Source organism: Thermobia domestica, chromosome 6 (assembly GCF_964235325.1).
Source record: "Thermobia domestica chromosome 6, izTheDome1.hap1.1, whole genome shotgun sequence".
Lineage (NCBI taxonomy): Eukaryota > Metazoa > Arthropoda > Insecta > Zygentoma > Lepismatidae > Thermobia > Thermobia domestica.
Window position 1 is genome coordinate 247157546 of NC_137459.1, and position 72089 is coordinate 247229634.

The 72089-nt window shown below is 36.7% G+C and overlaps 1 protein-coding gene and 1 pseudogene across 1 annotated transcript; one reads left to right on the top strand and one right to left on the bottom strand.

The window, feature by feature from the left end:
- The first annotated feature begins 12244 nt into the window (after positions 1-12244).
- LOC145687775 (innexin inx3-like) lies at positions 12245-52102 on the top strand. The gene is made up of 2 exons (XM_081761213.1): positions 12245-12400; positions 50186-52102. The coding sequence occupies exon 2, from the start codon at positions 50203-50205 to the stop codon at positions 51235-51237; it is 1035 nt and encodes a 344-aa protein (XP_081617339.1). The 5' UTR covers positions 12245-12400; positions 50186-50202; the 3' UTR covers positions 51238-52102.
- Positions 29498-29929, bottom strand: LOC145687488 (protein GVQW3 pseudogene; annotated as a pseudogene).
- Positions 52103-72089: the final 19987 nt, after the last annotated feature.

Here is a 72089-nt window from a genome sequence, read left to right on the forward strand (position 1 = left end):
TGGTCCTTATTTCTTCTGTCTGTGCCCGCAGCCTTGGCATCTGAAACTAAAAATATACGGCTTTTGCGCCGAATTATTTTTGCACATACACAAAAATATATTTATTAATTACTAATTTAATTTTTTTAAAACAGTATTCTTGCAGTATACTAATGAAATGTTAAGTTTCGTCGTTTATAATTATACACACACAACACGTTGATTTTATTTATTTATTATTCATAAAATAAGCCTGAGTGTACGATCTTTTGCAATAATTCCAAAGCATAGTAATTCACACCTTAAATCATCTTATCTTAAAATTTACTAAATGCTATATTTATCCTACATTAGTATTAATACGTTTCTAGCTTAACCCTATACATACTAAAAATTCAAAAAGTAAACGAATATATGCACACATCAAATATAAACTAATAGAAGAAAAGTTATTCCTATATAGATATATGAATGGATATCTTACAAATACATGAATGGTAGCAGGTTCGAGTTGATTTTAGCAACTTGTAGTTATTATCCTATTTCTATTTTCCTCACCTGGTTACCTTATTTTTCTTCTTTTTCTTCTTTTCCTTGTTCAATCACCCATTTTCAATACAAATAAATTCTGCAAACTGAATATTCTCTACTGCTAGCTCAACGTAAACGTAACTTACATTCTTCTGGCTGAAAAAGAAATGAAATTGGAGGGGAAAAGAACGTTGATCGTTCCTAGAAGTACTGTTCAACTTGCGTTGAATTTAGTTCGATTCCAAGGCTCATTATGTAGCTGATGATAATCTTAGCAAGTAGTTACTTTTTTTTTTTTATAATGAGTTCTTAAAAATAATGGAGTTCTTTGAAGCGTATTCGTCGAGACTGTAAAGTAATTATCGAGTAATTATCGTGTCTGACGATTAATTATCGCATCTAAAAATAAATTATCGAATCTGAAAGTTAATTATCGGGTTTAAAAATTAATTATCGGGTCTGAGCGTAAATTATCGAGTTCGAAAATTTATTATCGAGTCTGAAAAAATTAACTATCGAGTTTAAAAATTAACTATCGAGTTAAAAAAAATTAACTATCGAGTCAAAAAATTAACTATCGAGTTCAAAAAAAATTAACTATCGAGTTCCTGTTCGGATGCGCCATATTTGTAAAATTTGAAAAATGAAAAGAGAAAGATCCCGGTGGTGATCGCTTGTAGCGCCAGGTTTTGTAATAATAAAAAGAAAAAAATTGAGATGGCGGGTTTTGGGTTCATATTCCGTCTGTCCCTATTTATTCCCTGTGCACCACCGTTAAAGTCTCCGTTCCTCGAACTAAAATGGTTTGTGACTCGATAAGGATTGATCTCACGGTTAGGAAATCCTATCTCCCCGCGGTGTCCCAGGGCTTTAGGGAAATAAGATCCCTCTAAAACCGTGTAAGCAAATGAAACTTGATATTACTCGCATACGTATCCTGAATTCACATGCTGCAACGCTGAAAGAGAATTTTGCTCTAATGTTTGGTTTGTGTGAACGAACTAGACTGACTCTCACTTTCCAAGTGGACTGAACAATAATAGTAGTAATAAGAATAAAACCAGAAAATAAACGAATATCTAGAATTTAGAATTTAGTTGAAAATTCTGAAAATCAGTCTAATCCCCACTATAGTCGAGAAATGCTAATATTGCCTAATTTGCCTAACAGATCCTCTGGAAACCAATGTTATGCTTAAGGTTAGGGATACAACTTGTTTATGAAAGAAAAAGCTTACGAATTTGAGGTTAACAATGTAATAAAAGTTTTAATGAGCAAATGAAAACAACAACAAGAATATGTTTAAAAAAAATTTAAGCAGGCCAAAAGTTAACATTGACTTTTGAGTTTTCTGACCACAAATGTTCAGAATAAGGCATAAGGCCTTAAACAAAAAGAAATCAATTTAAGTAAATTACATCTGGGCTTTCTTTCTTGAACTATGTAGTGAATGAATTGTTATCATTAACCTGACACAAATAAACAAACTGTGGAATTGATGTTTATAACCAATGCTAGATGCAATCTTACATTGTTTACATTCTATATAGAGCTTTCCTGATTTACATAGATATCATACCAAACTGGTTAAATTACAATTTTGCATTTGAAAAATACCTAATTATTTGACATCGCATGCTAAGTATATAGTTTACGTTGATTAGCTGATTTGTTTTGACTATAACCTTTTTAATATTTACGAGATTAAGATCTTACATAGCTAGACGGAATTTTGAATATAATAACCTATATTTTATTCGGGTGAAAACTAAGTATTGAAATGATTTAAAATGAGTTAAATTAGTTGAAGTAAGTGGAAATGAGTTGAAGTAACTTGAACTAAAATAAAATAAATTGAGAAACAAGTCATGACTTTGATTTGAGATTTGTGGGAAGTATGAAAGAAACATAGAATGATCCAAAGGAGTTAAATAAACCTACTGCCTGACTGCTAACCATTTCTAATTATTTAAATTAATAACTGAGAATGAGAATAAGTGCACTAAATATGCACTTTGACATTTACCTAACAAGCATACACTATCAAATACATAAAATCAATGAGCGTAGCATTACCACTTCGTTATGCATAAAGGCTACATATATATATTCATATTAACACAAGTAGAAAATTAATAGACACAAACATATATCGATATATATATATATATATATATATGTAAAATCATAAGTAAATACATGCATACATACATAAAAAAATCAAATAACACATGAATATAAATAATAAATGTCAAGACGTCTCTCGAGATTTCTTTAATCTGAATATATTGAGTTTTTCGTGATTTTCCCTTTATCATTAATAGGATTGGTATACGGCCGGACATTTTCATGTATTCCTCTAGTTTGTTCGTCTAGTTTATGCGCATAAACGTCTGATCGTTCGATTGTTAGAGGATCAGACTGACGTAATAATTGCGGCTTTACTTAGCCTACTTCGTATTTTTCATCTGTATTCTACCTGACTGTACTAATGTCGGTTCCGCTTTATTTATGGATTACGTATCTCCAATCAAGAAAATGATTAATTGCGAGACTAGTCGCATATACATCATAGTTACTAATTAATCCTTTAGCTCTCTTACGTAACATATTTTTGATGACTCATTACAATATTATTTATTAGAGTTTTACTAGTATATAGATCGAAATAGACTCATTTAGTACGTTCACTTCTATGCAAAATTACTTTACAAACACTATAATCTCTGGACAATTAAAGCAATGTCTTGAATATATTTTCTAGGAATATCTATTATGTCTTGTTCAAAATTATCTTAAAGTTCTCATATTACATGTACATAGCGCAGATGATGCATTTTTACTTCATACAAATTTCCATACGTTAAAGTAAATACTTCTTTCATCGTTAAAGGTCTACAACCTGTCATTCGATCTACTTTTAAATTAACTTTCTTTATATGTTATCAAAAAAATCTAAGTGACAAATAGAGTAATGGCCTAAACTACTATCTCCTTAATAAAAACAACGACATATTCACTAAAGTCACAGAATATCTATATATAAGTATCATTAAAAAAAATATCTCTATTTTAATAAGCCTTGCTCAAAAAAGAAAAAAAATCTAATTGTTTAGCAATTACAGTTCGAGTTGGAAAATCTTTTCTCCACGCGGTGTAAATACATTAACAGTTTTCAAATAGTTCCGACTTTATATCGCGAACGTCTTGCATTCTATTCAATGACGAAAATTTCCCTTTTGGAATCAACAAAAAATAATTTGGATGGGTCCTACCTTTCGCCGTACACACTGCTCTCACCACCAAGCTCACCACTAAGCTCAGCACACACATACAGATGTCCCTGCGTTTACTGGCTTCCTTCCTTCGTGAGAAGTGTCCTGGATTCGGAGTTCCTCTCTTCGATTCCCGCTGCGTCCTCCTCTCAAACTGGAAGGGGCGTCGCTCTTGGGCGTCTCCTGATCCATCAAGGTGGGGCTTCTGTTGGTCCATTTCTGATAGGATGCACTCTCACTAAAAGCACTTTCAGACGTCACACTGCACCAACATCACTCTCGGTGTTAAAAGTGTAGTGTTACACGGATAAACAGTGTTTATTGTTTTTAAGCATTGTGTATAATACTTCAAAAAACTGATTATGTATGATTAAAACTAGTTCAAGTGCTTTCGGTGCGTATGTAGGTTATTCTAATTGTCTGTAATAGCTCGTGATTACGTTTATAAGTACGAAACTCTGTCACTCAAAAAAAACAATGTTTGTAGGCGTTTCGCGATCTATATATATATGTATATTAGCAGCGTTACAAAGTTTATATATATATGTTTATATATATAAATATATTTTGAAGAAGATCAATGTGTAGGTTACTATGCTAAGGAAAGATTGTAATTTCGTACACTCGGCTTCGGTGAGTTTAGCCGCACATTGTTATTGTGAACTTAACTTTTGATTATGACTGTAGTGTGTGTGTAGGTTCCGGGTATGTTTTTGTGTTGCGGTGGTACGCTGTTTCCCGGTGAAGAATTATTTTACGACTGACTTGGAGTTTTGAATTTTTTTAGCCGGCCGATCTTTTTGGATACGCCTCTAACGGTGTCTTCGATTTCGTCTCTGCTCTCTTATTCGTTAACTTATTTTGGTGTCCTAAATTTTGATTCTCTTGGTCTCCGCCTATTTACGGTTTTCGGGCGTCGTTTCTCTAACGTACGTGCTTCCTTCAAATTTCACATGTTATATCGAAAATTTTTATGAGAGTTGATTTGGCTCCTAGTCGTCTCGTGCATGGTTTTGGACCATTTCACAGTTCTATGTTAAAATTTTATCTTGGTTCTGAGTGGCGACATATGGTCTATGCTGTGATTTTGACAAATTCGCAGAGATTATATTTCTACTTGGATTCTATTCAACGTGTTAGGACTTTATTATTTTTCTCAATTTCACAAAAAGATGCTAAAAGCTGTTTTGTTCTTCTTTCTTGCGTTCACGCTGGGAACTCTGCTGTGTGTGGTCTATGTATGTGGCTTAGGCAGCGGTATTGAGAGACAATGGAAGGGTCTTTCAACTGTCCTCGCCGCACGGACAGGTATACAGAAAAAAAAATAAAACATCTTACCTCTCGGATAGTAAGGGAAAATAAAGAGAATGTCCTTTTGCTCTTTAAACAAACAAAAATGAAAATGAAAATTATATGCACTAATGTTCATAATTATACGCAAAATTGGGTTTAAAAGATTTATTTAAAAATTAAATAAAAATGGTAATGATGCAACTGTCACATCCGTTTCGTTTATATATTTAGCGATAATCTTCCGGATACAACCTTGAAGATCATTTTATACTGAGAATCAGTGGCGGATTTAGAAAAGTATTTTGGGAGGAGTTTTTCTTACTAATGTTTAGTTTTTCTAAACATCCATAATTTTTATTTGACGGGAGCTTAAAGTTTATGAGTAAAGGCATAACTAATAGATATTTCGTTTGTTTTAGACATTCCGTAATTTTGGGGAACAGGCTTCAGTCTGAAAGACCGCCCCCTAGCCTTCGCAAAACTGTCACTACCGATAATTAGTAATAATAACGATTTAAAAGCAACAAGAAAGGAAGTCGCCCAACTCACAGTACACGCACTATTTCTTCTTCACAGATGGAATGAAAAAATACTTTGTCAGAATGGTCGAATGCTAGATTGAATCCCGGACTTCCCGATAGAAGCGCAAAAGTTCCACTCAGTCATATTTGGTGTGCAGTTGTATTTATCTTAAATACAGTCTTTTTTATGGTGGTGGTGGAGGGGGGAGGAGAGTTCCGTAATGATATGAAGGGTGGGAGCTAAGAACATGGTAACCAACAAATTTTCAATTGTTGAGTTATGCAGCACCAGATAGACAGCAACGCATATCGCTTCATTTAATCATTCATGTATAGTCTTATGTGAAAAATCAGCTTTCCGACTTTCAAAATGGATTGTGCAGCAGAAAATCCCTCATTTCTTAAAATAGTAAAATTGTGGGTTACCATGTTCTTGCCTCACACCCTTCATATTTTGAATCCCTCTTGTTAAAAATTCAGAAAACTTGAGGATTGGATAAACCGTGATGGTGGTTATATAAAACTGTAGAATTTCAAGAATATACAGAACCAAAAGCTCTAGATGTGCAGCCTTTAAGTGTATCATATAAATCTAAGTATTTCTCTTATGTTTTAATTTTATTTTGTTTCAAAAAGAGGATATGGAATGTTTTGAAGTAAAAATACTACATACAATTTTGCTAAATATTTGTGTATTTTTTAAAAGAAGTGTTTACTTTTAGGGTTGGCTGGTTTACACCAGCTGTTTTTTATATAACTGGTTTAAACCAAAAAATAAAACGAACGAAAAATGCGAATCGTGTGAACTTCATGGTGACGTTTCCACATATCAAGCCATCTGCATTAGTTTTATTTCCTTTTAACCTTTTAATCAAGGTGTCCCATGTTCAATTCTCGGTTGAACCACAACCCTTCTTTCATGCGTAAACCAAGTAGCGGTTTGGATGCCACTTTAAGCGAAAGTCTTCTCCTTGATAACCTCGATATTACGTAAGGATGTTAAGCCTGAACATACGAAACGAAACCAAATAGTATATTTCTGCATGCCTGAATGCCTGTTTTATATAGAAGCCAAGGTTGCTTAAATATACTGATAGAAATTGGCAAAAATTATCGAATGCCTACTTAGCTTCCAACATTAGCTTGGATTGGACTTTCAATGATATGTACGTACTAAATTTGTAATTTAATACCTCAGGTTTAGCGTACTGATTATGATATATTGACCCTTAAATTTTACATACAAAGCAATAACAGGATTTTTCCATTATTGTTTTACATTTAGAGTAATGACGGGATTTTCCTGATTGCTAGGGCGGGAGTTTTTCAATTTAAGAAATTTACTAACCGGACTTATTTAAGCTTATGTGACCTCTTCCAGCATAACCCTGCTGTTGTATAACAATACCAAGGCGAAACAAACTTATTTGTCAATATGTAATATAAATACATAAAGCAAAATATCTAAACCCAAAAAACCTGGTTTAAACCACAAAAAAATAGTCTGAACTCCCCCCCCCAAAAAAAAACGGGTTTTTGGCATTTTCAAAAACAACCATGGTTCTTGCCAACCCTGCTTACTTTTGTATATAGGAGATTAAAAAAAATCCTATTATATACATTGGTTAATCCTTTGGAATTCATGTAAATATGTTGAGAAGTAAAATTGTTTGAAATATCTTTTCAAAATTCATAGTTAATTTTCGAGGTTTTATATTATTATCGACATCAACTACTAATTAAATGACTTTTTGTGTTATAGAGAAGCGAAACAAAATCTACTTTATGAAATTAAAGCAGAATTTTGAAAAAAGCCCAAAATTTCCCAAGCAAAAAAGTGAAGCAGAAAAAAACGTTTTTTTTTTTCAAAAACACCGGTATTTTTTCCGAGCCCTTGCATCTCTACATTAATGGCAAACAAAAGACAGTTTATGTTTTATAAAAATCGGAGTAAAGTGGGTTTTGTTCGAGATTGGAAATTATAAAAAATTTGGTATAATTTAAGATTAAAATTACTGAGGAGGAAGAGGGAGGGTTGCTTGCTTTTAATGCGCAGCATAATTCGCTACATTTAGTTTATATACTAAATTTTTGTACCTGTACGTCTAACTGCTGAAAGAAGCACGCAATAACAGTAATATTCCCAATCCTTATTTTGAGTTGAGACTTAAAAAAAGAAAACAGAGATCCTAAAAGCTCGTCGAAATGATGATACAGATGGTGATCAGAAAAATGGAAACACCTGTAGTTGGCAACACGTCAGATGTATGGGTTGGCAGTGGTGTCGTGGCGCCCGCAGCGCCGGACCGCTGGTGGTGGTGTGTTAGGTCGGTCCCCATACCGCGTCAGGCGCAGTGGAACAGCAGTGTCCAGTGGCTGCAGCAGACGGAGGTAGTGTAAAATGGGAGACCTCTCAGATTTTCAAAGAGGACAAATTGTTGGTGCGCGGTTATATGGAGTGAGTGTAACGGCAGTGGCTACTGTGTTAGATGTGTCGCGTGGGACAGTGTCGAAGGTGATGACGACCTGCACAACACACAGGAAAACCACATCGGGGAAGCGGAACAGTGGGCGGAAAAAAATCATGAGTGACAGGTCACGCCGGGTATTAAAGCGCATTGTGACGCAGAACCGTCGTGCCACTGCGGAGGAAGTGACGGAGAAACTCAATCAGCACCTCCCCCACTCTGTTTCGAATATCACAGTCCGCCGCGAATTAGATTACATGAACTTACGGGGTCGTGTTGCACGGGCCAAACCGCTCATCAGGGACCATAAAGCTTTCGCACGCCGCAAATGGTGCCGCGACCATGCAACATGGACCGTTGAGGACTGGAAATGTGTGATATGGTCGGATGAGTCATCCTTCACCCTATTCCCAACCACAGGCCGTGTTTGTGTGTGGAGAACGCCCAAAGAAACTTATGATCTGCAGTGTCTCCGCCCAACTGTGAAACATGGCGGCGGCTCGGTGATGCTGTGGGCTGCCATATCATGGTTTTCATTGGGTCCTGTGGTCACACTTAGAGGACGAATCACTGCTAACGATTATTTCGCAATTTTAGGAGACCACTTGCATCCTATGGTCTGGATGTTGTTCCCGGACAATGCGGCCATCATCCAGGATGATAATGCACCCATTCACACAGCTGGCGTTGTTGCAGCGTGGTTTGAGGAACATCGGGATGAAGTTCAACACCTCCCCTGGCCCGCCTAATCTCCAGATCTCAACATAATTTAACATCTGTGGTCCGTCTTGGAAACACGACTCCGGCGACGATTTCCACCTCCATCCTCTCTCACAGAACTGGCCGATGCCCTGCACGAGGGGTGTAAAATTCCACTCTCTACCATTCACGACCTCTATGCCTCCATCCCACGTCGCATCAAGGCTGTTCCAAAGGCGAAAGGTGGCCCGACACCATATTAGTCGGGTAAGTTGCAATTTCGATCAGGTGTTTCCATTTTTCTGATCACCATCTGTATGTTATAATATTTAAATTCATTGAATCCCTAAAATAGACTTTGGGTCATAATACTGGAATAAAATAATAATAATAATAATAATAATAATAATAATAATAATAATAATAATAATAATAATAATAATAATAATAATAATAATTATTATTATTATTATTATTATTATTATTATTATTATTATTATTATTATTATTATTATTATTATTTAATTTATCTTATTTTGATAACAAGATATTTTGCTATCATTAGACCGTGTCCCATCATGTTGAGGTATATAAACAAAACCGACACCCACAGCTAAAACCTCCAAATCAAAACATGGCGGGACAAAATGTAGCCTGGTCAAAGCATCGCGACTGAAATCTCGTCAGGACAAAACCTCGCCATAACAATTTATTGAGTGCAAAATGTTCCTGTAGAACACTATTAAAAAAATGATCGGATGATTCATACCCTAACTCTCGAAATATTTTAACATCACTCAGCGGGGTGGGTTCGGAAGCATCAAAGAAAATATGTGGTATATTGGATTAAAATCGAATTTAATATTTATGAAAATATCCTTGAACATATTTTAAAAAATCGGATGGAGTCGGGTTATTTCATACTTTCAGTAATGAGGGAAATAATATATCCTGTTTTAAGCCCCATGTTTATGCCCTTTAAAATAAAGAGAATGCTTATGAAATAATTTTTATGAAGATGTGGAAGGAAACGGGAGAATGGGAAGATCCTGAGAAAATACACAAATATGTTCACCACAAAAGAGCTTGAACGGGGATTGAACTCTGGCCACTTATAGAAGGGGTGAGAGCTCGAGCAACTAAGCCGTTGTGTTCCTCCATTCTTCATGTTATTCATATCTTTAAGAAAACCCTGATGGCAAGTCTGAAAAAAAATGTACGCGATATTGCGTCAAAATTGAATAATTTTAGCAAAAAATTTTATTTTTTTAAATATTGTTATTTAAATAAGCAAATTCTAAATTTCGGGGAACTTTTCTCTTTTACCCAGTTATCTCTGACCAATTTCAAGCACAAACAATAGATATAGCACTGAAGACCTATATATAAATATGCAGTATATTGTATCAAAATAGAATATTACTTATTTTTTTAATAGTTAACAATTGAATGGTTATTACACGTACAATAACTATATTTGCAAATTTGCAGCATGAGTGTAATTTTCCGCCTTTCTACAACATTAATCTTGACGGATTTCAACCATAAACAATAAATTTATTTCCTAAGGTTCGAGGAAACTACGTACCAAGTTTTAACAAAAACAAATACATCGTAACGCATTCTTATTCTTCTTATTTATTATTAGCTAGAATTTGATATACTGTGTCATGCTAAATCTTGGCTTGGAGACATTTTGGTCCGCAAGGTTTAAACAGCAAGGTTCGACAGCCATTCTTTATATCCAAACCCGTGTTTAGTGTTCAAATATTCAATATGGTATAAATCATCCTTAACCAATAATATGTCATGATAAGAAAAAAAAATAATAAACAAGAGAAGCAATGCTCAAAGTGGAGATTTCGCAATCAGAAGAGTAAAATCATCATCAAGTTGTAAGTTTTGAAAAATTAAATCTTTCAGCTTATTCAAAGATTATGCCCTTTAGACTAAGGGAGACGGATGAGTAATTGAAGTGAATGATGATGGAGAAGTTGGTGGAATGAAATGCGGGAGGAAACGGGAGTACCCCGAGAAACGCACAGACACGATGTTGTTCACAGCAAACTTATTTGGCCGGGGATGGAACCAGAGACCCCGCGCACAAGATTTAACCACTCTACCACTGAGCTACCCTGCCCTTCAGTGTAAGTTTTTGAATATAAGCAACATGATGTGATCCAATAATATGTCATAGCTAAAGAGTTCTCCCCAATGACTAAATGAAGGGTGTTTTCTCTTAACTTAAATCATTCCTCTTGCTGGGCGTTGAACATGATGAAAGATAAGAAGAATGTATATATATATATATATATATATATATATATATATATATATATATATATATATATATATATATATATATATATATATATATATATAGAGAGAGAGAGAGAGAGAGAGAGAGTCCACTTTGAGTTTATTTAGTTATTTCCATACGAAATGTGATAGTGAACTTAACAAGGAGATAAATACAATCGCGACGAATTGAAAAAAATATATATCAGTGCATTGTGTATAACATAATTAGTGGAATGAAGAAAGTGGGTTGAAGCGATTTAATACAAAGGAAAGACATAAAGGCACAATATTATTCTCTACAAAACTGATACGGATTCCATTTGATTAGAAATCATTGTGGGAAGATGTACTAAACCAGTATGCCACTCAACTGTTTTAAAATTAACCTCGATATCGGTGTCAGTATGTACGAATTCCTAGTGTAAATACGCTGACAACTGCTTGGAAACAAATTTTCTAATCTAAAATATACGCTGTTAGACTGAGGGTAATGAAACATAAAAGTGAGCTATTTTTTTATGGTATATCTGTTCACCGTAATTTGTAATATTTTATAGTATTGAGAGCCAAAGTGATATAAACTGCTCATTAATTTGCGGTAAATTCTTAAAATATAGAGTACATAAACGCAGTAAATAATGACAGCAAAGATATAAAAGCTTCTTTTTCATTTTCAATGTTTCAAAAAAGATATATTCATTATAAAGTGCACATATATTTCTTGAGTTAGCTTTGTAGACCGTAATAAAAAAAGAATGAGAGAAAGGGAAAGAGAAAAATGATAGAAGTTTAAAACAGTGGTTATTTACTTTTCTTATAGTAATTATTTCAAGTGAAATTATTTCATAACATAGGCAGTTGGTAACTCGGATATAACAACTAAGATCAAACGAAACATTTCCTTTCCTACATTCGGCCAAATTCATTGAAATGATTTTCTTTTCATAACTATATATATTTTTATAGTAAATTCTAAAAATACTACTTTATTCAACTAGAAAAAAAAAATAACATTTAGAAACTAAATTTAATAATGCTTCTATATTAAAATTAATTTGATGGAGATCGATCAAAAAAGTTCTGATTAATCATCCATTCTCTGCGCATGTGCGAAACTTCAACACCGCAAATAAGTTGGTAGACATAAAAACTCCTCGCATTACCAGGTAGTGCAATATTGGTGGTAGTCAGTATCGTTACAACTTGTGAAGTTCTTTCTACAGATGTCCCTCCAGTGAACTGAGGTGTCGATAAGGTGGTGGCCTGACGTTTCAGTACATAATTTCTAAAGAAGTTTCTTTGAGAAGAAAAGTTTTCAAAACAGGCGCAACAGGTAACTTACTATATTAGCTTATAGAGATAGTTTTATTGCATTTAATGATTTTTTTTAACATAAACGACTTTGACTATTGCTTCTAGAGAGTGCTTATAGTAATGGGTATACAGAGGTAAGATATACCCCCTCATAAAGACTATGATCAGTGCACTCCTACTTCTGAATTTTGATTTAAAGGAGAAATTATTTGATACTTCTTAATTATACTGAAACACAATACCTTCTCGGATTTTTCACTTTTAGCACTGCTTCTAGTTTTTCTTATTTTCTGCTTTCTCTCTCTCTCGTCTGTTTATATTTTCTATTTTTTTCAAAGTCCAAATTTAAAACTTTTTGAAAATTCCTTACTATTCCCTCCTCCTACCACTACCATTAAAAATAATAATAGCTGTAGTATTAGAAGTGCTAGTGGTTGTTTAGTAATAACTCTTTCAGATGTTGGTTAAGGTTGTTTGATACAAATATATATATATATATATATATATATATATATATATATATATATATATATATATATATATATATGTGTGTGTGTGTGTGTGTGTGTGTGTGTGTGTATATGTGTGTGTGTGTGTGTGTATATATACATTGCCTTGAGACGCTGAATCTTTTTGCAAGAAACCGCTTTTCGTTATATGTTACATTTTTTGTTCCATAGTTGTAATTAATGATTAATTTGAACCACTTCTGATTTAAATAGAGCAGCGTTTCCCAACCTTTTTCAACTTGCGGCACACTACAGGTGTAACTTGAATTCTGGCGGCACAATCATAATTATTACCGTGGTATTTTTCTGTGATCACTGATCTTCTTACAAAGAAGAAAACTGAATCACGGGTTTTTCCCCGTGGTAAATCTTTACGTTTATTTTTTATATTCTAATTTAAAAATAAAAACAATTGCAATGAAACATAGAACGCAGGTTTTTAAAAATACACTTTTTTTCGAAAACTGTATCCAATCTTTTACTAGGAACGAAGATCACTAAATAACGAACGAACAAACGAATCTCTTGCACTTCTAAAACATGAATGTAGGTAATTTGTATGCATGTTTGCTTTGTTTAAAGGATTGAATGATATTTTATGATATCAAGTTACGAAACAGTCGGCAACAATAAAGAAACAATAATGGTCATAACAATGACAACAGATTTTTTTAAAATTTTCTACACAGCTTTAGCAGCTATACAGTAATGTATGTAAAATAATAAATTCCAATTACAGTAATTTTTTCCATTGTAGAGGTTCATAGTACTGTGAAACACAAATATAAAATTTACATTTTATTTTATTCATTTACATTTTTGTTTTGCATTTGTTTCAACTTCCTCGCGGCACACCATCGGCCCATTCGCGGCACACCGGTTGGGAAACACTGAAATAGAGAGTCAACGAAAGATGTTGGGACACTGAATCTATTGTAAGAAATCGCATCTTGATATCTCTTACCGGTTTTGCTCTTATACCTGTCGACAGATGGATGGAAGGACGGACGGATCTAAGCCGTTTTGTAAGACTTCCGACTATTATGCATAGCTTAGTTTGAAAGTCAAAGAATACTGCTTTCTTCCTTACGATATTGTTACGAAATTAAATATATTATCTTTGAAACTGGGTTCATTTTCCTCTTACACTTTGTAAGAATTTTGAAATTCCATAAATTTTGATGTTCAGTTCAACTCACTACCAATTAAGAATACTTTTTAAACACTGAGTTTGGCTTAAAATTGAATTTGTTTTGTACATAAATGTTACAAAATTCAAGAAGTGATTCCAAGTCTTCCAAGAAATTTTACGAAAGAACAGTATGTACTTTTTGAAACTCTTACCCATGTTTGAATTCCAGATTGTGGTTGATGGTGGTAGTGCAAAGAGTGTAGATAACAATTTTCATGCATATCAAGAAAGTTAGTTAAAATATTTAACACTTATTTTACTAGTGGGAGGAGCGGGTGGGTTTCCGGATCCAGTGGCTTTGCTTTACCCTTACCGTCCCCTGTTTCCAAATGCTCCAGACGCTTGAACAAGATCGTTTTGTACTTTTTTACAGTAAAGCATAAATACTCTACAAGACTTGCCGACTATGAGCAGTAAACATCAAGTTATTTCGACCGCATTCTCCACTCAAACAAGAAGTAAAACTTGGGGAACCTAAAAAAAAATTGTATACTTCAATTTCGCCTACCCCATGCAACCCGGACACATTTGAAGTTATCAGGGTAGTATTCAATCAAACGAATGAAACTAGACGTCTCCAATTGAAGACAGAGTAAGCATCATCTCGTGACTCCGAAGTATAGACCGAAACAGTTCGCAGCAATTCAACACACTCAACATTGGTTCAATCTATGAAGTTAAATAGGATGAAATAGACATAATTGTAAGATTACATTTTGTCCATATTTTATACATACTTTAATTAGAAATGCCTAATGAGGGACGTGATAAAAAAATAGCTACTTAATTTAATGAATAGCTAGGGTTACCAGATTTAGTAAACGAAAAACCGGGACAGAAATCTCAAGCTACATACATGGTGTTTGAAAAAAAAACATACCGACAACCTTTGGGAGGTGATTCCTGACACCAAGATAAGACAAAAAGTATAGACCAACCTGGATGCACAAATGCTTCTTCTCGGAGTTATAGGTTGCCGAAGACATGGAAAAAAATTTAAAAGTTCATAGCTCCAAAACTATGGGACCTATCGTAGTCTGGTCAAGACTTCACTTAGGAACTAATATGTGCGCTATTCAAAAATACATACTTCAGAATCCTAAGGTACTCACGCAACAATTTTATAGAGGGAGTTTGGCTACGGGCATATAATTTGAAGTACTCACCAACTACCTCTATAAAAATTGTTGCAAAAGTACCTCAAGATTCTGAAACTTGAATATTTGGATAGGGCACGTACTAGTTCCTAAGCGAAGTCTTGTCCCGATTACGATGGGTTTCACAGTTTTGTAGCTATGAACTTTTAAAGTTCATTTTTTTTTATTTTCGGCAGCCAATATCTCCGAAAGTAAGCATTTGTGCACCCAGGTTAGTCTATACTTTTTGTCTCATTTTGGTGTCAGGAATCACCTCCCAAACCTTGTAGGTGTTGTTTTGAAACACCTTGTATAGAGTAAGGGTTCCTACTCATTTGGTCATAATTAATTACCTGTCTTTTCCAGGTTACCAATCACAATTTTCCAGTTCATTCTACACACAGTGAACACAAATCAAGCCCACAATGGATGTGTAAAGAATGTGAAAATGCACACATTATGTCTGACGTCCGTTATTACGAAGTCCAATTTCTTCTGTTTAACAAGTCCTAAATATTGTGCAAATTACGACACACTTTCCCATTTATGATTGAAGATACGTATTTCTTTGTTGTATCATCTCCTGAGTCAGAAACACTATTCTAAAAGTAATACAAATTTAGCAAGAAAAAATACATTTACGCTAAATTTAGAACGATAAACGAAAAGGAAAGGAAGATTTACCAGGCTGTCCAAAAGTTTGGCAGAAAGAAAATACAATATCAAAATTAAACAAGAGACATACCATTATATGGTTAACTGCTACTTCTCCTGCTAGACTAAGTTGTTACGGAATTTTAACCCGAAAATTACTGAAAATTTGATTTCACTATGGACCAACAAAGAAAACTTCACTCTACACCCACTGAACTGGATAAAACGCTTGATTGCAAAATTGTTCGTCCGAAGACGGCAGACACGATGAAATAGTTTAAACGCGGTTAACATGCAGCGACTGAAAGCAGTACCACCATTGTTGATTAAAATTTCAACACTGAAGCAGTCCTACGTTGCTGACTGAAGTATAAAATTAATAGTAGTTAGTCATCCGGAAGAAAAAGTTCTTTTCCAAAGAAAGTGATATTCAAGAAATTATTGCCATAACAAATGTCCCCTCTTGAATATTTTAAGTTATCTTTTGCCCCTCTGGAAGCTAAACAACCAATAGAACGAAATAATGGATGTGATTTTCAAACTTGAAATTGTATGTTTAGTAAAATTAATTGGCTACACAAATCTTCTGAAAACCTTTCGTTTTTAAGTGAGACATACTAGCTCTTTCAGGTTGTATATTTTCCAATCTGAAGAACGAAAACCGGGACAAAAAGGCGCCCCGAAAGCTTTCTTTGGGACAGTTAATTCTTTCATTGAAAACCGGGACTGTCCGGGAAAGCCGGAATGTCTGGCAACCCTATGTATAGCAGAACAAGAAAATGCAAATGGTAGGCTAAATGAATGTTTTAATGTAATAAAATATTTTACAGCGAACCAATCATGCAGTAGATATTTCTTTGTAATTACTAAAAATCCTCTAATTTATTGCGTAAACTATCACCGTCTTGCAATGTAATACACGTTTTTTACTTTCTAGATATGCATATAAACCTCATGAAGTGTTTATCCCTAGCTTGCTTAAGAGCTTATTGCTCTCACATCAATTGGTTGCTCTCAGGACACCAATCTGCATTGCAACAATACAATACTCAGATGATGAGTCTCCAACAAAACCAATAAAGTCTGGTTTTGACACAAATAATGTCAAAATATATGACTGATTTAAAATGTCTTTTGTATATACACGAGCAAAAGTGCATTCATACTTCCATTTTTCATATCCTGCAACGTTAGACAACTAACAATACTTTTAAGGTTGGTTGGTTGAGAACGACATAAGGCGTTACAAGTGCAATAGTTTGTTCGAAACATGTCAGTGTAGCAAACAGCAAAAAGATAGAAAAAATATCCATCCTGTGCTACAAATAAAAAATCAAGTAGGAGACGCCTCTTAGTGTCTACAGAGCGATTGATATGAGAAAGTTACAAGGAGATCGTATTTAACCTTACACATGCCAAGGAAAAATCACTGTTGGTCAAACATTCATTTTATTTTACAGGTTACAGTATTTTGTAAGATGTCTGAATGCTTTACATTATTCAACTTTACCTTCACTTTTGTTAATTATCAGTTTTAATATCTCTAGTAAAGCTTGATGAAAAAAATATCAGGTCGAGGTGATTTTGACTCCCATTGTTTTTTTCCGAGAATATTTTTATCAGTAAAACCATCGTAGTTTTTATTTTTTAAATGTATTATTATTATTATTATTATTATTATTATTATTATTATTATTATTATTATTATTATTATTATTATTATTATTATTATTATTATTATTATTATTATTATTCATTTACACATTAAAGCTAACAAGAATATTTTCTGGAGATATCTCCACTCTCTCTTTCTCTCGGTTAACATGTGCATGATTCTTGCATCTCATCTCTAGTTCTTGCAAGAACAAATTAAATTTAAAAACGTTAAATTGATTTACAGTGGATTTGAACCCACGACCCCATGAGTTCTAACTTAGTGCTTATAACACCTCGGCTATTCTTTCACTACTGCCGTAGTCTCCTAACTTGAGTGTTGTGTCATGAAATGACGGTCGGAGGAAGAAAAATGGAAACTAAAGTTTGATTTTTTTTTTAAAAAATAAAGAAACATAAACTTTCGGCTCGTCGAACGAAGGCTTAAGTAGCCAAGTCTCCGTTAGGACAACCCTTTTGAAGAAATATTGAGTGTGATACAATATTTCTTTTCTACCATAGAAACCTCTGTGTCTTGGTATTTATTAAATTATTACGCTGAAATCTAAAAGGAGCGTCTTGAGTGGTAAACTAATATATTATCATCTGTCAAAAAGATTTTTGTCGCGGGTCTACATTGTTTAATCCTTCTTGCAATCGATGGTATGAACAATCAGTCCATATATTCACTATGAATCCACTTCATAATTTAATTATATTTAACAAAGCTTTTCAAGTAGCAAATATGAATAAAATAGATATTTACATTTAGTTTACTGTTGCAGTTCACACAGCAAGCAGTAAAAAAATTAAAAAATAGAACAAATCTTCATCGCTTAGCACTTAACGTTAATGCAAGAAATGTATTACAACTAGTTCCAGATATTACGTTTGTTACAGAAACTTATGTTGTGTATTGTTGGGTGAGTGGATATCGTATTTGACAACAGAAATAGCCCTCAAGAGTCTTGGGATCGAATCTGCGTCACACCTGGTTTATGATTTTCGTTTCTAATACTTGTTAAAAAGAATCATATATAGAAGGCAACACTTCAATCATTTCTATTTGGAGCTGACCACGTGATCCTTGTGCTTTAATACTACGTTGAACAAACTTTTGCCTAATGGCGGACATAAGTCCTTGACCAGGTAATGGCGACTGCTTTGAAACCAAATTCGACTCCTTGTATTTTTAATCTGTCAAATCTGAAGAAACAAAACTGAAGACCAAAGTTATAAGAACAACTCAAGTTATTAATATAAACAATGGCAAAGATTTTTGAATTATATCATCATACAATAAATAAGAAGGACCTTTTGAATCGAATAAAAATCACGTAGAACTTTGTAAGCGGAGGCAAAGAAACCTAACGTGAACACACTCAGGACGAATAATTTCCCGTGTATTGGTCGTTCAGTGGTCAAGGCGCTCGGCCAGTAATCTTAAGGTCCTTGAATTGGATCCGGTAAGAGCAAGTACATTTTTTACTTTAGAATTTTTGATGGCGATTGATCGGCGATGAATAACGTTTTATTATCTTCAGATATTTGAATAGTTGGATGGTTCAATACTTGAACTATCAGATCTTCACAAATAATAATAGCAGTAGTAATAAATTCGTAATAATTATTATTATCTTGTAGAAGATTGCAAGCTAGGAGCTTATTATCGCTGAGCTCATATCATTACAAGCAGAAAGTAACATTTGGCAAGAATATTTCGGTTTTTTAGTGTGGTCCACGAGGATATCTCGTTACTAAAACAAAACAAAGAAAATCGCGAATAGAATGGACATTTTATATTCGAGACGGGACAAGGCTAACTCAAATTATTGTCTTGCTTTCGAGATGAGAATCGAGACGAGATAAAAAGTATCGAAAAGATTTCTCATCATACTTGATTCTCGAAATAGTATATGTCAATTCTTTAAGTAACAATTGCTCGGTAGAGTGAATCTTATACGCTATTTTGTTTAACTTGTATTTCTGAGCTCATCAAATTATGCTCTGTTTAAGTATTTTTGTAACAAAGCTTTTATAATTACTTCTGCATATCCTAAAAGTTAGTTTATTATTAGGCTTAGTGTACACTGATATCCAGTTATTTATATTACAGTTATGTTTCTTAAAACGTACAGTAGAATACTTTCTACATTAAACTTTAGTGGAACGCTTTCGTTTAAAATTTGAGTAGTAGAGTTTTAAATCTATGCATAAATAGTTCCCCACAAAGTATTATGAAAAAAAAATTAAGTTCAAACGTTTAGAACATTTTGGACTTAACAGCTTTATTGCAGCAAACACAGGTATTTGATTTTTTTCAAGACGAATTGTTCCTAAAGTGAGCTCCGGGGGTAACCCCTGCCTCTGCATCATGAAGGAAAAGTCTTGAGAAGAGTGCGTATACTTGTATGAATTTAGATATCAACTGTCGCCGATCATTAAAAAAATAATATGGGAGAACTATGAAATGAAATAAAGAGACGCGTGGCATTTTCTAATAAAAATAACAACAATGCAAATGTATTTTATCTGATCCCAAACGGTTATTGTCGAATATACACGGTAAAAGGTGCACTCTGGTTAGCCAAATTAAAAAAAAAACTTCAACGATTTATCCCTCCAGAAGCAATGTTTTCTTCATGGCTTCCGTGGCGAAGTCGGAAGAGAACGCGACTACAAATCACAAGGTTGATGGTTCGCGCCCATCCCGGAGAACATGTTTTCTTTACTTTTTAAAAGTATTTTTAGACAGGCCTTAATGTGAACAAATCACGCATATCGGGGATTTAACGTATTTTGGGGGAATAATTTGTGGTTCATTGGTGTGTCTGCCGCTGTTGGGCCAATGCTGGTATAATTTTCAAGACAGAAGTGGGGCCACCGCGTGCAATCGCTGCAAGGCCGACAAGTTTTGGCGAAATGTCACTAGTTCCCCATTGGTGGTCTATTATTATTATTATTATTATTATTATTATTATTATTATTATTATTATTATTATTATTATTATTATTGAAGTTTTGTGAATTTAATGGTTCACCCTATATCAGAAAGGTTAAACGCCTTCTTTATGGTTGTTTCAGTCGTAGCGCACTCTGCTTTGGAGCTTGTGTCCCAGGATCTATTTCAGCTCCCTCCACTGTGCTTTGTGTCGGACAAACGAAGTGTATGGGGATTCTCTCGAAGTTCTGTTTCGTCCCACTTTCTTCATTCCACTATTTCTTTCATTCTATCATCGACGTCCCCTTTAGCTTAGCCGGCATAACCATGAACGTAAAACTTAAGAACATAAATTTTCGTACAGCTCTTGTGAGTCCAGTTGCCCTACTTTTTACATAAATGTTTACTGCAAACATTAAGTTCAAAATTTAGCTAATTGTAAGAAAGTACGCAGGGGTTTGTCCTGATGGTACTTACACTTCTCTCCAATCCGGACTATTTTGTAACTTTTGACTAATGTTAGGGGCGATTTTACAAATTTTAATACAATCTATCCTCATAAAGAATTTATATTCTATATTATTGCTCTTCATCATCTTCTTCTTCTTCTTCTTCATCATCATCATCATCATCATCATCATCATATTATTATTATTATTATTATTATTATTATTATTATTATTATTATTATTATTATTATTATTATAAATTTTTCCTGTAGATTTGAGACCTCAATATTACGTCCTATCCCAACAAGATCGAGAATATTTTCGGACTGATTCAGTGGGACGGCGCTGTTCGTATAAAGTTGGAAACTTGTTCAGGCACTAAGTCCAAAAAAGTAAGTCTAGATCCGTCACAATTAAGGCAGATATATACACAGGGAATTGCATTTTCCTTCCTTTCTTTATATAGGCGCTAGCTGCAAGCCGTAAATATGCCGCCGGTAGACAAGCATCTTGAACCACTTTGTCTTTGTAAAGAACTTGTGAAATTTGAAGATCGAGAGTTCGAAATTCAGTCTGAGATGTTTTATTTATTTTTAACATTAATATATGACGAAATAATTAAAATCCTAATACTTGTTACATATGTAAATTGCAAATGTAATAATTTGATGTTAATTTGGTGTTTAGTGCCTATATTGCATGTTTATCTACATTTAGTTCAAAATAAATACTTATAAGATTTCTCGGTTTGAAATTTCTAGAATAATCAGTTACACTTGGATGGGTGTAATTAGACTGAAATAAATGCAAATAAGCATACAGAAAATGATAGGAAAAAGAAAAAGAAATTGTTTCTTTACAGGGTCAAAACGTGAATTGCGTGCAATTAACACTCTTAAATTTAATTTGTTCTTGCAAGATGTATGATGACTTCTATATACTCAAAGTTCTCTAACTGGATATGAGATGCAAGAATCATGCACATGTTAACCGAGAGAAAGAGAGAGTGGATATATCTCCAATTGCAATATTATCCGAAACATTTATCGATATTCATATTTGATTGTGTTTTAGTACATTTTTGTTTACTCTTCTTTACGAAATTACAGTTCTCGATTACTTAGAATATAACAAGGAATAGTGAATGTTATATTGCGGCGTATTACAAGGAAGAACTCGTATACCTTTGACATTGTATGTGCTTCTAAGAAAACCATGCTTGTATCATTAATTGGGGATAAAAATTACACAAACTCATGTGCACACAAAATATGACTATTTTTTCATATTTGAAACACATAACATATTTCTACTGATTCAATGGTTTTCGCAAATTGAACTGATACACACTGCATATCTTGCTTCTGCTTTCTTAGATTATCTTTCTTTTTTCTTTTCCTTTGTCTTTTTTTTCATTTTCCGAACACGCTCGAAACCAGTAATATACCTTCAGAAAATATTCTTGTTATCTCTAATGTGTAAATAAATAAATAAATGATAATACATTTAAAAAATAAAAACTATGATGGTTTTGCTGATAAAAAATATTATCGCCAAACAACGATGGGAGCCAAATCACCTAGACCTGATACTTTTTTTCATAAAGTATTACTAGCGATATTAAAATTGATAAGTAACGAAATTGAAGGTAACGATGAAACGAATAATGTAAAATATTCAGAGATTTTACAAAATACTGTAACCTGTGAAATAAAATGTGTTTGATCCACATTGATTTTTCCTTGGTATGTCTAAGGTTAGATAAGAATTCTTTGTAATTTTCTCATGATATCAATCTCTCTGTAGATATTAAGATGCGTCTTCTACCTGAGTGTTTTATTCGTTGGAGACGCATGGATATTTTTCTATTTTTGCTGTTTGCTTCAATGACATTTCAAACAAACTAGAGCACATGTAGAACGCCTTGTGTTGTTCTGAACCAACCAATCTTAACAGTATCATTGGTTGTCTAACGTTACAGGATATGGAAAATGAAAGTATGAATGCACTTTTGCTTGTGTACATACATATCTAATTGTTGTCAGAGAACATACATCTCTTTTAAAGATCTCTAAATCTCTTTTAGTTAGAAATATTACCACTTCTAAACTCTATTGATTCATACATTTTACAATTAATTATCTGCCATTACTAATTTTATTCCTACACAGCTCCAAAAATCTCACACTTTTTCTTCTTAACTTTTGCTCACCTTCCTTCTCCTATTTTTACACATTTTTATTTCTGCCACTTGAACTATCTTGCCTTCTAATCTAGATCTTCCATCTATTCATCTTCCACCTGCAACATACCCTATTACCTAACAAGAATCTCATATAGCTTTCTACTAACTAATCTAGATCTTTCACATATCTACTACTATGATCACAACTGCACTATCTATATTAAACTTATCTAAATCTTATTACGATTCCTCGTAGTAAAATCACAGATTAAATAATCTTACTGGGGAAGGTCGCGAGGTGCTACTTTAACTTCATATTGATACTATCCTCAATCGACTCGTTTTCACACATGAAACAATTATACAAACGGAGAAATTCTCTATCGCAAGCATGTTTGAATCACGAGCGTTCAAAGTTCTAAATTAAACAGATTTTGTAAAAGGTGTGAAGTAACTATTTTTTTTAGATACGTTCTTCATTTTCGGTACTGAGGAGTTTTCTTTGGTGCCCAGCACAGTGATGAAGTCAAAACCAAGAACCAAGATAAGGAAAATTAATAGGAAGGGCGTGAAGGGAAATGACATCTTACAACTTTCAAATTGCCTCCTGTTTGACACGCATGGACGATAAGCTAATAAAATGTATTTGCTAACCCAATTCGACTGTATTATAATTCAAATCTCACTTTCCTGTGTGGCAACCTTCAAATTGAACGATCACATTTGTCTCCGAAACGCTTTGCCAGGTGTGCCAAATTCAATGAAGAACGTCATGGTACTCATAATTAAGGTTGTGATGTTCTTTCCCTTCTGTAGATAGGAGTGAGATTAATATTTTCTTAAATGCCTGTGTCACCAATGTATTGTTTTGCCTAGATCAGCTGTCCAATAAACATTTTGCTGTACTGGGTCGCAACACAGAATCATATGTGGAAATCAAAAATCAGTTTATTGTTAAAATGAACTTAATCCAAATAAATTATCCAACACAGGCTGGCATTGACAGTGAATACGAATGTCAGTTTACACCACCGGCATTTCATTTGTAGTCATTCTTGCGAAATTGGTGCTTCAAACTAATCGCGCTGCGCCAGAGCGATCGGCTGTGGAACTTTTGTGAGCGGTACTCCGAACCCTGTCAAGCTATTCTTATGCATTGCAGAAGATGGTGTTTTAATACATCATTTGCCATGCATGTTTAGTTTTCAGCGAATTGAAATGTCGATTATGGGAAAATATTGGTCAAACTTCAGGGAATATTGGAAGATATTCAGCGACAAAATATGCCGAAAAATTAATTTAAAAGAAGAAAATGATTAGCGGGAATGTGCGCTCAAAACTGTGAAAAAGATGGCTTTTATTCTGGAGAAAACCAGTGTATGTATATATTGCCGCTAGCCGACTTCCGCTTTTCGGCTACCTTCGGCCGATTATCGTAAAATATTCCCTGAAGTTTGGTCACTATTTTCCAACAATTGCCTTTCAATTACGTTCACAAATTATTTTTAAAAACTGCTAGGGATGAAGTATTGAAACATCGTATTTCGCAGAAGCCGACTGGGTTCACGTTAGTTTCGCAGCCAAACGTTTCGGAGACAAATGTCATTGTTCAATTTGAAGTTGGCTACACAGGGAAGTGCCATTTTAATGACAATAGAGTCGAATAGGGTTGGAAAATGAATTTCATCAACCTATCTACCCAGTGTGTTAAACAGAAGGCAATTTGCAAGTTATGAAACACCATTACCCTTCGCCTCCTCCATAATATGTGTGCTTATCTTGCAAGATGCATGTTTTGACTTCATCACGGTGCTGAGAAGCTAAGAACCTCAATTCACACCAAAAATGAAGCATATATATATTTAAAAAAAAATAGTTACTTCAAGCTATTTTCAAAGTCTGTTCCATTTTGAACTTTGAACGCTCGTAATTCGAACACGCTTCCGATCGAGGATTTATGCGTTTGCGTAGTTGTTTTATACGTAAAAGCGAGTCGATTGAGCATAATATCAATATGAAGTCAGAGTAACACCTCGCGACCTCCCCTAGTTAGTCACTAACATTGTTCTCCGAAACATTTCCACACACTCCTAATGAACATATCAATGCATACAGGGCTGTCCAAAAGTGTGGAAACACCCAAATAAAATCCATACCGCTCAGAATTGAGAAAAGGGGGAAAAGTGATGATAACAGACGATGAAGAAAATCTTTTGGGGCATATGGCACCATCATCTGACATCTTAAAATTTTCCATCTTGAGATGGCTCGAACTTTTTTAAATGGGAACCCTGTCGGGTGGTACATCAAATAGGACTGATTTTTCACAGGAATCCACCGATGAAATATTTTCGGCTCAACGACCAACCGCTACAAAGCTTTAACCGATTTTCTGCACTTACCTGGATATAACACTGCGGGCAATGTGTGGCTCACGGACCAATGCTACAGCAATTATTCAATGTTCCGTCCCTTCTGAGCATTCGTTAAATGAATCCGCTGCCCTAAGTCATCCATTTCCCTGCCCAACATGTCATCAGGAATGCCGGATCACGTCTGAATAATCCAGCGTTAAAGGTGATTTATGTCCTGGATCTTGGCAGAATACACACCGGAATTCACGCAACCTCACACAAAAACCATATGGAGCGAGATCTGAGGAATGCGGTGGCCATTCCACAGGTCCTCGCCGGCCTCTGTGGGAATTGCTCATCGAGGTATTCACGACTACATAACTAGGTATTCACGAGCACCGAAATGAAGCGATGCCCCGTCATTATGATAGAACAAAAAGAAACAGCCATCCTCTAATGCGCTGGGCGGCAGGATATCCTCCTCAAGAATGTTATGGTAGGTAATTGCAATTTAAATTGCCCTAGATGAAAAATGGGCCCACCGCACTGATACCCCACACACCGCACCACACCATCACTTTGTCAGAGCCAAGGACCTGAGAATCGTCGTGCCAATGTGGATTGCTGTCACCCCAATATCGGTGATTTTGCTTATTCCCCTCGCCCGAAATAAAAATAGCCTCATCCGAGAACAGCATGTCATATGCGAATCGAATCGTCATATGCGAGATTTGTTCCGCAGCCCACTCACAGATTTTAACTCGACAGTCTGGATCATCCTCGGTTAAATGTTGGAATAGATGTATTTTCTATGGATGGCACTTATGCACAGGTACGATTCTTCACAGGATGGACGTACGGGATACACCACATTCTTGGGCTAGACAACGGTACTGTGGGTGGGACTTTTTGCGAATGGTGCCAACACAGCAGTGGATGTCACTTCGTCCGTCGCTGTGCGAGGTCTGCCTGCTTTCGGTTCGTTTTACGCCAACCCGGATTCCTTAAATTTCCCTATAACTTTCCACACTGCACTACGGGAAATTGGCTTCAGTCCTGGGTGACGAGTGTTGAAATTGTCTGCGATATGTCTGCTACTGCTCTGTCCTGAGATCAACATAATCTCTATTCGCTGATCAATTATTAGTGCCATTCCGTGTTGCGCCACCTGAAACAAAAGAAAACCGGTTAAAACTTCGCAACGGTTATGCGTAGAGGAAAACCTTTCACCATTGGATTTCTGAAAAAATTTCAGTAGTATTGACGTATCAAACGATAAGTTTCCATTTTAAAAAGTTACCGCCATGTCAAGATGGCGGCCGAGGTACCATACGTCTGAAAAGAATTTCCTCCTCTTCTGTTATGATCACTTTTTTTCCCAATTCTTAAAGATTTGGATTTTATTTGGGCGTTTCCACAATTTTGGAGCAACCTATATATATATATATATATATATATATATATATATATATATATATATATATATATATATATATATATATAGAGAGAGAGAGAGAGAGAGAGAGAGAGAGAGAGAGAGAGAGAGAGAGTATACAAATACTATCCAACACTAATTATTGTATACAGGGTGTGATTGAAAAGTACCGGAACTTTTCCCGCCGCGCGGCTCCCTGGCGTTCGAAAAATGTGAGGGGTGGGGGAAAATGTGCGCGGGACCTTCCTCTTTCAAGCGGAACTTGGCTCAGTGCGCTGCAAGCAGCGGTTGAGAAAGCATCGCTGTCCGCGCTAACGTCGTTTTGGTCGTCGGTCACGTTTTTTGAGTGCCGAAAATGGAGTCAAAGATTGACCAACGCTACGCCATCAAGTTTTGTGTCAAACTAAAAAAGACGTACACCGAGACCCAGGACCTGCTCAAGGAAGCCTTTGGGGAAGATGTGATGTCCCGTACTCGGATCTTTGAGTGGCACAAGGCCTTCAGGGAAGGCCGGGAGGACGCCGATGACGAACCACGCTCTGGGAGGCAGTCGACGTCGAAAACCGATAAAAACGTCGACCGAGTTCGCGAATACCTGAACCTGGACCGTCGGACAACCCTCCGGGAGATCAGCGAAGAACTTAATTTGACATACTATGCAGTGCAAAAAATTGTGACTGAAGAATTGAACATGCGGAAGGTGTGCGCCAAACTGGTCCCCAAGGTGTTGACCGAGGAGCAAAAGGAACTGCGAGTGAAAATGAGTCGTGAAGTGCTGGATTGTGTGGAAGCCAAAGAAGAGTTATTAGACAGTGTGATCAGTGGTGATGAAACATGGTGCTACGAGTACGACCCCTCGGTGAACGTCTTTTGTCGTAGCGTTGGTCAATCTTTGACTCCATTTTCGAAGCTCAAAAAACGTGACCGACGACCAAAACGACGTTCGCGCGGACAGCGATGCTTTCTCAACCGCTGCTCGCAGCGCACTGGGCCAAGTTCCGCTTGAAAGAGGAAGGTCCCGCGCACATTTTCCCCCACCCCTCACATTCTTCGAATGACAGGGAGCCGCGCGGCGGGAAAAGTTCCGGTACTTTTCAATCACACCCTGTACACTGTGCAATATTTTATAACATAAAAACAGGTGTGAGTATCGTTGGAAGTAGTGATATAAGATTTCCAAACAATGCGAATTAAATACTCAAACTTGAAGTAGTGCATGTGTAAGTACTGGTTGCAATGGAGTAATAATATCAAAGCTAGAACCCATATCTTAGACACTGATCCTTATCAAAATCCATTACTCACTATCTCTTACTGTCTTTGTTCTATGACGATAAAGGTTGAAACCAAAAATCGTTTATTTTAATCACTTCTACTTTGAATAGAACTTCAACAGAGGAGACGAACGTATTCTTGGGGCACTGAATCGATAAAAAAAACAACATCTTGATGAGATGTACCGTTTTTGCCATACGGAAATCAGTATTGATACCGGAAGTAATAACACATTTTAATCACTTTCGATTTGGGTTGTCATGGTATGTTGCCTTGAGATGCTAAATCGTTTGCAGAGAACCTTTTCTCGCTATCTGTTACCGATTCCGTTCTTTGGTGATAAACGTTGAAATCAGAAATGCCTAATTTGAACCACTTCCAATTTGATAGAGGGTTAACGGAGGGGATTAAACTTATCCTTGGGATGCTAAATTGATTGAAAAAAACTCATCTTGATTTATCTTACTGGTTTTGCTCTGATACCTGCTGGCAGCCGGACGGACGGATAAAGTCGTTCTATAAGACTTCCGAAACTTTTGCATAGCATAGTTTAAAAGTCTAAAATATATTTATATTAGAAAATAAAATCCACAATTGGAAAACTGGGGGTACTATAATAAGAATTATAAGTCACTGAACTATATACAGGGTCAGTTCTTAAAGTAGTAGGACTGAGTCAATTAAAACTAAGATATTGACAGAAATAACACTTACGCTTAATATTCTTCGAAATATGATCATCCTACATCCACACACCGCTGCCAGCGGGATTTCCAGTTTTCATACGCTTCCTGGAAGGCGGAAATTGGAATGCTGTTCAGCTGCCTTGTCATGGCCTCTTATAATGCTTCCACCGAGGCATGATGATGCCCTTCAGGGTGGTTTTGAGGTGGGGGGAGAGGAAAAGGTCTGGTGGGGCAAGGTCGGGACTGTAGGGTGGCTGAGGCAAGGTTGCAATGTTATGTTGGGCCAGATACGCCACCACTCGGAAGGCTGTATGGCTCGGCGCATTGTCATGATGCAGTCGCCAGGAGTTGGCGATGGCTGGGCGGAAGCGGACGATGCGTTTCCTCAGCCGTTCCAGGACCTGGCGATAAAAAACTGCATTGACAGTCTGTCCGTGTGGAACAAATTCCCTGTGGATCACTCCTTGTGAATCGAAAAAAACAAATGAGCATGCTTTTCACATTTGATTTCGTCATGCGAGCCTCTTTGGAGCGTGGGGAATTTCGGGTGTGCCATTCCGCGCTTTGACGTTTGGTCGCAGGATCATACTCAAACGTCCTCGTCTCGTCCCCAGTCACCACATTGTCTAACAAGTTTGCATTTTCAGTCACTTCTTCGAGAAGGTCCTGGCAGATCCGTTTGCGAACTCCTTTTGCTCGCCTATCATCACTTGCGGCACTAACTTTGCACAAATTTTCCTCATTTGCAATTGTTCGTGCACAATTTCGTGAACTTGGGTTTTAGCAATGCCAAGTTCATCGGCAATCATGCGAACAGTTAATCTTCGGTCAGTATCCAGCAAATTCTTCACTCTTGCAACATTTTCCTCCGTTTTGGAGCTCGAAGGTCGTCCTGACCGTGCAGCGTTTTCAACTTCTTCTCTCCCCTCCCTAAACAGCTTGTGCCACTCAAACACACTCGATCTTCCAATGGCGTTATCACCGTACGCCGTCTTGATCATTTCATGAGTCTCTTTCCCAGTTTTACCGAGCTTCACGCAAAATTTGATGGCGTAACGCTGTTCCAAAAGATTGGCCATGACGCAGCGTGACGAGGGTCACTCGCAGAGGTCACGATGACGAGTGATCTTTACCCTGCTATGGCTGGCAGCCGACTGGCGCTGCTTCCTGTCTTTCCTTAGACCCACCTCAACCAACAACAGGTGGAGTAACCGCCGTCAGTCTGTAAAAAGAAAAGAAAAAATCAGTCCTACTACTTTAAGGACTGACCTTGTACGTATATTTGTTTGTTTACTTAAATTGTACGGGACTGTGGCTGATAAGAATTGAAATCAATGTCACACGACACAATTAGGGGAACAATATACTATTCATAGTAAGTCAGTAGTGAATTCTGCGACCCACCCTAGAGCCTTATATGCGATTTGTGGTGGAATGCTTCTGTTTACTGTCAATTTATTTTCCACAAATTGCGTAATCATCAATCACTTCTAAGAAATACGGTGGCTTAGTGGTAGAACACTTAACTGCTTGTATGGGAGGTTTCTGGCCCGATGCCAGGCATGTGAGTTTGTAGTAGACAACATTGTGTCAGGGTTTGCTTGGGATTCTCTCGTTTTCTACCACATTTTCATCTTACTAATTACTAGCTCCCGGCGTAAGCATATGGGACCTTATACGAGTAGCTTTGCTCCATGTGTGTGTATGTGTGTGGTATTTTATTTGTCGGTAACTGCTGGCTAGTTCTAAGTTGCATTTAGTGGACAAGTAGCCTATGATCTAAGAAATAAAGATCACCATATTTGGTGACCAAGCTCGGCCATGGACAGGCTCGATTCAGCTTGCATGTGATATTTGATTTCTCGGTAGCTACTGGCTGGATCTATATCAAATTCGCAAGACAAGTAACCTATCGTCTAAGAAATAACGATCGCTATGATTGATGGTTGAGTTGGCCCAGGGCTGGCTTGGGTGGTATGTGGTACTGTATTTCTTGGTAACTACTGGCCGGATCGAAATCCAACTTAGTAGACAAACAGCCCATCTAATCTAATTTATCTCATATAAATAAAATAAAGAGTTTATTTGCGTATCTCTCTGTGTCTGTGTCTGTGTCTGTGTGTGGCCTGGGGAACAGACAAATGGACCGAGAGTTGCCAAATTTTGGTTACGGGTACTTTGGTCCAGGCCCTAGACCAAGACGAAGCGTTTTTCTTTTTAATTTGAAGTAGTGGGTCTCAAGGGGGGAGAGGTTACCGGGACATGTAAAAATAGTGGAAAATGAACGATATCAGTGTCAAATCCATAGTTTTCGCGGTCGCTGAGATGAATGGTAATACACCCACAGGCGTTGACTTCCAAATACATCATTCACGAAAATGTGGAAATGTGAGTGTCCTGAGAAAACCTACGAATACAATGTTTTCCACCACAAACTTACTTGAACGGGAATTGAACGAGGGACCTCACGCATTAGAGGTAGGTGCTGTACCACAGAGCCACTATGATCTCCATAAGAAGAAACACAATGATGTTCCATGATTCTGAGGTTTGCTAGTGAAGAAAGTAGCTTTTGAACATTAAGCTATCGTTTTAATTCCACAGATTTTTATCCACATTTATTATCAATTTCGAAACTGTTGATACTGCCAAGTAAAAGAATTTCTAGTGCATCAATTGCTATTGAATCACATGCTAGTCAATACAGTCCGTTAATAATATACCAATGTAATGAATTGCATCTAACACTTTAATCGTCAATTGTGTAAAATGTTTTAAATTTAGTGTAAAAAGGAAAGTATTGAGATTTTTTGATGTAATACAGCATAAACGTGTATCACGATTACTTCCGTGGTTATTTTCCCAATTGTGATAATACTAATAATAAGGCATGCACAGGAGAGAATACCATATCATTGTATCCAAAATATAATCAAGATTTTGGAGAATATCCCTTCATATACTTGATGCTACGTCCTACGCAGATGCGGTAATTGCAAGATTGCTATCAATGGAGAGAGAGAACACAGTTACTTCTCAACGCTGAACACTGTTCTTGTTCTACAATAACTTGACATATTTTTACTTCTAAACATATATCTGGTTCTGTCGTGTCTTTTCTCGGAAACCTAAGAAGAAATTGTGCACTGTGACACAAGCAGCATCGAACTGGTACGTTAACGGACCCTCGGATACCAGCTGTCATGGGCGTCCTTCAAGGAAACCCTTCGTGTCAAGTTATCCGTAACACACATAGCATTAATGTGTATAAGAATGTTCATGTGAGCGATATATACTAGCTGAAATGTCCGTTCTTCGCAAAGAGAGAACAGGTTTATTAAAATATGTATTTTAATCCCCTTCAACCTTCAGGATATACCAGTTAGTGGATGTAACATGATAAATACCTTGAGGCGGTTACTTATGTTCCGGTTCATTTTAAACAGGTGAACCGTTTTCCGTGGTGCAGTCACAAACAACAGACAGCGTTTATTCCAATGTGGTGAAGGAATATAGAAACTGCACACACCCTCCTTAAAACAAGAATTTTGGAAATTTCTACTTACTTCTAATTAGGGGTTAATATACAGATTTTCACCTCCTAACTTGAGGAGCTAATGAGACATTCCATTTTTCTTATTTCATTAATTTTGAACCCCACCCTTCTTTATTATACATTTATTAATCAAAGTGGTGATTGAAACCTAGCTCGAGATAAATGCTAAGCGTGATCAAAATTCATTTCAGAGATTATGGAGCTTATAATCCCAATTTCACACCTCCAACTTAAGTGAATCCTCACATTTGTCATGTTGTGAATAGATAAATTGGAAAATTCAATATTTTAAAATCGTTTCCCTTTTCTCCCTTAGAAGTGAAACTTGAGAAAAGCAGAGAAACGCATATTTCTCTTAGTTTTAACGAAGAGTTTATACATCGAATTTTACATGTACAATTTAAGCGAATCCTCACATAAAGCACTTCATAATAAGATAAGGGGAAATTTGAGATTGAAATTGACCTCTTTTCCCCTTTACTGCAGAATTATCAGAAACGCTGAAATACGTATTTCCTTATTTTAAACTAAAACTCTATATACTGAATTCAGATCTCCAACATAAGCGACCTCTTCTGTGTGGGCTCCCTGATTCGATCAAGTAAGCTTGTTGTGGAGAACATCGTATCCTCGTTTTTTCTCGGGGTACTTCCGTCTCTTCCCACAATCTCAATTCCGTTTCCTCGCCTATCAATTCTTCCATTATCATTCAGTTGTCTTAATAATCCATCTCACTTAGCCTAACGGGCATAACCGTGGGATATTAAACTGAAAGATTTCGTTCCATTTCATTTTCCAACTTAAGGAGATCCTCGCATTCGACATTTTCTGAGTAAGCAAAGATGAATTTAAGTGTTTATAAATATCCTCTTTCTCCTCTTTGGAGTTGAATGTTTGAAAACACTGGAATACGTTTTCCTTTCTTTTATTGAAGAGTTTATTTGCCGAGCGTCATCTCTCTAACGCCAGAGATTTGTGAGATGCGCTATTCTTGAAATAAATTTTGAACCCCCCCTTTTCCCTTTTAGATTGGGTATTTTGGAAAAGTCATCCCTTACTTTTGTGATGTAGGGAATATACAGATGGTGATCACAAAAATGGAAACACCTAAACGAAATTGCAACTTACTAGATTAATATGGTGTCGGGCCACCTTTCGCCTTCAGAACAGCCTTGATGCGACGTGGGATGGAGGCATAGAGGTCGTGAATGGTAGAGAGTGGAATTTTACACCATTCCTCGTGCAGGGCATCGGCCAGTTCTGTGAGAGGATGGAGGTGGAAACCGTCGCCGGAGTCGTGTTTCCAAGACGGACCACAGATGTTCAATTATGTTGAGATCTGGGGATTGGGCGGGCCAGGGGAGGTGTTCAACTTCATCCCGATGTTCCTCAAACCACGCTGCAACAACGCCAGCTGTGTGAATGGGTGCATTATCATCCTGGAAGATGGCGTCATTGTCCGGGAACAACATAGGATGCAAGTGGTCTCCTAAAATTGCGACATAATCGTTGGCAGTGATTCGTCCGCTAAGTGTGACTACAGGACCCAATGAAAACCATGATATGGTGACCCACAGCATCACCGAGCCGCCGCCATGTTTCACAGTTGGGCGGAGACACTGCAGATCATAAGCTTCTTTGGGCGTTCTCCACACATAAACACGGCCCGTGGTTGGGAATAGGGTGAAGGATAACTCATCCGACCGTATCACACGTTTCCAGTCCTCAACGGTCCAAGTTGCATGGTCGCGGCACCATTTGCGGCGTGAGAAAGCGTTATGGTTCCTGATGAGCGGTTTGGCCCGTGAAACAAGACCCCGTAAGTTCATATCATGTAATTCGCGGCGGACTGTGATTGTCGAAACAGGGTGGGGGAGGTGCTGATTGAGTTCCTCCGTCACTTGCTCCGCAGTGGCACGACTGTTCTGCGTGACAATGTGCTTTAATACCCGGCGTGACCTGTCACTCATGATTTTCTTCCGCCCACTGTTCCGCTTCCCCGATGTGGTCTTCCTGTGTGTTGTGTAGGCCATCATCACCTTCGACACTGTCCCACGCGACACACCTAACACAGTAGCCACTGCCGTTACACTCACTCCACGTAATCGCGCACCAACAATTTGCCCTCTTTGAAAATCTGAGAGGTCTCCCATTTTACACTACCTCCGTCTGCTGCAGGCACAGGACACTGCTGTTCCACTGCGCCTGACGTATGGAGACCGACCTAACACACCACCACCAGCGGTCCGGCATTGCGGGCGCCACGACACCACTGCCAACCCATACATCTGACGTGTTGCCAACTACAGGTGTTTCCAATTTTTTCTGATCATCATCTGTATATTCTCTTCAAATTTCAAGTTTCTACCTTTAATAATATGGTCTGTGCGATGATGAATCACTCACTTCTACTCTTTTAGATTACACTGTGTTACAGTAGTTTTCTTTCCTGGAAGTTATTCATTGATTGTGCTCGTATTTCGTGCCCTGATCTTAAAACCATAAGTCCTTCATTTGCATCAGCCTCCATTTTCCCAAAATTGGGGGAAAATGGATTTTTTAATAATAAATTTTTCCTTCTCGAGTTGACAACACTTTCTGCTGTATTGTTGCAACACTGTATAAAAGTCTTAATCAGTGGAATTCGGTTCATTGCTTTGACTTCGTGCTCGTGATTTTGCCGCATGTGGAAGGGTTGGGAGGTTATGCACTGGAAATATACAGTTCTAATTATAGACAGCTGAACTTATTGGACAAAGATAAAAGTGTGTTGCTGGACATTAGTCTTAGATTTTTCTTCTAAAAAGTACGTGTATGAGTGTTGTGTGCAGTGAGTCATGCCGAGAAATTGCTTGATTAGCACTAAAAGATCCTTTTACATGTGGGAGAGTGACTGTTAAGACAAATATTACACAGATAATACCGCTTGTGGAAAAAGCTTATGAATTGTACTTTGAGTGGAGAGTCGGGGATTAAGATAAAAAATTGGCTCCACATGTGAGTTGTAAATCTTGTGCATTGAATCTTGCTCCTTTCTGATCGGTGAAACAGGAACAGATAACTTTCCTGTGAGGAAAAGGTTGAACAGTGGAAGGTAAATTTCTGTATATGATTGACTTATTGGTTTCTGAGCTTATTCCACTTACGTTTGTTAAACAAAAATTACAATCTGACGTGTGGTCTTTCGGCCCTATGCCAATGCTGTGTGTGGGCCGAAAGACCACACGTCAGATTGTAATTTTTGTTTAACAAACGTAAGTGGAATAAGCTCAGAAACCAATAAGTCAATCATATACAGAAATTTACCTTCCACTGTTCAACCTTTTCCTCACAGCAAAGTTATCTGTTCCTGTTTCACCAAAAAATGGTGCGTTGAATGATTCTGATGAATGCGCTGGTTTCGTAGATCATGATTCCAAAATTGAAGAAGAGGAAGATCCTATCAATACTGAAAAATCGTCGGAATAGCAATTAATATCTCAAAGTAAAATAAATGATCTTGTTAGGAATTTGCACTTGTCAAATCCCAGGCTGAACTGCCAGCTTCAATTCTACAAAAGTGGAATATTTTACAGAAGAAGATAAATTTAACTACGTACCCCTTTCGTGGATGTGGTGTAGTGAAGTTTTTCGACTCTCACAAAGATTTGGTGTTCTGTAAAAATGTTTGCCGACTAATGTCTGCATTGAACGTTGATTATGATATGAATAATTGGCGGTTATTCATTGATTCTTTCAAATTCAGTCTAAAAGTCGTATTATTACACAACAGAAATAGCCACCCTGCTATTCTGGTTCATTATGCTGTAGGTGTGAAACAAACATACGGAAATATGAAACTTTTACTTGGGAAACTTGAGTACGCGGAACATCCATATCACATTTTGGTGATTTCAAAGTTCTTGGCTTTCTTTTGGGGATGCAGTTGGGGTTACGAACTATTGTTGTTTTTGTGCGAATGGGACAGCAGGGCAAAAGATCAACACAATAACGTAAAACAAATGGCCTGCAAGGAAGTTCTTGACTCCCGGACGGAAAAAAATGTTAGTTACGAACCTCTTGTCGAACCACATAATCTGAACTTACTGCCATTACACATAAAGTTAGGACTAATGAAGATTTTCGTCAAGGCTCTTGATAATGAGGATGGTAGCTTCCGTTACCTGAAGGCACTATTTCACCGCATCACAGATTCAAACCTTATGGAAGGGATATTCGTTGGACCAGAAATAAGAAAAGTGATTAAAGATTCTCAATTCGACGAAACACTGAACGAAACTGAGAGAAGAGCGTGGGTTGCGCTAAAGAAAGTGGTGTAGAAAATCTGAATAATATGCCCAAATGGTTGAAGAACTGATACTGAGTTTTAAAGAAATAGCTTGCAATATGTCTTTGACACTTCATTTCGTCCACAGCCACTAGGGTGTCTGTCCCGAGAACTTATCTGCGGTATCAGATAAACACGGTGAAAGATTGCATCAAATAGCTAGTGTACTGGAAGAAAAATACTCGGGAGAATGTGAAGGGGTCTCTATGCTAGCTGACAATGTTAGACCATGCAAAAAGAACATAAGATATGTGCAAAAGGAAACGCCGATAAGAACGTTTATCAGCTTGTAAAGCAAGACAATTTCCTTATTTTGTTTTAATATAAGAGAACATGATAGTACGTACAAAAGGTAACCCCGATAAGAATATTTTGTGCAGCAGTACAGTAGTCTTATTTTATTTCACTTCTGTATGTTATGTTTCACTAACTTCGTTTCAATACAAATTTTATATGCACTTTAAGTTGTTTATATTTAGATATTTCACTAATTGTAATACAACTATGAGATGCGTGGATGAATCTACTCCCCATCAATTGTACATCAAGCAAAAAAAAAAAAAAAAAAAAGAAAGAAAGAAATCTCAGGCGAATATACGACCATAGGATATTTCACAAGGAACAAAATCTTGAAAAGTAGGTAATTTTGTCACAAAATCGTTCAAACTGTAGATACAATTGCATAAACCCGTTTTTTTAAATGACAATACAGGGGATGAATGCCCCTTCTAGGTACTGACAGTCATGTATTAGTAGGAATTTATATCTGCAAGGTGTCCTCTAAATTTCACACGGTTCCTTCAAAATTTGGACGGTCTTTACGAGCTCTGTAATGTTTAACTTAGCATATTAATCATATCTTAATCTTAATCTTAACTATATAAAACTACATGAGCTGACATAAATTATTGAGCACTTCGTGTAAGACTACAATGATTAAATTTGACATGATTGTAGCTTTCCGAGACTAACCGACAAAAAAATTGCCAAAAGTGTATATTTTTAATTCTTAGGGGGTCTAAAGGGGAAATGAAGAACCCCCATGTTATTTAAATGGCTGTTTTTATGGACCTATACTATCATGCTTTAGGTACTTGAAATTGGAATAAAAACTTGAAATTCGGTATGCTTATACGTTTTCGTTAGCGTTAACTAAGTGAGTCGCTAAAAAAATCCAACTGTAGAGTGGTTTTACGGGGAACTGAAAAATCTTTCCCATGGAACATCTTTTATACCCCAAAATGTTTAGGCACTTCCGACAGGATTAGAATAATGAAATTTGGCATGATTGTAGCCTTCCCGGACTAACCTACAGGAAAATTGCCAAAAGTGAATATTTTTAGTTTTTAAGGGATCCAAAGGGGAGATGAAGAAATTCCCATGTTATTTAAATGGGCGTTTTCTTGGGATTCAAAATCTATAAAGCAGAAAAGCACTCAATTCATTAACTTCTGTTTCAACTCATAATTTGACAAAGCAATTTCATTAATAATATCATTTCTGTCAATATTCAAAAATAAGTCTCGCTCCATATTCATGAATATTGACGGAAGGAGTACATTTTCATTTAATGAAGACTTTAGTCTGTTTTTAATTATTTTAAGTTTGGATGAAAACATGCTAACAAACCGCTTGCGTCCATGGAATGATCATTACAAATTTGAACACAGTATATAAATTAGTGAAGTCCTGACTGACGAAAATTTATACAGATAAACATAAGATAAACACTGTGAACATTCTCTATTAGTATCACGGTCTCCGCACTTGTTTGTTTCATCTCTTGTCTCTTGTTTGGTTTCAGAATGTTGCTGCAAATCATCATCTTTTAAATTTTCATAGTTGTTTCTTTTGTGGTTTTTCTTCTGAGCTTTCATAAAGAGGGATAAAGTTCTTATACAGAATGCAAATTTATTTGACCATTCAACAGACGAGAAATAATATGCAAGACATTATTGGTAAAATTCTCCATCTCGATCCTTGCTATTTTATCATTGTATCATTGTCCAAAACCGGTTTCGTTTTTTTTTCAAAACCGGTTCGGTTTTCACCGAAACTGGTTTCGCTGAATGATTCCTTCCTGTTTTGCCTATTCCTGTTTCGCCTGCTAGCCTCCCAGCAATATTTATCAATATTTTTAAGTTATCAAGATTGTAGGCGAAACAGGAATTACTGTTTTGTCTATTCCTGTTTCGCCTACTGCTAGAATAAAAAGAAATTTTTGAGTTCGGAATTTTTCTTGGGAATTTTAGCTTTATATGAATTCAGAATCTTGATGTAATGCAAGGAAGTAAAACTGTTTTAGCATGAGATAAAACTAAGTGATCAGGATTAAAAGAAATGAAAAATAAAGAGCTATGTTATTGTACATGTTCATTTATTTGTACCTGTTTTTTTCTGTCGTGCATTCATACCCAGTTTTTCAAATGTATGCAGTAGAATACAGTATCAATGTAATCCATTAAACGCATAGCTCTAGATTTTAATCTCTCCTTCAAAGTATTAATTCGCTGATCTTCGAAAATTCACAATGTTTAAAAATTTCCAAAAAAATCAAATATATAGCTCTCAGATCTGAAGCTTGTTAAGGACGTTGTCAATTACCTAGTCTTTAGGTAGACGAAGAATTGAATGTGAGTCTTGTTTATTTCGTTTCAAAATGTGCATTCCAATATGGCCATTTCTAGATTTCCAACTTCAACGTTCAGAGCTTATTTTTTTGACGTTTTAAAGCACGTCTCAATGTGCACAGAACATAGAATATTGTCCACTCTATTATCTTTCATATGGTTGTGGTTTGAACGCATTATCTTTAAAACTTAAAAAAGATACAGCGTTTAATGGAATGCACTAAAAAGTTCAAAATACGCTCAGGCGCCTATACAAAATGGCCACTACGACAAAACATGCGCGGCTAAAAAATAAATGAATACCTGTTTTCAACTCCCTAAATGTCGTACAAACTTAGGTAAAAAATTAATAAAAAAATAACTTTTTTCAGCAACCATCATTGGTCGTTTTCATTTGGACCGACCCTCCAACAAAGTAACTGGGAATATCACGAGACAATACTCTACTCAGTTTTTAATGTCATCCTCAACACTGTTAGTCGTTCTTGCTCATTTGTCACATTAATATTTCATACAATACAATAAAAAATAAATGGGTGAGTAGGGTGACTATGAAATTTTCTACATTCTTCCACTTGACTATTCCGCTGTTCATTGGTGAAATCTGACAAACCAACTCTGTGCTTATAATACTACGAAAGTCTGTGGCTTGCACTACGATAGTAATACCCGCCGAAAAAAAAATGCCTCTGCACTGTCCCTTACAACAAAGAAATGGACGTAGGCTATCTGTAAATCTTTGGAAGTAGTTGAACTGGATCCTTGATTACCCTGTTCGTCATTTTATCCATTAAACGTCTGCTTCAATTGACATTCTTTGTGGCTCATGCAAACGTATACCTGGCGATTTTATTTGCTCATCTCCAAGAAGAACAACAATGGCTTTGCATCCAAGTGTACATTTCATGCAAGTCTTCTCACCATTTCGCCTGTTAATCCGATATAAATAATCTTTATATTCGGACAGTTTGCCACGACGCTTAGTGTCAACAGAGTTCGACATATTTGTGAGGATAAAGACACGTGTTACAAAAATATTCTCTCAAAACACTCAGAAAACAATTATATCTACAATTTTAAAAGATATGTGGCACAGACGAGGAAAAACCCAGGAAATTTCTTAGCTTCCACAATTCTGACAAGGGAACCTTCCGAAAATGATAGTTGCAGTGAAACATGTGACTTATGCCAATTGAAAGAACTGTAACAGAGATGTTCATTCCCAAAAAATTAGCTGCCCATAGCGATAGCTTCAATAAATATAAGGGGTGGAAGTTCGGGAAACAGCAAGATTGGACAAGGGGAAAAAGTGCAAATTCCGCAAAGAAGTGGGGGCACGGCAAATTACAATAGTGACAAGTGATGTATAGAAAGAGACTTGCCACAATAGGGAACAAATGAGGGCCACCAGTGGGGTTAACAGTGTTGCCAACTGCAATGAAATGTACATGTTTTGCAAAGAGCACTATATGAAGTGAGTGCAATATTCAGTGTCAATCTGTCATGTAGAGCATAAGATATAACGTAATCAGTGGTAAAATCTAACAAAAGAAAATAGAAAAAAACAGAAGTATGAAAAATACGTAAAAGACGAAGTTGGCCATAATGCGCTACATTTGATCACGAGCTGTGCATATTAGAATGAACAAAACAAGAAAGCACCAACTATGCAGGAAACCGACGTACCTAGAGTCGAAAAGAAAAACGAGTTCCAAAGTTGGCAGCACTGGCCATGAAAATCCAAACAATTCTAATATAGTTAGGCTACTCGCTTCACAAAAAGAAAATTCTGGCAACAGGCATTAGCCTTCGCATCATTTGTACATGCTCGTCCACATTGTACGTGCAATTGTTCGATGAGACAATGGTCCAAAGAGAAGATACATTTGCAGTGAGCACAGCGGAATACTGCCAATCCCTCACACATGTACAATGATCGCCTGTGAATGTCTCGAAACACTACTCTAGAGGTGTCGGAACCTTTGGTGGTCTTTCTATCACATATCCACACCTGTAGAAAGCAAACATAATCAAAGCTTGATCTGCTCTGTGTTCTATCTGCAGTACTATCACCGCCTATATGATATATCCAGAGTATCCCACCTAACTCTGCGACTGAAATAGTTTCAAAGCGAAAAAAAGTGACACATCCAGTTGTTCAGGAATGTACCCATGTCAGCGGGCGACAAACTTCTGTGAGACGCAAGTGCCCCCAAGTACCCCATCATAGGGTCCCAAGAGTCAACTTCAAAATTTCAAATAGCACCATCGGTCGAGTTATATTTCTTTTGATAAATCATGGAATATGCAACAACGCATATCAGAAATATTTACTATATGGGATTTCAAAATGGCCGTCAAAAATATCTGCTCGGTGACAAGAACAACGTCCATTTTTGGCGGCCATTTTGAAACCCGTGCTTCATATAGCAAATGTTTCTTATAGGCGGTGTTGTATCTATCCAGAGAAATATCATCCGCCCCCTGTTCCCATTTGAAATGTTGTTGTTGACCCCTCGAGCCTTATGATGGGGACCCTGGGGGACTTGCTTCTTACAAAGTGTTCTTGGCCCTCGACATGAGTACATTCTTGTGCAATTGGATTTGCAACATCTCTTTTCGCTTCGCAGCAATTTGAGATCACAATGCTCGATGCCATGTTCAGACACAACATATATTTGTGGCGGCCATTTTGAAAAACATGCTTCATATAGCAAATGTTTCCTATAGATGTCGTTTCACATTCCATGATCTATCGAGAGAGGTACCACTCGGTCCCTGTTGCCATTTAAAAATTTGAAGTTGGCTCCTGGGGCCCTATGATGGGGATCCTGGGGACACTTGCTTCTCACAGACTTTTATCACCCCCCGACATTGGTACATTCCTGCACAACTGGATCCGTCACATTTTTGTTCGTTTCGCAAATCTTTCAGGTCACAAAGTTTGGTGGGACACCCTGTATATTCCCACATACGACCCAACCATGACATAATGTTCACTACTTCTATTATCGGTTGTTGGCTCAACCCAACCATTTCATGTTCCCCGACTTGACATTGCCTCAATCACTCTAGCATTGATGCATTCCGAGTGAATTTTCTTTTTGTGAAGCGAGTGGCCTAACTATATTAGACTTGTCTGGATGCTCATGGCCAGTGTTGCCAACTTTGGAACTCGTTTTTTCTTTTCGACTCTAGATACGTCGGTTTCCTGCATATTCGGTGCTACTTGTTTTGTTCATTCTAATATGCACATCTCGTGATCAAATGTGGCGCATTATGGCCAACTCCGTCTTTTACGTATTGTTCGTACTTCTGTTTTTTTTATTTTCTTTTGTTAGATTGTACCACTGATTATATACGCCATATCTTATGTTCTACATGACAGGTTGACACTGAATATTGCACTCACTTCATATAGTGCTCTTTGCAAAACATGTACTTTTCATTGCAGTTGGCAACACTGTTAACCCCACTGGTGGCCTTCATTTGTTCCCTATTGTGGCAAGTCTCTTTCTATACATCACTTGTCACCATTGTATTTTGCCGTGCCCCCACTTCTTTGCGGAATTTGCACTTTTCCCCCTTGTCCAATCTTGCTGTTTCCCAAACTTCCACCCCTTATATTTCCTGAACCTATTGCTATGGGCAGCTAATTTTTGGGGAATGAACATCTCTGTTACAGCTCTTTCAATTGGCATAGGCCACATGTTTCACTGCAACTATCATTTTCGGAAGGTTCCCTTGTGAGCTTTTATGCGTACCTTGGTTACATATCTAAATGAATGTTATCCGGAAAAGGTTAAGAGACCTACCATAAAGAAAATATGTTTTGAAACAGTTTTTAATTAGTATACGCCACATCTTAAATCACAACGGGATAGACTAATCATGTTGCATAATATTACCAACACTACAGGATTATCGACTGATAAAGAATAATATAAAACTACTAAAAAGATATACAAGAAAGAGAGATGAGCAGCAAAAATTACTTAACTGCAAATGAAAAATTGATAAATAATTCAAGGAATAAATGTGCAGGAGCTTGGTGTATAATTAATAAGGAAATTGGAAAACGCTTTGTTCGAGACCCCATGCCAATATCCGTAAACGAGTTCAACAAATATTTTGTGAATAGTATAATAGAATTAAATGATAAATCAAAAGATTAAAATTGTTTCTACGAAAATCAAAATTTTGACTTTAGAAGTTTATGAGCACAGAAAAATGTAATTAACATTGAGTCAATTTTTTCATGGACTGCAATTAATACCAGAACAGTTTAATCGGTCGTTAGCAAACTGAAATCTTGAAACAGGATTTCTATGGATTTTCTCACAACTTGTTAAAAAAATAGTAATTGATGTTATAATTGAACCTTTAGTTTACCTATTTAACTGCATGCTTTTAGAGGGAATCTGCTTTAACTTCCTTTAATTGACAATCACTGTAGACATACATGAGAAAAGCGATAAAAGTAAACCTAATAACAATCATCCTATATCCTTACTGCGAACTATATCCAAAGTTTAGAAATAATGTATTAAAAATCAATTATTAAACTATCTAGAAACGAACAAACTGATCCACACTTCGCAATTTGGGTTCAGACCGGGGTTTTCCACGACTAAGGCTGTGGAAAATATAGTAGCACACATATTAGACAATTTTGAAAGTAATTTATATACGTGTGCAACACTGCTAGATCCGAGTAAACTTTCGATACAATGTCACACGATTTATTGGTTGCAAAGTTATATTATCGGTGTATCAGGGAATTGAGTTGCCATTAATGAAGTCCTATCTTAGTAATAGAAGACAAACTGTCCGTATTGCAAATGAAAGATCAAGTTTTTTGAATATAACATCAGAGCTGCCTCAGGGAAGTGTGCTAGAACCTTTACTTTTTCTTATCTATGTAAATGACTTCCCAAGTTTTCTACCTTGTAAATCTGTTTTATATGCCGTCGACACAACATTTCTAAATACAGATAAAACCTTAATGGGAGTTAAAAATAATGACATTTTAAAAATGTCATGAACATGGTTAAGGTATAACAAACTTTATTTCAATGAATCTAATTGTAAGATATAAACCATTCATTTTTGTCTTGGTAATCACATGACTGCTGTCGATGCATGCCATTCTGTAAAGCTTCTGGGGTTCTATCTAGAGCCAAACCTAAACTGGAATGTGATATTGTGAAACTTTATGTAAAAGACTATCTAGAATATTATTTTAATTCTCAAACTAAGGGCAACAGTTACTGAAACCGTGCTTCTTACAGCATATTATGCTTTCTTTCATTGTCATTTACACTGCGTCATATTAATGTGGGGTAATACATAGCGTGCTCAAATTGTCTTCCAATTGCAGAAGAAAGCTATAGCTGCAATAACAGTTTTGCCAGATACTGTATAATATAAATCATAATCTAAGGAAATGCAGGTCATGACTTCCTTCTTTGTAGAGTTTTAGACGTCTTATGCACGTGAGAGAAAATCTTGATGGCATTGGTTATAACGATAATGTTCACTCATATAATACAAAATGGAAAGATGATTTAACCCTTTTAGGATTTCCACTTTTTGAGGCAAATTTTAGACTTTCACTCAAACAGCTACTGCTTCCTTAGTATTTATCGTAGGATCATGGTTCATACCTCGTTTGTTGGGGATAGAGCACATTTTTTAATGGCACCACTTGCTTGTTCGTATTATGCACCAGGAACTGGAAAATCAGAGAAAACCGGGACATTTAAAAAAATGTTTTTCAAACATTTGCTCCCCTCTTTCACAAGCCTGGATTCAAGTAGGAATCTGAGTGTCTTTTTAAAACACACACTTATATTCATAGTACGTGTGCAAGATTTCAATCTTGTATCTTGAAAACTGAGGTCGGGAGAAATTTATTGAAAGTCTGAAGATGATCCATTTTTTCATGTACTATTTTACCTGGAGCCATGGTTCAAACGCCATTTTCTTTAGTATAACGAGCCCTCTCCAGCGGTACCACTCACATCTCCGTATCATACACCTAAACTGGAAAATTCGGGAAACATCCAGATATTTGATTTGACAATCGCGCCAAAACACTTTGCCCCTCTGGCCCAGGCCTGGGTTGACGTAAGGATTTGATTTTTTTCTGAATATACGTTGTTATGTACATAATACGTGTGCGAAATTCAAGTCTTGTGTCTTGAAAACAAAGAGCGGAAAAAATTGTTGAAAGTCTTAATTTAGATCCTAGATATGTATATATACACACGTATATACATATTTTAAAAATTTACTGCGCCATTACTATTTGGACTAAAGTCATGGTTCAAGCGTCATTTTCTTCAGTATAACGAGCCTTTTCTAATTATGCTACTTATATGTCCGTATCATACGCTTGAATGAGAAAAATCGGGGAAAACTGGAAATTTTTCTGAAAAAAATAGCACCTCGGAACACTTACGCTCCTAGGGCCCGATCTCGGTTTTACGTAGAGATCCTAAAAATTGAGAGATACTCAAAGGTATAAACAATCCGTGTGCAAAGTCTCAATTTGATATCTTGAAAGCTAAAGGTGTAAACTGTTTTTTTGAAATTTGCCTTAATAAAAAAATTAAAAAAAATCACGCCCCTCCGCCCCCACTTGGCGCCGCCAAGTTGACCATCCGGTTCTAAAATGCATCTGGGATATATTTGGTCTATTCTTGACTTGACCAATAAAAAAAACGGCTTAAATACCTGTTATAGAACTTAAATAAGCAGTCAAAGACGATACTACGCCATGGTAACAAAAGTTACCAAAAATCGTAACAGGGTTAAATGCCCCATATGTTAGGCTAAATACAATCCAAAGAGCTATAAATATACTGGCATGAAACCGTATAATGTATTACCAATATATATTCGAAGGATGCGTAATGTATTATTGACGCTATCTATTACAACATTCGTTGTTTAATGGCAAAAAAAAAAAAAAATATATATATATATATTCTAATTATATGACACACACAAAGTTCAACACAAGACTTGCATAAATGTTATATTTCCGGTGGCTCATTTAAAGTTTCTATTCAAAGATAAACATATTCTGATATTCTGATATGTTCTCTCCCCAGTGAAACACCAATCGGAGCGGATTATTTAATTCGACTAGTTAGGATGGTTGTCTTCAAAGTGAAAGTACTTACATCTACTTCACCCCTTTGTTGTTCGTACTGTAGTTGTTTAAATCGCGACTATTGATGCATATTCGTTAATATTAAATTATTTTACGAAATATCCGGTCACATTAAAAATAAAATTCCCAAGAAAAATCCCAAACTCAAAAATATCCCTTCATCTTAAGAGTAGGCGAAACAGGAATAGGAAAACAGGTATTACTGTTTTGCCTACAATCTCGATAACGCAGAAATCTTGATAAATATTGTTGGGAGGCTAGTAGGCAGAACAGGAATAGGCGAAACAGGAAGACATCCGCTGAAAACTTCTGGAAAACACACAAAAGTATTACTGTGGAAACGGAATCGGTTTCCGGAGAACAACGAAACACTATTCTGGTCATAAATAGAACCAATTTTGGGAAAAACCGGAACAGGATATGGTGAAAAACCGAACCGGTTTTATAAGAAACCGAAACGGTTTCGGTGAAAACCGATTTTTTGAAAATTTTCAAAATCTGGGAACCCAAAAAACAGTTTTTGTGCTCCACCACTAATTTTTATTCTGGTTATTTCTATGCCCACTACTGAAATTGTGCTTTCAATTATGGTCACCTAGTGTGACCGATACTAAAAAAGTAGTCATTTTTATATTTTAGTAGTGGTAACCTCTACAACTCACGTCTGGAAGCCTAAAAAGTAAATATATTTTTGAAATAACTGATCATTACTGAATTCTTACACATTAAAAAGATTCGCAATGCTTATAAAATAAACTAGATATAATGGAATAAATCGAACGGTTTGCTTACCTTCAAAATTTGGAAATTAAAAAAAAATTCTTCATATACACATGAAAAACATCTTCTAGACTAGTACTCCAACTAAAAACTATTCGTTAGGTTTGCAGTATATAGAAAGGGTAATAGACATTACAGTAAAAATGAAAAACTAAAGCTTATTGGCTAATGCGAGTCTGCACTTCAAATTTATTGTCCTAAGTGACAACTACTGAAAGGGTGACCGCTACCGGCCAAGTCACTCTACTATCATATTTCAAAGAGAGATGTCGAATTACTCAAATGATGATTTGAATATACCACTAGAGTCTTGAGCTATTGTAAAGCCAAAAAGTATCTTGTTAAGACAATATAATGAACACAAATAGAAAGTTGATCCATTATAAAATATGATTAAATTGATGTATTTGTTTTCTGCTAATGCTATTCTCTATCCTTCTTTCTCTCCTTTTGACTGCGCCGTTTAATTCCTTATTCATTTTGTAGAACAAATGAGTTTCGTTTCACAGTATGAAACTATGGTAGACTTACCAAATTATGGGAATTCAATTCTCGAACTTGAAGTAATATATCTATAACTACTGGTTGCAATAGATTAATAAGATCAAAGATAAAATCTGTATCTCGAACACTGAATCCAAATCGAAAAGCCATTACTCTCTATCCCTTACTGCTTTTGTCCAAAGGCAATAACGGTTGAAATAAAAAAAATCGTTTATTTCAACAATTTCCGGTTCGAATAGAGGCTTATCGGAGGAGATAAAAACTATTTTTGCGACCCTCAATCACTGCAAAGAACTACATCTTAATATATCTTATTAGAAATCAATATTGAAACCGGAATTAGCAGTAAATTTCAACCACTTCTAGTTTTGGTAAAATATTGTGGGTAACGACAGTATGCTCTCTTCAGACACTGAAAACCGCTTCCCGCTATCTATTGTCATTTTTGTTGAATGGTGATAAGTGTTGAAACAGGAAATCACTAATTTGATTCACTTTCGTTTTCAATAAAGTGTTACTGAAGAAGATGGATCCTATTCTCGGAACAATAAATCGATTGCAGAAAATTACATTTAGATATCTCTTACCTTCTTGCTGTCTGAAAATCAGTATTAGAACCACAAGTAATAATAAATTAGAACCGCTTCTGGTTTTGGTAGAGTGTTCGGAATAGCCATCGTATGTTGCCTTGAGACACTGGATCGTTTAACAAAAAAAATCGTACTATTTGTTATCGTTTTTGTTCTATGTCGATAAAAGTTGAAACCGGAAATGAATAATTTCAACCACTTTCGGTTTTAATAGAGTTAAAGGAGGAAACGAAACGTACTCTTGGGATACGGAATCATTTGCAAGAAACTGCATCTTGATATATTTTACCGCTTTTGCTCTGATATCTGTCGACAGACGGATGGACGGACGGACGGACGAAGTTGAATATGCAGTAAGACTTCCGGCAATTATGCATAACATACATAGTTTGGAAATCTAATAATAATAGCTACATTGTCGTACGCACAACTTGACGTTGAACATTCGACTACCCTGCATTTGTCAAACTCTTAAGCTTTCTAACGGCAGACGTGAGTCACAAATTGCGTGAATATCTTCGCTGCCTGCTGTAAATAGAATGGCAAATGCAACAAGCATACACTTTGCTAAACACTATTAAGTCTCGTTGAATCAAAATTAACTATGTTTACTTAAATGATCCCACATCTAAATTCTGAATAGAAAATTATCGTGTTATAAAGTTTGAATACCCTGCAAAATAGAAAAAATATCATTCTCACTATTTTATTTATTTATTTTCTATTTTGTCTCTTAGTCTGGGAGTACCCCCGTTTAAATCTTCGGGGCCAACAACCCTTGGTAATTGCCAACTAGTCGACTTAGCCAGTCAGACCATGGATTAGAGACCTGTACGGGCCGAATTCTTCGGCCCGAGCCCAATCCAGTCCGAATGTACCTATGCCCTGCCCACCCCGGGCAGAAAAGTTTTGGAGATTTTCCGCCCGAGCCCGGCCCGGCCCGATATTTTTTAATATTCTTGACCCAAGCCCGGCCCGGGCCCGATAAATTTTAAAAGTTTTTGAACCAACCCCGGCCAGATAAATTTTTAAAAATTTAGCTCGAGCCTCAATCTTTCTCAAAATTTAGTATTAAACTAGGCCTAACGCTCAGTAACATTTTCTTGACTCTGGTTCACAACCTGACGCTTGCCTCCCGAATGGTACCATTGCCTCCTAGAACTTTGCCTGCCATCGAGAGAACAAAAACTCAATTTCCTGTAACAAAAATCTAACTTAATTGATTTTAGTAAAAGTGAAGATGGTAATATTGTTTAGCGAAAGACAGAACTTTCCCACCCCTTCTTGTCATATTTTGGGTTCAGTGAATGTGAAGGTCAGAGCTCAATTTACCGCTCAATGCCTGCAATCCTCTATAGTGAAAGTGGAGCCGCTAAGTAACACAAACTCTAAATAGCTATTCTATTCTTTGTAACATTTTTCACGGGCACACTTCTTCAACGTTTGGCACGGGCACACTTCAATTATCGTTTAACGAAAGTCAATAATTATTAAAGAACCGGCCCCAGCCCGGCCCGACCTGAAGATAAATCAGTGTTGGCCCGCCTAAGCCCGGCCCGCGGGGCCGTTCTTCGGGCTTCGGGCCGAGTCCGGCCCATGCAGGTTTCTACCATGAATACGAACTAATGAAGTGAGTTTCCAAGCATATAGTATTTGTTTTAACTCGTATGTCAGATAATGTTACACGCGAATAAATACATATATTAGTTAGTTTTTTTTTTATTCTATTCAGTAATTAATATTCCAATTATTATTGCTATCATTACAGATTGGATACGACTGAACATGAAGAAGGTGGAAGCCATTTTCAAACTTAAGACGAACATTGATGATTATGTTTTCCGGATGTATTCCTTGACCAAGAAGCTTATATACATCCTTGTTATGCTGTCCGTTGCCTACATCTACTTAGGTGATCCGATTCTATGCCAGGGAATTGACGGCTATTCAGATGAGATGGTTGACGACATTTGCAGGCAGGAAGCATTTTGTAATTTCTCATTAAGGGGAAGTCCCGCCAATGACATGAATGTAGAGATAACCAGCGTTTCTGATCCTGGGAGAACCAACGTCATTGATGCTGTTGGGAAGAAGCCTTCCGTTGAAAACTTCGAATGGATGCCGTACGCCTTCGTGGTTCAGGCTTTCCTCTTCTACATACCCTATTTAATATGGAAACTCTGGGATGATAACATGGTTGAAATGCTTATATACCACGTAAGAGATATTCCATTATCCAAGTTCTATTTAAAGAACGTTACAAATCTGATTGCTATAAGAATCCATGATTTTAAGTACTATGGAATTGTCTCTTTCTTTTGCCATAGTACGAATATCATGTTCGCTCTGATTAGCACCACCATGGCGTATACACTAAGAGGAAATATTTTTTTGGAAGATGGTTCGAATAACAGTCAGTACATCATTGACGGTTGTAGAAGTAATGCAGATTCTATTCCAGATTTCTTCCCGATCGTTGTTTCTTGCTCCGTAACTAATGGAAATATGATGAACGCAACACTATGTGTTGCACCCTTCAACTCAATGTACAAGAGTATATCTACTGTTGTAATGTTTTACTCTCTTGGTCTGGCTGCAATCAATAGCTATTATCTGATGTTTAACATTTCATTATGTTGTATAATTAAGGCTCGAGCGGTGTATTTAGGTGAACTCTCCGGCTGGTACGACTGTCATGCTGTGTACAAACTGTCCGCTTTATTATCATATGATGAGTTTGTTGTACTGGTTTTGCTCTGTGAAAACATGGAAACCACAAACATGGAAGTTCATTTCAAAATTCTCAGCTGTTCTGTCTAACATTCGTGAACCTTGCATTAGCGAAATGAGGGAAAATCTAGGAGAAATTACGAATGGCGGGAATTATCATGAAAATAACGTATATGGCCAAGGTTTTATAGTTAGCCAAGAGAAGAATGACCCAGGGAATCAGGCTGTTCTCCCCGTATAATGTATACACTGTCCTAACGAACAGAGTTGTCCATAAACTTGGAAGAAGGAACAACACAAAGATATAGATACGTGTATATTAAATATGTAATTGTATCCCTTTTCTTTGATACTAATAATCTTTCATGTATCCTTAATTTAAAATCCATGCACATTTTGTATTGTGAAACACTTAGATCATCTTTTTGAATCAAAAGTGATAGATTGTTTTTAGAAGATAGTAAGAAAACAAAACATATTGGAAATCACATAACTTGTTCGTAGACTACTTAAAAGCAGAGTCCTAAAATGTGTTTAGAATTTTATTTAAGACAAAAGGTTATTTTTTTAAAGTTTGTGTTCGAGTTTCTTCTTTTTTCCTAGTAGAGAATTTACGATAGTATAACAAGTAAACGTAATTGAAACAGTAATTCAGTACTGTACTTGACTGAGTAATGTATTTTATTAATGACGGGTTTAAAACATTAAATTTAAAATTATTTGCTCAAAGTTTATTTTAACAGTTATATTGTACGCCATTTGATTGCATATACACACAGTGACACAATATATAATGTTAAGAGAGTATTGGAAATGTTTGAAACAAACGAACAATGTATATGGTGTTATTTAAGACAAATATCGTATGTTCTGTAATTTTTATAAACAAGTATGAATAAATAGTACGCAATGAAAAATGTAATTGTGCTTTATCCCTATATGTAAAAGAAAAATAATCAAAGCAGTAACGGCTCCAGGATTTTCAAATAAGGTGGGGACACATTTTGTGCAGCGTCAATTACTGACGTTATGTCCCGCTTACAATATTACTTCACTTCTTTCAATATTTCAAGAGTGGGCATTTTAAAACCTAGATACTGCAGTTAAATGTATAAAAATGTGTTATTTTATTGTGTCGAAAAATACAAACCCCCACAGAAAAGCAAAAGCTCGTCTTTCAACTTACTCCTCAATTACTTAACACAACACTATGTGCTAGTAAAAAATTCTTAAATGATTAACCGATACATTCAGTAAACAGTAAGCCAAATCTGTTTATATATATATATATATATATATATATATATATATATATATATATAAGCGGCCGGAGAAAACAATGATATATCACAGTTTCTAACTTTCGAAATCTTTCAGTTTAACGTCCAACAATTATGCCCTTAAGGCTAAGGGAGACGAATGATTAAAACAAGTGAATAATGATCGAAGAATCGATGGAAAGATAATTTGGGAAGAAACGAGAATACCCCGAGGAAACCCATGGAAAGTATGTTGTCCACTACAAACATACTTGGCCGGGCATCGAATCTGAGACTCCACACCCCAGAGGTAAGTGCTCAGTCACTTTTTTAAAGTTAACTAATTTACCGAACGTGCCTCATTAACTTGCTTATCCACTTATTACTAGTTTCTATTTAATTTTACTCGATTAACTTGCGTTACCAGGAACCTAGAGCGACAGGGACACGATCACCTAAACATCGAGGGCAGTTAAAATTCCAAAGACTCACAGACCGGGAATCGAATCCGGGAACCTGTACACCAAAGACGCACGTGTTAGCCCCTAGACCAGCGGGAAGGGCATCACTGAACCATTGTGCTCCATTCTAACTTTTCAGTCAACTGGGAAAAAAGTTCAACATTCCCATGCAATTAATTCAATGCAATGACACAAACCAGAAAAGCTTCCCCTATCTGCAGAAAAACTAAACAATCTACATATTATTCTGTGGTTCGATCCCAATCCATTCCACTTAATAATTACATTTCACTGTATATAGCGCTTACTATTATGTTCGCCCAAGCCGCTCATATATATTTACTGAATTTTACGTTTTTCCGACAGAGAGAATAGTGATGTGAGAAATATTTGAATGTTTTCCCTTATGACACACATTTCAATGAAACTGTAATGATAATAATCCATAAGATACTTTACATTTGGCTTAAATTTTGAAACACCTTATCCTCATACAATATAAACTTTAATCGAAGTGATATGATTTAAAAAAAACACCTTGAAGTAGATACTAAGTATGTTCCGAAAGTTTTCAAACGGGTGAGTCGTTTTACCGATCCCGAAAACTATGGATTCGATACTATTCTCAGTTACTTTGAATATTTCATTTTTGACAGCTTCTCACCTACCATGGATATGGGGGCTGAAGGTGCGTTCAAATAGCATCGGGGATCTCAGTATTCATCTCAGATGAAGCTAGGAGTGTCTTAAACATACTGAAGGCTGAACTTGGACGTAACGGCTTGGGAGTGTCAGTATTTATATCACTGAAACCGACAACTAAATATTCGAAATTAATGTCTGCCGTTTTCGATTATTTTAACATGTCACCCTTATCTACCTTTAGTTCTAGTAGAACTAAGGGTGATTTACACCACAGCATTACTTCCTTGATTCCAAATCATATGTGTACAGTCACTCACATAAGTACCTGGACCCCTGACTTATAATTTCATTAATTGGGGCCCAGGTCATTTCCAGTTGTAAGAACGCCTAGACAGATGCAACCAAACTTACACGTCACTTATCTCGGCACTGACAGGAGTTGGTAGCACTGACTTTATGCAAGTAAAATTGTGAGTAGATGACGCACGAAACATTTCTTTATTCTGAGATGAATCTCTTTGGTTCAGAGCGTGTTGCCCAATGAGCATCACATGTTAATCTTAATATTGCTGTGTGTGTAATGTATTATTTCATTATAATACACTGTATATTCAAAGAAATAAAAACACTGATCAGACATGAATTACAAAATGCTTGAAAGTAGACGAAAATATCAAATCTAGAACAACTGCTGGAAATAAATTTGTAAATCACTGTCTCCATTGACAGACCTTCTCCAATTCTCCTTATTCCAACATCTTTTTCTTTCTAGGGAAGAGAAGGTCTTGCTTATCACACTGAGTATGCATTGAAATTGAAACAGAAACAATTGGAATGGTCCCGACTACGTCATCGGCTTCAGGAATGGTCTCAATTTATATTACATTTCTTCTTTACCATAACTTCTAATTTAGAAAGAAGAAAAGACGACAGCAATTATTTTCACATTCTTTTAATTGTATCAAAACGTGTAGAAACAGACAATTCTATGTTTATGTTCCAAAACTACTAGTTCATTTTCTTATATTCATATGAGGAATTTGTGGCAAATTGAGTCGGTGACACTAGCCGAGTGATCTCAGGCGTTCGCCTTCTGAGTTCGGCTTCTGATCATGGGGCACAATCCCCCAGCGGTTCGAATTCCCTTGAAGAGCAAGGTTGGAATTTTAACTGTTCTCAGTATTTCTGTGTTCGTGTCCCTGTAGTGTTTGAAATACGTCGAAAGGACATGAGGTGCCAGTGGCGAACAATACTCCAGCTTGGGTGACTTGTTTAAAACAAAATGTGAAAGCAGGAAACTTCCATTGCAGCTACCAGGGTTCAAATCCCTTCGTGACAATTATTAATTTTTCTGTACGGGAAGCTAAAGTTTATGTAATTGGTGTTGTAATTATGTTATTCCTTTATTATTATTATTATTATTATTATTATTATTACCACAGAACGAAAGAAAAATTAACATAGTCGAAGGTATTCACAGGGACAGAAAAAATATACAGTATTCTATGTCAGATGTTTCTTAGGTTTACACATGAACGCAATAATATTATTACGTTTATGGATATACAGATAGAATTATCATTTTATGACAAGAAATGGGATATAAATATTTGTTAGCTGATAACATTAATGCATTTTGTTTCGCCCTTCGTTTAGGTAGAAAGGTGAGGTGACATCTTAAATAGGATAATTCTCGTGACTAGAGAGAAAGTTCGACCACTATTTGCAATTTGTGCACAGCTAGGAACAATTCCTTGGAACTCATTTTTGTACCATATTACAGCAGTAAGGACGTGTTTATCCCTTATGTATTCATCAATTCTTGTCCGAACACGTTACTTTCAAGCCAGTGGCGAATGAAGGTTAATACGGATGACGTAATTTTGTGTTGTTGGCATTTCACCACTGAAAGAAGTCGTCTCAACTGTTGGACCCAGAGAAATTGATTATTTTTCATGTTAGTATACATCTGAACTATAAATATTGCGAATTTCTGAATTGCCACAGCCGGAATGGAACCCGCGTCCCCAACATCATGAAACTAACGTTTAAGCCACTACTCTAAGACATCACTGTTCTGGAAGAAGCAAAAACTGGATATGCAGTGAATTCAGTAATTACACACTTTTACGATTCCAGTGTAATAATGCTGAAACTTTCTGATTTCAGTCATTATAAAATAGTAAAGTATTATGCAGAAAGAATAGTCCAGAGAATTCAACTTTAAATAACAACTCATATATACGAAGGCGCTGTCGTATGCTCTCCCCTCGTGCTCTGATTTTTCACGGCACGGCATTGGACAGGTACTCATATTGATTGGCATCTGGTGTTTCAGGGCACAGGATGATTTTTTAGTTAACTAATTTAACAAACCTTCCTCAGTACCTTGTTTCCTATTTTTTTACGCGTTTTACTCACTTTTACAGTTTTTCCAGTAACTCTTTAAGAACAGGGACAAAAACACAAAAATATTGAGGAGAGTAAAAATCGCAAACACTTTTCGCGCGTGCTTCCCTTGCCTGAAGTAAAACAATAAAATATGGTGAACATGCAATTTTTGGAACCCCATCTTCTATGTGTTGTCAAATCCAGAGTTGAAGTGGGTCAGTGGATCGAGTTTTCTGAGTGCGTCAGTGGGTTGAGGGTCAACAGCATGTGACCCACTACGACCCATCACCCATCGTAGCCCACTGAGACACACCACCCACTATGACCCCCTTTGACTCACCTACCCACTCTGCTTACTGCATTGTAGATAGCATCTTCTGAAGAAGATATTTTTTCACCCTCGACCCTAGCCATAGAAACTAAAAACATGTTTCTGATTGGTTGCAGCTTGCGATTGTTTAAACCTTCTCTTATATGTATTGTATATTATAGTAGTAATAAAAGAAAACTGTCTGTTTGTTGGAATTGAATAAGAAGAAAATTGAAGATGCAGTTGAGGTTAAATTTATATCATGGCAGTCAAGGTGGAACAAAACGAGCCTTTCGGGGCCTCTAACCTGCTCCTCCTCCTCCCCCTCCTCCTCCTCCTACTACTACTACAAGTCTTACTACTACTGCTACTTTTGCTGTGGATTCGTATAGCAAAAGCGCACACGAAACGTAATCACTTTTTTGAGTATTATTTTCATCTTATTTTAACGATAAACGCCCAGACAACACGTACGTGTACGACACATGTGCACTATCCATGCATAAGCCGTACATTTGCACATGTGCATTTGTGTGGATGATGAACACATGCATAATCCGTGCATAAGCCGTACACGTGAATTTGCGTGGATGAAGCACACATACATAACCCGTGTTTGTGCACATGTGCATTTACGTGGGTTATGCACACGTACATAACCAGTGACTAAGTCGTACATGTGCACATGTGCATTTGCATGGATAAAGTGCATATTTACATAACCCGTGCCTAAGCCATTACATACACATGTGCATTTGTGTGGATGCAGCGCACGCATGTAACCCGTGCTTAAGCCGTTATGTACGCATGTGCATTTGCATGGATCAGCGCACGTACGTAACCCGTGCTTAAGCCGTGCATGTGCACATGTGCATTTGCGTGGATGAAGCACATTTAAATTATCGGTGCTTAAGCCCTTGTGTGCACATGGGTATTTGCACGGCTATTGCACGTGTGTATGAGATGTCCATATTACCGTGCAAGTGTATAATTTTACTTCCATTCTTTTACTCTCATTCTCATCAACAGAAAGTAACCTCCATTTTTGGTAGGTGTCGTTTTCCCTCCAGGCGGGGTTATAGAGATTTTTCTACGAATAACAGCTGTATGATTGTAAAAACTCCATAACGTCCACTGACCTAGGATACAAGATCAACAGGTGGCAGCATTGTACTGATGTAACTACAGTCAGACAGTTGATAGGTTTAAAAAATCATTTTCGTGACCGATTACAGCATAATATGTTGCGTTATTTGTTACTTGGCAAACATGTCAAAGATACTACCTAAAGCTTTGCTTGTTGCAAATAATGAACTCCAAAACTAAAATTCTCACTGACAATTATTATTTACGTGTTATATACTTTGAAGGTGATGTCTTTGCAGTTATAATGTCATTGCTGCCGCCTCGAGCATTTTTCATATCAATCTGTATGCCACATATTCAGGGAATTATGTACACTTTCACATATCTCCGAGAGAAATTGCTGTCTAAGCCGATAGCTTACTACATTATCATGGGTTTGGCCTTCTTATTTATGAACATACGGTCATTGCCGCAACATAAAGCTCTTTTTGAACACCTGCTCTTAGAAGAAAATATTGATGTTTTCGCCTTGAATGAAACTGCTTTAAAACCAACAATGCTACCACGATTTCCACGGTATCAAGTCATGCGCTATGACTTTTCACAAGATAATGTACGAGCGCAAGGTGGAGTGGCAATTGGCATAAATAATAAATTATCTTACCGACAGCATCAGACTCGGGTTCCCTACCGACTTTCTGAACATCTTACAGCAACTATCTATCTACCTAACATAGCAATTACGATAGCAACAATATATGTACGACCCGGACACGTGATACCACTCGAGTATTTCACACATTTGTTTCAAACATATAAGCATCTTCTGATACTGGCAGACATCAATATCCATAGCCGTTCCGAGAGGGAAAAGACTCAGTTTGCAGACCATATAGCACTTTCCTTACATGGTCACATATATCTCCTTCCGAAGCACACCAGACCAAGTAGCCAAACTACGACGGATGTTGTTCTTTCTACCACTTCACTCATAGACAGGTGTCATATCGAAGTCTTGGATTGCATAGGTAGTGACCATTTACCGGTGAAAATTACGGTCAACGATGTACGTAAAAATGTTTCTCCGACAGCAGCCGAACGTACCATATATTTGTATGACAAAACTAACTGGCATAAATATCGCTCGGATATTGACGCTGCATTAGAAACTGTACTACCACCGGATACAGAGGAGAGTCTAAACACAACCATAAGCACACTCACGCAGGTCATTGCTACAAGCGCACATGATAACATTCCCACTTATCACGGTAAAACATATCAGCCTGTTTTGCCTCCGCAATATTTGCAATTAGTAAGAAAATCTCGGCGTTATTATAGACAATATGAGCGCACTCATAATCCTGAATATCTAACACAGGCACGTAGATGGCAAAGAACTGTGCACAATTATATTGTCGCCCATAAACGCTTGACGTGGCACAAAACATGCAGTCAGTGGAATGAAGAAACTCATCCCACACGATATTGGAAAAAGTTTCATCAGTTGACCGGACAGCAAACAACAACAATATATCCACTGTTCCGAAACAACGATCCTTTGCATTCAGATCAGGATAAAGCCGACGCATTTGCCTCTCATTTACAAACTGTGTTCACTCCGCCCGTTGGTCAACATGACGATAGTCCCAGATTCTCAGAAACTACCATCGCTCGCCTATTACAGCCATCAACTACTCACACCTTAGATGAGAATCAACCGTTAACATTTTCTACCACCCATGACGAAATACAGACGAGTATCAAAGGAAAACGCAACACAGCGCCTGGTTTTGATAAAATATCCTACCGACTTATCAAAGAACGCTCAGTAAAGTTTTTTATTCTTCTCGCAGCTATTTATACTTTTATTCTCCGTACGGGATATTACCCAGTTGAATGGAAAGTCTCTAAAGTTTGTATGTTTCTAAAACCGAACAAGCCACCACATTCTGTCAGTTCGTATAGGCCAATACAACTGACTGCGACACTGGGGAAAGTATTGGAAAAAAATTCTTGTAAAACGCTTACATCAATATCTGCATGATCGTCAACTCCTTCCAATTTTCCAGACCGGTTTTCGACCATCATACAGTATTAATGACCAGTTGCTTCGTTTGACGACCACTTTCGTTAACCAATATAATAGATCGCTCCCATCTTGTTTAATTTTAATGGATCTAGAGAAAGCATTCGATCGAATTTGGCATTACGGTTTATTTTACAAATTGCTTAAATTTGGACTACCACTGACATATGTTAGAGTAATTTTCTCATTCATACTGAATCGAATCGCATATGTATGTATCAACAATACCATCTCTCATCCCATCTTTCCATACACAGGAGTACCTCAAGGGTCCAGCTTGTCTCCTCTTCTATACATTTTGTACGCATCAGACGTGCCAGTACCTGTTGCTCCAACTTATTTATTCCAATATGCTGATGATACTGCTTTCCTGACTCTCGGAAGAACTATACAACACATCAATAGAAGCTTACAACTCACAGTTAATCAATTTCTTGCGTGGTGTACGAAATGTAAACTTACTGTAAATGAGGAGAAAACTCAAACACTTGTCATCATACCACCTAAATGCCGCAGTAAAGTTCACCGCAACCCTAACCTGCTTGATATCACTGTTAGAACACACCGATTAAAACCGACTAACTCAGTGACTTATTTAGGAATAACATACGATAACAAACTACAATGGACTGCTAATTTCCAGAAACTTATGCTCAAAGCAAAAAACAGGCTACAATTGCTTCGCAGGCTCGTAGGACAGCATTGGGGGCTAAATTCAAGGCTGCTTATTAACACTTATAAAGCGTTCATGCGTAGCATACTTACATTCGGACATATTGCTTGGTCCCAAGCACAGTCTAGATTCTACAATAGGCTCGAAATTATGGAGCGCCATGCAGTGCGCTTAGCATACCGCATCAAATTACCATATCCTAACCAAGAACTATACAATCTAATAGACTTTCCACCACTTGTAGAACATATCTCACTCTTACGTAAACGATACATAGCCAAATGCCTAGAATCTCATAAAGATATTTTTCTGGACACAATATTCATAGACTCAGAGCAGGATTCCACTTTCAAATATTGTCATACACCGTTAAGGATCTTGATCACACTTCACGTAAACAACCTTCCTATGGATCACTTTCATCACAGATTCTTCCAACGTCAAATCATTCATCAAGCCATTCCTCATCTTTTTCCATAGCTGCACAGTTTTTCCTCAACAATAATCTGGGCTCCTCATGTCTACATCAGTCTTGAGCCGCCCCAAGACAGAAGCCTAACATGCATTCGTTTATATTAACCATTTCATTGTGTTGTGGCGTATAACGCACTTTCATCTCATCAATCATGCTAATATATTTATAAAAATTCTAATTATATTCAACATATTATATATCCTTTCAATTTATGTTTTCATTATTTTTTCGCCTATTCCTTGTTTATAACTTTCTCATGTTATATCTTTCGGAATGCTCAGTATCTTAATGTTTATTATATATGTCATGCATATTGTTCTATTAAGCACTTTTGGTAGTACTTGTTTCATTTCGCACGTATAGTTTTCTTTATATCACATTGTACAACTAATATTATTTATGTTTGCACTTGTTTACAGCACATCACATGCCGAGAGAGAGGGCGTAACCCTCTAGTGGCAGTTCCATATGCAAATAATTAATGATTAATACCAATGGAATGAATTATGCCCTACAAATAAATAAATACTACACCAAAAAAAATCCTAAAAGAAAACCCATTCCTTGTTCAACCTAAAATCTTCCTCTCAAAAAAAAAATTGCAGTTATAGATGGTGTTCCTGCGTAAGACAGCAAATATATAAACTCTTTTTTTTCGTTGCATCCCGAATTTGCTTTTACATCACCTCTGTACTACGAGGAAATCACCTGTGTACTACATGTAAGTCATTTGGATACTGCTTCAAATCACCTCTATCGTACATGTAAATCATCTGGGTACTGCGTGTAAATCACCTATGTGCTACTTGTAAATCACCTCTGTCCTACATGTAAATCACCTGAGTACTGCGTGTAAATCACTTGTGTGTTACGTGTAAATAATCTCTGTCCTACATGTAAATCACCTGGGTACTGCGTGTAAATCACCTGTGTGTTACGTGTAAATCATCTCTGTCCTACATGTAAATCACCTGTGTGCTACGTGTAAATCACCGCTGTCCTACATGTAAATCACGTGTGAACTACATGTAAATCACCTGTGTGCTACTTGTAAATCACCTGCGCGGTAGGTGTAAATCACTTGTGCAGGACGTGTACGTGTGCATTGCACATGTTCTGTGCACGTGAAGATGTTGAATAGGACCTGGCATGTATATGTGCATCACATGTACAGGCGTGCATTTATACAGATGATGCACATGTTGCATCCGTGCAATTGTACATGTACTATACGGATACTGTACGTGCATTGTGCTGTCTGGGCGTGTTTTGAAAATTTAAAGAAATAAAATATAAAAATAAAGAACTTTCCTTTTTTCTGGTTTGAACCCACGCCAAAAGCAATTCTAATTACTAGAGCTAGTACGCTCGGCAGCAAAGACCACCACTAAGAGGCGCATTATTTTTGCTATACTTATGCTACATCGCGTTACACGTTTGCTAGTTATGTGGAGTTCATGGCTGATGCTCTTCTCTTTGAACGACATTTGATTATCATAGAGGGTCAGGAAGTACTATGTGATGAGGGAAACCATAAGTGGGATATGACTGTCGCATTGCTAACCGGACCGCGCGAGAGTGGCCACTTGAGTCTATTGAGGCCAATTACTACACCACTACTTTCGCTAGCTCTTCCATATGTTTCACCACTTCAAACTAGATTTGTTGTTGAATCCCGTCTACGTATTGAACACTCTTCTATTTCTAAATGTGGGAGACCAAAAAAGAGAAAGTTGGGTCGTCCACCAAAAGCCACTTCAATACCACCTGAACTTCCTATTGATGAGACTGATAATAATTATTATATTACATTACCTTCACCCTTGACTTCTAATGTGTCTAAAAGGCCTGGTCGTCCAAGAAAGAAAGCATTAAGTTGCCGAAAGAATAATAATTCTAATATACTAAAACGGGTTAATACGGAACTTGAAAATTCTTATTCCCAAAACAATGTAGTTTTCAATTCTGTAAACTCCGAAGAATTTGCAACTTGGCCTACCTTGTATGCTATTGACATCACAAGCAGTACCCTTGGTAGTCCTAAAAAGAAATTAGACGTGGGTCAGCCTAAGCAGTCGCCTTTTAATCCAGAGCAACAACATAGGGATGCAGTTCGACGCTATGACGAAACACATCAAAATTTTAAGGATGATCAAAATCGGTCCCGCCATCTTCCAGGAACAATAAGGAAAGGACATCTCATTGGCCATTACAATTTTGCTCAACTTAATAATATCCTCAAGTACCAACTGAAAGTTACTTCACTTTTAAACCCTGGCTGTTTCAAATGTCAATACTGTAAAGCTCCATTATTTCACGAAGAAAAAAAATCGTAAAAAGTTGTGTTGCGGTAAAAATGCTTACATTGTACCTGATTTTCCACAACTTGAGAGCGATTTCTATACTACGCCACCGGTTTTAAAACAACCTAGAACGTACAACAATATATTTGCATTTAGTGCGCTGGGAGTATCTCATGGTTTTAAGCATCCGAGTATAGGTGTCTCATTTTTAAAAATACAAGGCCGTACTTACCATAGAGTATTTGATTTAGGATACACCGCATCGAATAATCCATGTGGCATGTACATTGATGATGGAGAAGAGCGTATGAGACTTGCCAAGGGAATGGCTTTAAATGAAGTCGTTGTTCAAGCAATCACAAAGTATTTATATGCTGTTAACCCTTTGATTGGTCTGCTGAAACAACTGAGCAAAGAACCTTCAGACTATGCTCCTTCCAAGACACAAATACCACTTACGTTCAACTTTTTGTAGTATACGAAAGACATGACCAAGAAAAGGCTTTCATTGAAAGGAGTATGGCTATAGCAGGATACCCCAGGGGTGGTGTGGAGATACTACAAAGTTACAAGAAGAAGGATCGACCTTTGTATTAAAAATATGCAAGAGGTATGGTCGAACAAAAATCCTGGATTTCTTTTTTGAAAATTAGAAATAAAAAAACAGAAACCTCTGAAAATGAGAATCCAACATCATCATCATTCATTACATAATAAGTCGATAAATTATGATTGACAAAACAAAGGCTGCTATAAAAAATAAACTGCATTTATTAAGCCGAGTATTAAGGAGCAAAGGATGATAAATATGAGATGTGCGGATCAGGCCGAGCAAACGCTTGCCGAATTAAGAAAATATTAAGAATAAATGCACGAAAATATGACATGCGAGGCTGCAGGTCGAGCAAAAACGGGGGTCTGGGTGGCAGCGCCTCCAGCTGGCCAGAGGGTAGTAAATATATACAGCTAATAATGCACAATATAACTCAAAAGGGAAGAGAAAAAAGAACTGGTTAAGGAGCTTAGATATAAGTCGTACAGTGTGTTCATGTCCTTTTTTTCTTATTTTAGAACTTATGTAGCATATACACATTAACTTTACAAATTACTAAAAACTCATTGGGATAACAAAGGAGTACAAGTTAACTACGCATATATGGTGTTGTCAAGAAAACGAGCAAAGGGACATGTTTTCATAAGGGAGCACATTTTGCCATAATTAGTTTTAAGATATTCAATATAAAACAAAGGGTTACCTGCAGTTTCCATAGAAAGTACATGCGTAATTGTTTGCGCTATAAGTCATGTAACAGAATTGTGTTTCGTTTTGGGATTCAGAGAATATTCCGATCGCAACAGCAGATTGACCGCGATTGACCGACTAGGCTGGCGCAAAAATTGCTGCAATTGGCACCAGATTTGTTTGCTGTTTACACAAGTTGTTAATCTATGACTCAAGGAGTCAGCGGCACCACAAAAAGAACATATTATGTCGGCACTAAACCAACATTTATTTCGTTTTACTTTCGTATCTACAATGTCATTCACTACTTTGTACCAAAAGAATTTATTTTCTGCTGTTAAATATTTTGAGTGTATATTACGAAATATTATATGCCAATTGTATTCTGGTTCTCTTTCTATTAATTTCATTGTGATGGCTGTTGTAGGTGGTGTATGTACCATTGTTTACTGGTTTAAGTCAAAACATTGAGAGTTCGATGACATTGATATATATAGGCACACAAGACACTACTTAAGTAAGTGTCTAGTGTCGTATCCAATAAATATCGCAGAAGTGTCTAGTGGGAGAAGGTACATTTTTAACTAAGGCAGTCAAGTTACGTCTTATAAACAAACTCTCAGCCTAGAACTGCACGTGAGCCATGTTAATACCGATAAACAGACATCATTATAGCGAACACGAAATTGTTCCACAAAAAACAACCACAAACACTTTGTATCTTTTTTGCCTTCTGTAGAAGGCAAGGCAAAGACTTTAGCAACATACCACAGTTTACTCAAAATATAAACATAGAGAAGTCGAGTGCGAGACAATAAATAAAGTGACCTACATTTATGCAAGAAACTTAAATGTCTGATTTTATTAATGACAAGGTCATAATTATATCTTACTGTTTCAACAAGATTACTCATAAATGATATTCATATTTTAATCCTAGGTTGAAATGCAATTTCCTGAATTTTATTAAACTCCTTAGACCGGTTGTCTAAGGAGTTTATAAGACCGGTGGATTTTTTTTTTGTATGCAATAGAGTTCCAGACACTTGTTGATAATTAGCAACATTTTGAATCAAAAGGTTATAGTCATGAACAGAATGTAGGAAAACATTGACATCATCAGCATATCCACACACACGTAGGGGGCGTGCAATAATGTCAAAACCCTGAATCTTGCGGTTCACATCATACAAGAGGGGTGCAATAGCCAAGGTAAATAATTGTAAGGTTTTAGAATCTCCTTGTCGAATACTACGAATTACTTTAATTGGAAGGGTGAGATTACCATTAGTATTTAATTTTTTTTCGCAGCTTCTTTATATAAAAATTTAAACCATTGTGTAATGCGAGCATTGAAACCAAAACCATTCAAAACTCTCCACAAATAGTAATGCTCAATATTATCAACCGCATTCTGAAAATCTAAATTAAGAATGCTGCTGTAATCTCACAATCTTGACATATTGTAATACAATCTCTAACATTCAATAAAATCTGATATATAGTCTTACCCTTAACTGCAGCATGTTGCAAATCACCCAGCAACTTATTCATATAAGGAGCTAATCTAGAAGCCAAACAACGACTAATAATTTTAATATCAGATTTTAAAAGGGAAGTAGGTCTGAAATGTTCAACCATTGTGTTGAGACACTTTGGATATAAAAATAGTGACGGCAGGGTTGGATCGACAGATATGTTCGGAGGCAAAAACCAAGCATTGACCACATCAGGAAGTGTCTGACCCATGACGTGCCAAAGTTTCTGATACAATAGACCCGATATATATATGCTGTGCTTTTCAAGAGAAATGAATTTTGTAACTTTGTATGCGTTTGGTATAATATTTAGCTAGCGTATAGCTTTACATTGAATTTATATACGGATTTAATGTTTATGATTAATAAAGTTATATTTTATTTTTTCCTTTACACAATTAACATTTATATAAAACAACAACAATAATAATACACATAATAAATCAACTTAAATATATATTGTTGCTTCCAAAACTAATCCTTTATTTTACTATCTATATTTATACTCAAATTATCTATATGCAAAATATATCGTTACCCTATATGCAAATTAATTAAAATAATTATATGCAAGAATAAAAATATTAATATATATAATACATTTACATACGCTATTGTGTACTCGATACAACTTTCAAGCATTTTCTGATTTATGTGTGATCAGTGTTTTTACTTCTTTGAATATACAGTGTATTATAATGAAATAATACATTACGTACACAGTAATATTGAGATTAACATATGATGTTCATTGGAGAACAGGCTCTGAACCAGAGAGATTGATCTCAGAATGGAGAAATGTTTCGTGCGTCATCTACTCACAATTTTACTTGCATAAAGACTTGACTCAGTGCTACCAACTGCTGTCAGTGCCGAGATAAGTTATTTGTAAGTTGGGTTGCATCTATCTAGGCGTTCTCACAACTGGAAATGACCTGGATCCCAAGTAATAGAATTATAACAGTCAGAGGTTCAGGTACTTATGTAAGTGACTGTACACTCCACCTAAAATCGATTTTAATTTATTATTGGAGGCTACGTAGCAAAAGTAAAATGTGTAGTATATGGTCTAGGCGTTTCCTGGATGACAGTGTTTGTTCTTGTGTTCTATCCAACGTATTGGTTGGGGGAGGCTTCTCTAATTGAGTACGGTAAAACAGTTTCCTTGAACGAAGACGTCTAATGTTCTCGAACAGTTTTAGGTAATATAAAATGTTTGAATGTAGTATGAAAGAGAACACACCCCAGTACTCAACCATATAACCACATAACGTGATAAAGCCTCATCAAACTAGATAAATTTAGGTCCATAAGTGACCACGTGGTTAACACATGACAGTTTGGATAATTTGGCAGTTTTTTACCCACATAATGATATAAACATGACCACACACATTTACAATTTTATATATTTGACTCCTAGAGAATATTTACCAGATTCTTTTTTTTTAATTCCTAAATTTAAGGGACGGCCAACACATCCCTCCCAAATTTTTAGAAAGGAGCATCAATATACCCATGCCCTCACGTCAACTCACGTTCAACTGTCATAGTACTTGGAGTGGATCCTGATGCAGTTGGGAATTCCTGTGTGATGGTCTGGATATATGTCTGCCTATTACACTTTACGACCCTCTTCAACTGTCGGCGGTCTCTGTCAGTCAATAGACGAGGTCGGAATGTACGCTTTAATGCTGTACTTGTCTCTTCACGTTCCCACTTCACTATCATATCAGACACAGTGGACTTAGAGATGTTTAGGAGTGTGGAAATCTCGCGTACAGATTTCTGACACAAGTGACACCCAATTGCCTGAACACGTTCGAAGTCCTTGAGTTCCGCGGAGCGCCCCATTCTGCTTTCTCACGATGTCTAATGACTACTGAGGTCGCTGATAATGAGTACCTGGCAGTAGGTGGCTGCACAATGCACCTAATATGAAAAATGTATGTTTTTGGGGTGTCCGGATACTTTTGATCACATAGTACATACATATATATATATATATATATATATATATATATATATATATATATATATATATATTTGGTCTAGGAATTAATTCGTGCGGTTGGTACGCACACATTGAAGCTGTAGTACAAACACAAAATACATAAATACCTTAAGAAAAATATTGTCCATCGCTAGCCACCACTTTCGCCCATCTGTCAGGCAATGTACGGATTCCGTGGCGAAAGAAGTCCTCATCCTTGGAAGCGATCCAGTCAGAGACCCATGTTTGGATATCTTCTGAAGAAGTAAACCGCTGTCCAATCAAATCGTTGTTCATGCAATCGAACAAGTAGTAGGCCGAAGGAGCAACGTCTGGTGAATACGGCGGGTGGGGTAAAACTTCCCATCCGACATTTTCTAAATAGGTTTTGACCGGTTTTGCGACATGTGGGCGAGCGTTATCATGTTGAACAATAAGTTTATCATGTCTGTTCTCCCATTCTGGTCGTGTTCTGGCCAGAGCTTGCTTCAAACGCATTAATTGTCGTCGATAACGTTCTCTATTCATAGTTTCACCCGGTTGCAGCAGCTCATAGTACACCACACCTTTCATATCCCACCATATGCACAGCATAACCTTTGCACAGTAAATATCTCGTTTTGGTTGTGATGGACCTGGTTCACCTGGTTTCACCCAGACCTTTTTTCGTTTAGGGTTCTCGTAATGGATTCACTTCTCATCACCCGTAATAATTCGATGCAGAAACCCCTTTCTGCTCTGTCGTTGAAGCAGCAATTCGCAAATGGTTTTACGTCTTTCAACGTCTCTGTCTTTCAATTCATGTGGAAGCCAATGTGACATCTTTTGAATCATTTCCATGGCTTTCAAGCGTTTGGAGACTGTTGTTTGATCAACGCCTAATGCTGCTGCAAGTTGTTCCTGCGTTTGACACGAATCCTGCTCGAGCAATGCTGTCAATTCTTCGTCTTGAATTTTTTTTGGCTGTCCAGCACGCTCTTGGTCTGCCAAGCCGAAATCACCACTTCTAAACCGTGCAAACCACTTCTGACACGTTCGCTCAGCAAGAGCATGGTCACCATACACTTCCACCAAAATACGATGACTTTCAGTCGCACTTTTCTGCATGTTAAAGTAATGCAGCAGGACACCCCGCAAAAACACTTTATCAGGCACAAATTGCGCCATGTTCACTTAACTACAAACTGGTGTTGTTGACGCTTTAATCCACTGCCCTATACTACGAACGATACGCGATGACAGGGGTTTGCAACACATGTGTGGATACACGGAACTGTGGGACGGTCCGTTCGTTGCGCCATCTCTTGTCCACACGCACGAATTAATTCCTAGACCAATATATATATATATATATATATATATATATATATATATATATATATATATATATATATATATACAAAGATTCTACATGTGCTCCCACACCACGTGATGACTGTAAATAACTTCAGACGACAACCACGAAGAACACACCATCAATTATCGTCAACGATCATCAACTAACGAAGATTATCGAAGCCAGCAACATTTCTGTATAAAAATAGCCAAAGCACCGCGGAAGACAACAATTTTCACCGATTGACCTTCGCCTTCACTCTCAAGGATCCCTAGTCACTGAGAGCTCCTTTGCTAGCCCTGCTCCAGGAGGCCTGCTCTCTAGTACCTTTGCTAGTACGTCTGGTCTTTGTAAACACCTCACTACTCACTAGAGCATTTCAATTTCAAGTGTACCCCTACTGACGCTGCTGTCGATTTGTGTTTTCCCATATCTCCCTCGAAAGAGGAGGGACAAGTTGCTGTGGCCGAAATCCTTCAATAGTTGGATGCGGACAGAGTTCTTTCCCCAAAGGGAAGGGAAAGTTTCGTCCTCAAGAGAGCAGCGGGGGTACGGGCGAAGTATTTTTCACATATTTTCTGAGGGGCACACTTAAAATAAAAACGTTCTAGGTCGCCAGGTCTCTGAATTTTGTCACCCTCTCTGAGAGGTACCTACACACACTCTTTGGCCACAAGAGGCTTGGATCCCGTCACCTTAGGGCGCTTGGTCTCTGAGTACCTACAAACTCACCAACAAACCACCAAATTTCCAAGAGAAAATATTTGAACTGTAATTAGTTGTTACTGTACATAAGAATAATTTTATAATAAAAGATGATTGGGGAAGTCCAAAAATTCCCATGTCCCATTTTAGCTCTACCCTAAAATTAAATTTTACAGTAAATTTGAGACAGAGAATATTCATCGAATTTTGTTTTAGCAATTGCCTAGTTTAAGGGGTGGTCCAATGTTCGTTTCCCAAATTTTGAAACGGGACATCAATGCACCCATGTCCTATGAAAGAGAATGGATCCCTATACTCAATCACATAACCATATAATGTGCTAGAATCTCATTAACGAGGACAAAATAGGTCAAAATCTCCGGAATTTACATTTTTGGCAATTTTTTTACCCATAAAATGGAATGGACTTACCAAAATAACGGAGTTACATACTCCAGTCCTGTACTATCATATCAAACTTTAAAATTCGTCAATTTCCAAAATTTAATGGGACGTTTCTTATGTATTTCGATCAAAATTTAGGGGATGGCCCAAGGCATCTTTTGCAAGATTTAAAGGGATTTTTCTATGTACCCATAGGTCGTGAACCAGGGATCGTGTGTCCTGAGGCTGGGGCCATGGGAGTAAAAATTGAGCTAATGGCAGCAGGTAGTGTGGCGTACACAGAATTTCGGCAAGGGAGTCAAGCACTCAATCTCATATTATTTCAGGACAAGCGTGATTTTTCTGCATACACGTTAATATAGTAAGTGTCTATTTTGCCAAACACCAAATCCCCTTGCGTATGCCAGTGAACACGTAAAAGTATTCTGCTTACATGTTTAAATTTTTAGGGAGTATATTTGTAGTAACATTCATAGTTACTTAGTAATCCTCCTGATTTTCGGAATGCGCTAGACACTTCAAGGAGGCATGATTGAAGAAATCAACATAAGTAAAGTACTTTGGCACATTTTTTGTTACTACAAAACATAATTGGGGGAGACCGGGGCATTCACGAACACTTAAGCTTTGATTATAAATAACTCCTTTGTTTTTAGAGATGAAATTTCTTGTGTATAGAAAGCTTAGAGTTTTTTGTTTACTAAAGTGAAGAGGAAAGTGAAAAGTAACATTTTTTAACAAATCAATGAGATGTTTTAAAAATGTGCCAATGTTCAGGATGCCCCAGTGGTCGGAGTAGTTCCGGAAATACTGTTTACTTTAAACTTTCCTTTACGAAAGAAGCGAAATGCATCGAAATACATTAAAATTATGACGTAGTTTAGTCTTTAAATCTTTAATAAGAATTATAATTACAAATATAACTCAAATAATGAGAAACGTGACCAGACCTCATCATCTTTGAATTTATTATACATGAAAGTTAATAAGTAATAGGCTAAACAAATGCAATCTTTTGAAATAAATTCAGAAATAAAGGTACATTAAGGAAAATATTCATTAATTGAAAACATTATTTTGAACTGTAGAAATCACAGAAATACACATTTGTGTTTTCTCCCAAAGACAGTATTCTTTATTCCAGTGTCCAGATGCAGTTAATAGGCTGAACAAAATTGACTAACTGCTAATGAATGGTACTAGGGTAAATAAATTTGTAAAACACTCTGTGAATTACACACCCAGAAAAAAATGGAGGCTATAATGAAGAATCAGATATCTAAAATAGGGTTACTGACTATAAAATAATGAAGTAATATTTTTAAAAATAATAAATATAGAAAAATATTCTAATTAATAAAGCTAATAACGCTCATTACTAAGACATGATCTATTTTCCAAACCAATTTCATTAACTTATTGCTTACATTTCAATAAGGAAAAACTGTTTAAAAATTTTTTGATAATTCATTTCACACCATGGGGCAATCCCGAACACTAAGGGCTAATAGTGAATATTTTGTCTGTCATTTCCCCATGAGGCGCCATTTTATTGTTAAAGTTGGCTGCATACAGACTACTAAGAATACCAAAACTAGAGCTCAAATATAAGGAAATATATAGCCTTATCTGTAACAACATAGATAAGATAAGAGCCAAGTTACCTGGCCCAGATTGTTGAATCAATTTTATAAGTGAATCGACAAAAACAACAAAACTCCACTTAATTGACTGTCACCAAATTTATGTTACACTTTTCCAGGTTCCTCCGCAAGCATGCAGTAAAATCATCTGTTTTCTTACATGTTTCCTTGGGCGTAAACTTGGGTGTTCGGCATTACCTCAGTGTTCGCGAATACACGGGATTCTCCTAAGTTTTATTGTAAGTTTTATAACACTGTGTATGTTCATTATGTAACACTGCTTTATTGTTGTTTTTTTACTATACAATAAGCATTGATTTGTTTTCACTTTATTTTGAAATAATAGTTTACTGTGAAATTATTAATTTACTAGCTTATATCGCCACG

What these genes read in the sequence shown, in the direction of transcription:
- LOC145687775 (XM_081761213.1), top strand. Translation starts at nt 50,203, where the DNA reads ATGAAGAAGGTGGAAGCCATTTTCAAACTTAAGACGAACATTGATGAT.